General features: G+C 46.5%; 1 protein-coding gene across 1 annotated transcript; it reads left to right on the top strand.

The window, feature by feature from the left end:
- Positions 1-26,759: 26,759 nt before the first annotated feature.
- On the top strand, positions 26,760-59,433 carry LOC142260525 (solute carrier family 35 member E1-like). Its single transcript, XM_075331973.1, has 6 exons — positions 26,760-27,261; positions 47,043-47,113; positions 47,205-47,342; positions 52,097-52,222; positions 53,403-53,648; positions 57,194-59,433. The coding sequence occupies exons 1-6, from the start codon at positions 26,910-26,912 to the stop codon at positions 57,416-57,418; spliced, it is 1,158 nt and encodes a 385-aa protein (XP_075188088.1). The 5' UTR covers positions 26,760-26,909; the 3' UTR covers positions 57,419-59,433.
- The last annotated feature ends 12,656 nt before the right edge of the window (positions 59,434-72,089 follow it).

Raw genomic sequence — 72,089 nt, 5'->3', positions numbered from 1 at the left:
AGTCATTCTGTCGGGACAGAGCCCTAGAAAAGCCGTACTATGGTTTCTAAACTAGTCTTACATGTTGAATAAACCCTTTACTAGTCCTGTGTATTCTGACAACACTGCTCTATAGGCAGATCAGGGTGTTTTGTTTTTTTATTACGTATTTACATTGAGGCCTCTCCTGTGCTATCATCACATATAGAAGCCTCCTAAAGAGTAATTACATATAGCCTAAGATAATAGCACTGACACTGGAGGTACAGGATAATGACACTGGGGCGTACAGGATAATGACATTGACACTGAGGGTACAGGATAATAACACTGACACTGGGGGTACAGGATAATGACACGGACACTGGGGGTACAGGATTACTCTGACACTCGCCTCTTTACCTCAGTACTCAGCTTTCCTATGTACTGATAGCCAGCTTGTACTCAGTACCCATCTTCCCCGTGATCAAATCTTTATTTTTATATAGCGCTAACATATTCTGTGCTTCAAAGACTGGGAGCTGAGGACAAGACGAATATCAGAACATAGGAAAGCTAGGTGATGAGAAAGAGAACCTCTTTCAGCTCAGCACCCAGCTTTCCCAATCCCATCCCATGCTGTGACTGTTGCTATCCCTCTTTCCCTAATCCCTACTGATATATAGTTACTGTGTGGACTTCACTCATGTCACAAAGCAGGGACTTGTGCACTCACCCTGCACCCCCAAATCACACACACCCTGCACCCCCCAAATCACACTCACCCAGCACCCTGCAAATCACACTCACCCAGCAACCCACAAATCACAAAACACACACTCAGCACCCCACAAATCACACTCACCCAGTAACCCACAAATCACACACTTCCAGCACCACCCAAATTACCCTCATGCACTGCATATCTCTCAGAATGGCTCTACCCCAAATTACCTCTCTCTCAAACACACTGAAACTCCATGTCCCACACACCCTATATCACTTAACTCCCCTCTGTCACAGTCTGGCACCCCATATGTCACTCGCCCTGCACCCTCCAGCACCCCTCATCTCTCATTACCGGTGAAAAGCAAGATTTTTCACAAAAGCAGGATCACAATATTTCCTTAGTCTCATTACCGGCCCCAGGCTCATCACCTCGGCAGGTCCTGCTGATCCACCACTGAATACATCTTCTCGGAAGCAGCTTTCTGCTATGCCCCTGCCGCGCTGCAGCTCATGAGCTCCAGGTCAGGACGGCCCCCTTCAGCCCCCCTGTAGCTCCGGCAGCCTGCAGGGCAACCGATGGGTGTATTAAAATGAGCATCGGGACGTGTATGTAGCAGTTAGATTATGTCATAATCTGATTGCTACGTGTGTGGCGCCCCTGACCTGGTCAGGCACCACTGAGTACTGCACCCATGCTGGGTGAGTGCAAACAGGTAATCCTAAAGGCTGAGTAGGGTGTATATGCACAGACATGTAGTAACCAGGTCTCACACACACCTTAGAGCAGACCCAGAAAGGGGTGTGGCCTCCACATCTCAGCTAGTGGTGCGGTAGAGAGGCTGGAAACGAGTGTGCAGTGGCAGTCAGAGAAGGAGAAGGAGTAGGAGAGGAGCAAGTCGAGTCTGAAGTGGAGATGTAGGAGAGCGGACATGCTAGTCAGACCCGGCATGTGTAGTGGCTGTTGGCAGGGGAGAACGGTCACCAGAAGTTAAACAAAGACGCTGAGGAAGTAAGCTGGTCGTGTACGGAGACTTCTGGAGGGCTAGGCACGCACGGGGAACAGGTCCCTAGAGCCAGACATCCATTTAGTGGTCTGCTAAACCTGCTGGTGGGGTGGCCAACAAGTTCCACACCAACCAAAACAGAGTCCGAGCATCAGCAGCAATGATAGGGCCCATAAGGAGGATCGAGCCTGCAGCTATCTGCCTTGGTCCACGCTGCCAGCAAACGGGCCAGAACAGGGAGAAAAGGCAGTTGCGACTTCCCTGGATGAATCCCATGGTACTTTAAGTCAGGGATTGTCCGCAACAAGAAGTGCTAGGAAGGCGAGCCTGCAGTGACCCTTATTTCAGCCTGAAGGATACCTGATTCTTTCTTGGTGTATCTCAGCATCGCCCAGGTGCTACTTGGAGCACTTGAAAGTGAGTAAAAACCAGTTGCAAGACACTTTGGGACTGAGAATGAGTTATTCTGCGACCTGTAGTCCTACGCACATACACCCGACCCCCTGGGGCCAGACTCACTCTCGGGAGGCCACACCACCCGACTGCAGATTCCATCAGCCCCAGACGCTCGTTAAACTGCAGTGGCAGTCACCCATAACCCTGACCGCAAACCGAGAGTGGCGTCACGACTCAGAAGTAAATAACCTGACATACCTGTTGCCAGCGGTGATCAAGTGGAGCCCCTGTGGGGTCGCAGAAGGTGGAGCGACGTTCCTAAAGTGATCGCTACAGGTGGGCGACACATTTCTGGCGTCACGAACAGGATAAGAACTAGACCTATTAAGACAGGTGACCGTGCGCCTTCGAGGTCTGATCAGAAAATTTGGACTGCCGCCATATTGACATTGCAAAAGGGCGCAAATTTGAAGACTGCAGCCCGCGCAGAAGAGAAGTACTGCCCACGAAGAGGTGTGGCTTCCCCAGAATCCCTGGAGCGCTCTGGCCCCGAGAGAGAGAAAGATGGGGGCGAAGCTAGCCCTAGACGGCGGGGACATCCCAGTCTGGTGGAAGAAACGAAACTGAGCAGAGTGTGTGAGGGGAACCTGTTGACCAGCAAGAAAGTCAAGATGGCGTCCGCGGGAGGCGACCGCGAGGAGCTGGGATGGACCAGGCCTTTGACTGCTGCTGAGCTGGAGGTTAAAGTTGAAAGAAAAGCCGACAGTATGGAGGAACGGAGCCGGCAAGAGATAGCTGCATGGAAGAAGGAGATGGTGTTGGCCATAAGGAACCTGCAGATGTTGGTGCAGCAAGGCCCGTGTGGAGGTGCCGCCCCCGCCCAACTGAAGTCGTCGCCGGTGATAGTGACCCTGCCGCGGGATGTCTCCAGCCGGAGCCTGAGTGAGTCCCAGTTTGCCCCTATTCCATCGGGTATGCCGACACCGCCGGCATTGCCGCCAGTGCTCGATGCGATGCCCGCGGCCCGGCCAGACCAGACCAGGCCGCAGCGCCTCGTGATAGGGCCAGACCAGGCCGCAACGCCTCGTGATACGGCCAGACCAGGCCGCAACACCTCTTATCCCTGTGCTCCGGCATGAAGCGGACAGAGAAATGATTCGGATAAGGAGAGAGCTGGAGGCTCAATTCCCCGCGCACCTGGTAGATATGTACCTGCTGCCTAAGCTGCCATACTGACCTGAAGCGGTCCCAGCACCCTCTCCGCTGGAGAGGGGTTCACCGTTCTCCCAGAGTGATAAGAGCTAGTCACCGGAGCTGCTGCCAGATCAACTGGATGAGGATACAGCACCCTCAAAGAGAAGCAGAGTCCAACGTTTCCCAAGCAACCAGAGGAGGTTAGAGCACCCCCGCCGAGGAGGAAGAGCTATCTGCCTATATGCCCAGCATGTATGTGACCTGGGAGCCTGCAGACGACCAGGTGATGGTGATACAGCGACCAGCCCGCAGAGGATAGCGGCGTGTGAGGTCAAGGCACCCCCTTGTGCAGCCTACCCCAGAGAGAGAGCAAATGGAGGCCAGGGATCTGCAGGAGAATCAGACCCTGCGGCGGGCCCGACACCAGACCAGAGGCCCCCTCCAGCGTGGGGTAGTTGAGGAGTTCAACTGTAGAACGGGTTACGGCTTTATAGTGGAGGCTGGGGTCAAGGAGGGCATTTTCGTGTTCCGATGGGATGTGCAGTCCCACCTGCAAAGGGGTCACCCTGGTCGCAATCTGTACATGGGAGATGTGGTGGAGTTCACCAGACACAAAGGAGAAAGAGGTTGGTTTTCCTTGGACGTAGTGCAATGTCCAAGGGAAACCGTGGTGGGCCCAGGTTCCATCCCTACTGCTCTACCCCAGTCCTCATTGCTATCACCACCAGGGAACGCTCCACAGCACACCCAACATGCCCAAAATGCTCCAAGGCCAATCTCTAGGTTCCAGAGCACTGAGAGTGTCAGCCCTGGTCTTGAGATAAGAAACTCCATTTAAAGTGACTTACAGAAAATGTTCAAAATGTTTAGTAAAGTTTAACCAGTTTTTATAGTGTGTGAAATTAAAGTAACGTTAAAAGAAATGCGCCCACAAGGACTGTTGCGAGAACTTTGCTGCTAAAATGTGTTGCACCAGGTGAGTGTGCACTTTAAAATATGGACCATAAGGTTATGAACTGGCTATAACCACAAACTCTTGCAATGTATAAAGTTACCCCAGAGGTACCAACTCATAGCATGCCTGTTTATGGGGCCTGGCTCTGCACCAACAGGAAGCACGCCTGTTGATGGGGCCTGCTATCCAAAAGCCCAGAGCATGCCTGTTTATGGGGCCTGGCTCACCAACGACAAGGGAGCATGCCTGTTTATGGGGCCTGACTCTCCACCACACGGAAGCTGGTACGCCTGTTTATGGGGCCTATCCTACGCCACCATCCCCAGGAGAGGAAGATTGGAGGAAAGGTCTGGGATAGAGCTGGCCCAGACCTGGTCACCAAAGGGACCGGTGACCTGCCTTCTGGAGGTTTTTGTGTGGGTTCAGGACTTGTGGGTGGTGAAGAATGGTACCTGGTATGTTTTTATATGAATGCCTTCCCTGTGTGGGAAAGTTTGTATGAAAAAGTTTTATTATCTTTGCAGCCCGAAAACATGCTGTTGATCACCAAGGGGGAATGTGGCGCCCCTGACCGGGTCAGGCACCACTGAGTACTGCACCAGTGCTGGATGAGTACAAACAGGTAATCCTAAAGGCTGAGTAGGGTGTGTATGCACAGACACGTAGTAACCAGGTCTCACACACACACACACACACACACACACACACACACACACACACCTTAGCGGGGACCTCTGGGCAGACCCAGGAGGGGGCGTAGCCTCCACATCTCAGCTAGTGATGCTGTAGAGAGGCTGGAAACGAGTGTGCAATGGCAGTCAGAGAATGAGTAGGAGAGGAGCAAGCCAAGGCTGAAGTGGAGACGCAGGAGAGTGGACACGCTAGTCAGACCCTGCATGTGTAGTGGCTGTTGGCGATGGAGAACGGTCACCAGAAGTTGGACAGAAAGACGCTGAGGAAGTCAGCTGGTCTTGTACAGAGACTTCTGGAGGGCTAGGCACGTACAGGGAACAGGTCCTTAGAGCCAGACATCCATTTAGTGGTCTGCTAAACCTGCTGGTGGGGTGGACAACAAGTCCAACACCAACCAAAACAGAGTCCGAGCATCAGCAGCAACGAGGGGGCCCAGTAGGAGGATTGAGCCTGCAGCTATCCGCCTTGATCCACGCTGCCAGCAAACGGGCCAGAAAGGGGAGAAAAGGCAGTTGCGACTTCCCTGGATGAATCCCATGGTACTTTAAGTCAGGGGTTGTCCGAAACAAGAAGTGCTAGGAAGGCGAGCCTGCAGTCACCCTTATTTCAGCCTGAAGGATACCTGGTTCTTTCTTGGTGTATCTCAGCATTGCCCGTTTGCCACTTGAAAGTGAGTAAAAACCAGTTGCAAGACATTTCGGGACTGAGACTGAGTTATTCTGTGACCTGTAGTTCTACGCACATGCACCCGAGCCCCTGGGGCCAGACTCACTCACGGGAGGCCACACCACCCGACTGCAGATTTCATCAGCCCCAGACGCTCGTTAAACTGCAGTGGCGGTCACCCATAACCCTGACCGCAAACCGAGAGTGGCGTCACGACACAGAAGTAAATAACCTGACATACCTGTTGCCAGCGGTGATCAAGTGGAGCCCCTGTGGCATCGCAGAAGGTGGAGCGACGTCCCTAAGGTGATCGCTACAGGTGGGCGACACCCATGCATTATCATCACCTGCGGCGGCGACCCGACGGTCAAAGGAGCTGCGGCCGCAGGTCATTTTAATAAACCTGGCGGGGGTCCTGCAGGGTGCCGGAGACAGCATAGATTGAATACAAGATCCCGTACAGATACAGGTACAGACTGACGCTGTCCAGACCCACAAAACCACTTTCCTTCAATTTTGCTTCGGACACTCCCTGAAACTTAATACACAGATATTTAAAAGTCTCTTGTTCTTTCACTACAGCTTTCACAAACTGATTCATCGGCCAAGCGTAATGTGGAGTGGTGGCAGAAGAACTTTTATTGGGATCAACTAAACTTTCCGCACTATGTTCTTGAGTCCAGGTTGCAAAGATTTTCTTCTTGGTAAACTTTTTTGGTCCTAGTGCAGAGTCCTATCCTGGCTGTCTCATTCACATAAAAAGCATGGGTACTTTATGTATCCTTCTTGCTGCCCAAGGAGCAAAGAGAACTTTCAGATCACCATTGACCATCCTTGATCCATGTAGTTATTTCTTGATAATAAGTTCGAAATTCTCTTAACTTTCCTTCAAGTGTACATAATTCCCTACAGACACTGAAGTATGCTTTCTGCCATTGTGTAGTAGCACAGCTTACAGATTTTTTTTTTTTTTTTTTTTAAATGAATCAAGTAAAGGAAAGCTGTCGTCCAAAAAAAAAAAAAATTCAATAACTGAAAAAATGTAAAGTTTTTTTTTAATGTTTTGTTCAAATATTTGTTTTGAATTGAGCAAAATATAAAAAAAAATTAAAAAGTTTTATATTTTCCACTCTTAAACAATAGGGGGAGCAGCTGCTGAAATCCTACTATAGAACTAGCTCACAATACAACTGCAGAAAAAGTGGGTGGAATTTGCTCTCCTGTGTGATGTCACATTTCCCCCTCCTAATCTGCGTGTTTCCAACAAGATAAGGGTAGATGAAGTTTAAGGACACAGTGCGAAGCCATTTTGATGGTGACCGCAAAGTGATTCTAATGTCTAAAGTCTCACTAAGGCCAGCTGCATAGTGCTCCGTACATAGCACTTTGCACGCCCTGTACCAGCAATGCTCTGGCGCGCGCACGCTCCTGGCCGCAATGCTCTGCCGCACACACACACTCTGCTGCATGCACGCCCACAATGCTCTGACACACACACACACACACACACACACACACACACACACACACACTGCTCTGCTGCATGCAAGCCTGAAATGCTCTGAGACACACACCCCCCCACCCCCCGCAATGCTCTGCCACAGACACATTACTCTACCACACACACACACACTGCTCTGCTGCAAGCATGTGTGGCGAGGGTACTGCACCCCCATTAGGGTGTAGAAATCATCCTGGGTCCAGGGAAGGTCAATGCCGGTTTCCACTCACACATACATGCAGTAACACGGGTTGCCCTCCCCAACGGGAACCGGGCCAGGGTCGGATCACAGTATATGGTCACTACTGCAGTGGGTTTACAGGACGCCACTGCACTTGGGGCTCCCCGATCCACTGGAACCAGAGACTCAGGGTCAGGGAGAAGCAACCACCAGGGGGAGTAAGAAGCACACAGTGGGAAGAGCAGGTTGACCTAGTGAGAGTAGGGAACCAGCCGGTGGCAGCTGCTGGGAGCAACAGTTCAGAACATACAACACAACTACAATAGGAGGAAGAACAGCTTCACACACAGAGCAGAGTGGACATGTCACGAGCAGCTCTGTGGGCCAAGGCGTTCAACAGAGTCGCTGGGGAGAAGCAGGCGGCTGCTTCCACAGGACCGGCGCTGTCGGGATACAGAATCCTAGGGCAGATATACTTTATGTTATCGACCAACTCTGCAAGGTTCGTGAGGAACGGCTAAAACAGTCACCGGACCCGTCCCACCGAGTCTGCAGCAAATAGCATATAGGATATGGGGTTAAGGACCAGACCCATAACGGAACCACACTATCAGCATACAGAACGGAACACTTTACTGACGCTGGGACCCTCAAGTCCTTCATGCCACGGGATCCCGATACTTAGGGCATCAAAGGAGGAAAGGGCTTACAGGCTGACACATACACCGGACTTGACCTTTCACGGATCCGGGATCGGCTGGAGCCCATCGTGTCAGAGACCAGTACTCTGGGGCAGCACTTGAATGACTTAAAGTAAAAAGAGTAAAAACACCTGGAACGGCAGCCCATCTCTGCCTCTCCTTTTCCAGCGCCATTGCCCAGCACTGTGGTGCCAACGGGGACCACCATCACCCCCGCTATCCTCCCTGGGGTAATCCTGCTTCGCCTGTGGGGAGCGGCACCATCACGACTGCATCCAACATCTGCCCCAGTGAGAGATCCTGCAGCGGCGGCCCCATCACTGGCCACGTACCACAGGTGGCGTCACGATCATCTAATAGACTTTCCTAACAGTCACTACCAACCTAATCCTCCATCCTGCCTCCCTACTACCCTCCAACCCTCCTTCCTGTACGTTTCTGGGCAACGGAACTGGGTCAGGCCACGCCGTGACATTGCAGAGGATCTCCACCCCCAGCCCGGCAACGAGTAGGTTAAAACACCTGTCCCGTGGGGCGCTACATATGCCTGCAATGCTCTGCCACATGCACGCCCACAATGCTCTGCCACACACTGTTCTGCTGAATGCACGCCCGAAATGCTCTGCCACACAAATACTGCTCTGCTACATGCACGCCCAAAATGCTCTGACACACACTGCTCTGCTGCATGTATGCCCGTAATGCTCTGCCACACACACACACACTGTTCTGCTGCATGCATGCCCGAAATGCTCTGCCACAGACACTGCTCTGCAGCATGCACACCCGCAAAGCTCTGCCACACACACTGCTCTGCTGCATGCACACTCAAAATGCTCTGCCACACATGCATACACACACACACACACCCGCAATGTTCTGCCACACACACACACACTGCTCTGCTGCATGCACACCCAAAATGTTCTGCCACACGGACGCCAGCAATGTTCTGCTACAAGTACGCCCACAATGCTCTGCCACACGCATGCCCACAATGCTCTGCCACATGCCCGCGCGCAATGCTCTGCCACATGCCCGCGCACAATGCTCTGCTGCATGCATGTGCTCTGCCACACACCCACTGCTCTGCTGCATGCACACACAAAATGCTCTGACACACACACTATTCTGCTGCATGCATGCCCGAAATGCTCTGCCACAGACACTGCTCTGCAGCATGCACACCCACAATGCTCTGCCACACCAACACTGCTGTGCTGCATGCACTCAAAATGCTCTGCCACACATGCATGCACACTGCTCTGCCACACGCACGCCCGCAATGCTCTGCCACTCACACACTGCTCTGCTGCATGCATGCCCGCAATGCTCTGACATACACCCACACCGCTCTGCTGCATGTATGCAGACTGCTCTGCCACACACAATGCTCTGCCACACACACAATGCTCTGTCACACCAATGCTCTGCCACACACACACACGCACGCCCAAAATGCTCTGCCACACGCACGCCCGCAATGTTCTGCCACATGTACGTCCGCAATGCTCTGCTGCATGTGCTCTGCCACACACCCACACTGCTCTGCATGCACGCACACAATGCTCTGCCACACGCCCGCTCACAATGCTCTGCCACACACACACACACACACACTGCTATGCTGCATGCACACCCGCAGCGGCAGGGAGAGAGGCTGGCGGGGGGAGGGTGTCATCGGAGATGGTAGTGGCGGCGCCGGTACTCACACAGGCCAAACGGGTGACAGGGGGAAAGTGCAGCACACAGCATACGCTGTCAGCTGCACAAAGATAGCACCGATCTCCTCCCTCTGCTGTGATCTAGACAGGCCAGGGGGCGTGTCTAGATCAAAGCAGGGAGCTCTCCTGTGTAATGTCTAGGGGTCGGAGTCCGACTATCAGACCCAATGCCCTGGGCGCTGCCATAAAGGAGAGGAGTAACTGTCGTTACTCCCAACAAATCCAAGATGGCAGCTCCCAGTATTTCAGTAAAACTAGAATTAAATAAAAACTAAAGTGATTTTAATTTTGTATTAAAAATACTTTATTTCATAATCAGTATTATTAATACAAAAATAAAACAACGCGACAGCTTCCCTTTAAATCTCCAATTGCTCACGTACTGAAAAGAAAAAAAAAATCGCTTCGTCCTTAATGGGTTATTCAAAACCACTGTACTAGGAATGATATAACCACCATAATGTGGTGCATGCATACCCCTATTGAAGCCCCTTAGGATTTTCACTCACTACAAAACACTTTCCATGACCCCTATAGAGTGTGATACCCCCACATAGTATGATGACTCCACAGTACACCCAACACAGTATAATATACTCACAATCTATACACACAGTATAAAAGCCCTACTATTTCCACACACAATATTTTATCACACAGTGCCCCTAAAGGTACCGTCACACTAAGCAGCGATCCCACCAGCAACCTGACCTGGCAGGGATCGCTGGAGCGTCGCTACACGGGTTGCTAATGAGCTGTCAAACAGGCAGATGTCACCAGCAACTAGTGACCAGCCCCCAGCGACGCGTGGAAGCGATTCTGCGCTTGGTAACTAAGGTAAATATCGGGTAACCAACACGATATTTACCTTGGTTACCAGCACACACCGCTTAGCGCTGGCTCCCTGCACTCCTAGCCAGCGTACACATCGGGTTAATTACCCGATGTGTAGTCTGGCTATGTGTGCAGGAAGCGTGAGCGCAGCGGACGCTGGTAACTAAGGTAAATATCGGGTAACCAAGGAAAGGGCTTCTTGGTTACCCGATATTTACATTGGTTACCAGTGTCCGCAGAAGCCGGCTCCCTACTCATTGCACATTCAGTTGTTGCTCTCTCGCTGACACACACAGCACAAAAAATGGTCCAGGACATTCAGCAACAACCAGTGAATTCACAGCAGGGGCCAGGTTGTTGCTGGATGTCACACACAGCAACATCGCTAGCAACATCGCTGTTGCGTCACAAAAGTCGTGCCTCAGCAGCAATGTTGCTTATTGAGACGTGGCCTTAAGGCTTCCTTCACACATCCGTTTAAAAAAAAAGCGCATCTTGCACAGTCAGTTTTGGACTTCTGTATAACCATCCACGTGTCTGTGTTTTTCATCCGTGTCATTCGTTTTACACCAGTGTGCCATCCGTATGTCCATGTGACATGCCCGTCTGACATCCGTGTGACCGGTACCAGAAAAAGACGCATGATACTGTAATTAATGTTTGTGTAAGGGGTGCTTCACACATAGCGAGATCGCTACCGAAATTGCTGCTAAGGCACGTTTTTGGTGACGCAACAGTGACCTCATTAGCGATCTCGCTGTGTGTGACACTGAGCAGCGATCTGGCCCCTGCTGCGAGATCGCTGCTCGTTACACACAGCCCTGGTTCGTTTTCTTCAAAGGCGCTCTCCCGCTGTGGCACACAGATCGCTGTGTGTGACAGCGAGAGAGCGACGAAATGAACCGAGCAGAGAGCAGGAGCCGGCATCTGGCAGCTGTGGTAAGCTGTAACCAGGGTAAACATCGGGTAACCAAGGTAGTTACCCGATATTTACCTTAGTTACCAGCCTCCGCAGCTCTCACGCTGCCTGTGCTGCCGGCTCCGGCTCTCTGCACATGTAGCTGCAGTACACATCGGGTTAATTAACCCGATGTGTACTGTAGCTAGGAGAGCAAGGAGCCAGCGCTAAGCAGTGTGCGCGGCTCCCTGCTCTCTGCACATGTAGCTGCAGTACACATCGGGTTAATTAACCCGATGTGTACTGTACCTAGGAGAGCAAGGAGCCAGCGCTAAGCAGTGTGCGTGGCTCCCTGCTCTCGCGGTTATGATCGCTGCTTCGGCTGCTGTGTTTGACAGCTAAGCAGCGATCATAACAGCGACTTACAAGGTCGCTGTTACGTCACAGAAAATGGTGACGTAACAGCGACCTCGTTGTCACTGTCGCTTAGTGTGAACCAGCCCTAAAACATGTGCAAAGCCATAAAAATGTAAATGCTAGATAGATAAGATACAGTAATTACAGTAGATAACATTGCTAAATAACTGTACAAGCTAATAAATAATTTACGAGGAAAAAAAAAATATGGGATCCCCCTAGTTTTCATATCTAGCACAGGTACAGCTGCAACAGTCAGCTGTCCCTTGGCTGGTTTGGAAAAATAGCAAGGATCCCACGCTTATTTTTTTTAATTATTTGAAAAAATAATAATTTTTAAATAATGGCATAGTATCAAACCCCCCCACCCCCACCCCCCCAACACCAAACAACTTGATGCTGGCTGTTAATTGCCAACTAGCTTCAAACTCTGGTATGAGTAGTGGGTAAACGTCTGTCAGACATCCCTATTACTAATCCAGTACAAATATTAAAAACTAATATTTTATGTGAACAAACATCCCCCGACTACAGCCCGCGTTCACCAGTTTATTAACAATGTACAGTATTTGGGAAAAAAAGTCTGCCATAATCCATAGCAATGTCCCACAACATTCCCCAAAAGCGAACCTGAAAGACAAAGAAAAAAAAAATGATTAAAGAAACACAATAGACACTCTCATACACCAATTTATTACCCTTCAAAAACCCTAATCCACGGTCTGACGTAATCCAAAAGGGGGTCACATGACGTTCCAAGACTTACTGTCCCAGGCAATGAAAAACACATGTTTCCTCATTGGCAGGGAGAGCAGTCACTGCATGCTCACACACTGCTGTGCGAGAATCACTGTAGTGAACTGAGATGACCTCATGAAGTCACTGCAGCGGGTCACACAGCAATGTGTGAGCAGCCGCAGCAGGGACCAGTGGTGTCAGCATGAATTCACCGCAGTTCAATGTCCACGGGACTCGCACAAAGTATATATACTTGGCGTGAGAACCGCAAGCAGTGAGCTCAGGTGAACTCATGAGTTCGCCAAAGTTCATTGCCACGGCCTTCCCACTCTAATAATATCAGCCCCCAGTTGTCTGCTGTCTGGTTTTGAAAAACTGGGGGGGACCCTCCGCAGTTTTTATAAATGATTTTTTTCAAATAATTAAGAAAAAAAATCAGACTGGGATCCCCTTTATTTTGGGTAACCAGCCAAGGGACAGCTGAGGGTTGCAGCCCACAGCTGCTGCTGTAATAGTGCTGATATGAAAATTAGGGAGGACTCCATATTTTTTTTTGGCTGAAAATTATTAACTTTGCTAAATATCTGTACAAGCTATCTATCTTTTTTCTGGCTTTCCACATAAAAAAAATTCATTCATTTCAGTATCATGAGTTTTTTTCCGGTACTGGTCACATGGATGCCACACATCTATCACAAGGACATATCATATGGAAGGCACACAGGTGTCACACGGATGGTCATATGGATGTACAAAACGGACTATGCAACACCTGCTTTTTTCAAACGGATGTGTGAAGGAGGCCTAAGATTGTATGATGTTTTCAAAGTCTTCTACCCACACAGTATAAGGCCTCCTTCAAACATCCACGCTAAACACGAATGTTTTACACAGTCCATGGGGTAGGTGAGTGTTCTGTGTGTGTTGTCCCTGTGCAATCCATCTGACATCCTGCATCCTGATAACATATGGACAGCATGAACTTGTATACTTGCCTGTCTCCGTCACTGCTGTCTCCCACACTATTACTTCTGGGTTCGCAGTCAGTGAAGTGAATATGCAATGAGCGGGACCCAGAAGCAACCGCAGCGCTGGAGACAGGTAATAAAAATTCTTCATTTTTATGTGACAACTGTTTTCTCCGGTACGTGTTACACTGATCACATCAGTGTGCGATCCGTGTGACACCCGTGCTGCTGGAGAAAAACTGACATGTCGCCGTGTGCCACACGGACACATGATTCATGTAAAAACATGGATGTGTGTGCAAACCCATTGTTTTTAATGGGTCTACAGGTGTCAGTGCGTACGTGTGAAAACGGTTGTTACACGTACCGAAAACACTGACGTGTGAAGGAGGCCTAAGATGGCGTTTATATGTCTTGTAATGATCTGTTTGTAACGGATACAACTGATGTAAAATAACGGCTCCATTAACAGATTGTACATACAGATTACTTTTTAAACTTATCCGTTATCAGTATAGTCAATGGAACTGATGAGCAAGGCAACACATATATAATGTCCCACCCCCCTGCATATTGTAAGCTTGCACTCTTTACTGTCCTTCATGTGGCACTAAAGGGTGTTTAGACTTGTTTTTAGCATCAAATGAAATCTCTAAGGCCTCCTTAACACGTCCGTGTTTCCAGTACGTGTGATGTCCGATTTCACATGTACTGGAGACGCGGTCACACGTAGGCCATTAAAAACAATGGGTTTGTGCACACCTCCATTGACCACATGCGTGTCTACGTGCTCTACACGGCGACATGCCCGTTTTTCTCCGGCAGCACTAGTGTCACACAAACCACACACTAATGTGCATGTGACACGTGCCTGAGAAAACATGTGTCTGTGAAATGAAATGATTTTCTATACTCGCCTGTCTCCAGCCCTGCTGTCTTCGGCTCTGCTGTCAATTGCTTCTGGGTTTGCTCATTATGCTCATGCATAGTCACTGCACTGAGGATCCGGAAGCAGCAGCGCCGGAGACAGCAGGGCTGGGGACAGGTGACTATAGAAGCTCCTGCTTATTTGCATGGATGTGTGAAAGAAACCTTAAAAAAAAAAGTGCTGTCCACGCAGACAGTTGAAGCCTGCAGACCACAGCTGGCAGTTTTACCTTGGTTGGAAATCCAAAACAGAGGGCACCCCACACTGTTGCTTTAAATTATTTAAAATTAAATGAATAATTTAATTTAAAAACAAAACCGTGTGGTCCCTCACAAATTATGTCACCAGCCAAGGTAAAACGAACAGCTGGGGTCTGGTATGCTCAGACTGGGGAGGCCCATGGTTATTGAGCCCTCCCCAACCTAAAAACAGCCGACCCAGAAGTGGCGCATACATTAGATGAGTTGTGGTGCTTTGTCATCGCGTTGCCCTGGTGCAGTGTCAAGCAGGGTAATAAATGTAGTTGATGCCAGTTGTGAATTGCCAGCTGGCATCAAACCCTGGTATTTGTAAGGTGTGGGCATCTAGCAGGCATCCTCATTACTGATCCAGTAGTTGAAAAAAGAAAATTTTATTTGGACAAACACCCCCCCCCTCCCCTCTACAGCTCTCGTTCTCTAATTTATTACAAAACTTATTTAAAAAAAAGTAATAAATAAAAAAATGTCTAATTTAATCCATAGCAACATTCCTCAAAAGGAACTTGAAAGATATCAAAATAAAAAAAAATGGTTAAAGAAAAAAAAACAAAAAAACTAAAAAAACCATACCATCATTCACCACTTTATTTTACCGGCAAATCGTTAATCCACGTCTGGCGTAATCCAATAAGGGGGTCCCATGATGATCCAAGACAGTGAAAAAACAGAACATTGGCAGAGCAATCACTCCAGCCTCACACACTGCTGTGTGAGAACCACTGCAGTGATCTAAGATGACCTCATGAGGTCTCCCCAGTTAACCGCAGAAGAAAAAGAAGCTAAAAAACACACGAGGAATGTACAGTGTGTTTGGGTCATACTACACCTGCAATTCAACCCCATCATAATCAATGCAAAACCCACTGGATACAATACCAGAAATGAGGAGAAAGGCATCAGCAAATAATTTACATGCATTAGAAGTGAACATATGGCTCAAGATAGCAAAGAGGTATGATATTAATCAAAAAAGATAGGATACATCAAGGGAGAACCAGATGTGTCACAATACGACTTCCAGCATGAAATACTTAAGGGTACATACAAACCCTGCAAAAGAGCCCTTATTAGCCAGTTAGTCAGAGTGGAATGGTATAAGGGGTGAAAGCAAGACCCCACGCATATAGCCACGTGAGAGTGGCTCCATCAGGGGAAAATGTAACCATAGCGGCTTACACAGTAGTGTGTAAGCGGCCACAGACGTGATGAGTGGAGATGTCATGAGGTCAACTCTGTTTGCACACGGCAATGAACTCAGCTGAACTCGGGACATCACCGCTAGTCACCGAGTTCAATGCTGGCAGACGTTCTCATGTAAAGTATCTTGGCGTGAGAACAGCAGCGGGCATTGAACTGAGCCAATCTTATGACGTCACCACTCTACTGTGTGAGCCGCTGCAGCTACTTGGGGTGACCTCATGAGGTCATCTCAGATCATTACAGTGGTTCTCAAAACAGTGTGTGAGGCTGCAATGACTGCTCTCTCAGCTAATGGGGAACGTTCTGTTATTCATTGACTGGGACAGCGAGTATGAGATAGTCGTGGGACCCCCTTATTGGATTACGCTGGACCCGGATTGGGGTTTTGCAGGGAAATAAATTGGTAAATGAGGGTGCCTTATCTTTTTTTTGTTTACTAATGTTCTCTTTTTATGTCTTCAGCTTTCAGGTTCACTTTTAGGGAACGTCGTGAGACATCACTAAGGATTACTTCGGACATTTTTTTAAAAAAAAATTGTAATAAATTGGTGAATGAGGGTGTAGTCAGGGGAGGGGGGGTGTTTGTCGAAATAAAATTTAGTTTTATTTTTTTTTTCCCCAAAACTACTGGATTAGTAATGGGGGGTGTCTGCTATACACCCACCCATTACTAATACCAGGGCTTGATGCCAGCTGGCAATTCACAGCTGCATCAACCCCATTTATTATCCCGTTTGCCACTGCACCAGGGCAAGGAGATGAGCCGAGGCAGAGCGCCAGGATTGGAGCATCTAATGGATGCGCCACTTCTGGGGCAGCTGTGGTCTGCTATTTTTAGGCTAGGGAGAGCGCAATAACCATGGGTTTCCCCATACCTTAGCTGTTCGCTTGACTTTCACTGGTGATCCACTTTTGGGGGTACCCCACATTTTAGTTTTTTAAATAATTTTTAAATAAATAAATTTAAAGCAACAGGGTTGGGTGACCTCTGTTTTGGATTACCAGCCAAGGTAAAAATGCTAGTTATGGTCTGCAGCGATCTGCTTCACCTTAGCTTGCTACCAAAAATAAGGAGGAGCCCACGTCGTAATTTTTGGTTTTTAAGTATTGAATTTGGGACTAAAATAAAGCCACATGAAAAGCACTAAAGGATGCAAGCTTACAATATGTGGGGAGAGAAGGGGGGGGGGGGGGACGACGACACATTATATATGTGTTGCACATCTATCTTATACTATCCAGCAACGGATGACTGACGGATTGAACGTAACGGATGACAAGTCTTGTCCAATCCGTTAATGGATCCGTCATCGTTATAGTTAATGGATTCGTTTTTGCATTTTCCATGAGGATTTAAAAATGGAAATGATTCCAGGACACGTGAGCATAGCTGAATAGCCACGCTACTTCTGCACACAGTATGATGCCCCACATAATACGGTATGATGGCCTCTATAACAATTAACTCCCAGTATGATGGCCCACCACATATGATAGTCACCACCGACCCCCACACAGTACAGTCACCAAAGTCCCCTGATACAGTATGATCTCCACACAGTATATATATGATGGACACCACAGTCCAATACACAATATAATGAACCCTACAACGCTTAATAGAGTATGATGGATCCCACAATCCCCGACACAATATGATGACCCCTACAGCTCCTCTATATGGGTACGGTTCCACTTGCGTTTTGCACGGGCGAGTGCAATCAGATAAAACATTGGACTGCACTCGCACAAGTGCAAAACTATGGGGCAGTGTCCATCTGTGATTGATTTTTTCAAGCCCTAGTGGCCTGTGGAATAAATCGCAGAATGCTGCGATTGGCAGAGTCTCAGCTCACGCACCCACATACAAGTCTATGGGAGCGTGTGAAACATCACACTGCACTCGGATGTCATCCGACTGCAGTGAGATGTACACAGAGACAGACCAGGGAGGAGATGGGGAGAAAGAGCTCCCTCCCTCTTCTCCGCAGCGATGCGATTGCAAGATCAGATCACAGTTGCATGACCCTCGCAGGAGAGGGTCATTAGCATATCGCTTCTGATTCTCTCACATTGGAAGCTATAAGCTAGTGGAACTATACTCTATATAGTATAATGGCCAATATAGGCCTCCACGTAAGGCTAGGTTCACACTTCCGTTAAATTGTATCAGTCACAATCCGCTGCTCTGGTAAACAACGGAATCCGTTTGGCGGATTCCGTTGTTCCCATAGACTTGTGTGAGCGGCGGATTGTGACTGATGATGCTGCGTTGCACCCTCCGCCCGATCAGACGTGGAACGACTGACTGCGGGGCGGAAGGAACGCAGCCTGTAACGTTTTTTGAGCAGCGCAATCCATAGAATTTTGCTGCGCATGCTCTTTGTCTCCCTGCACACATAACCAGGATACACATCGGGTTACTAAGCAATGCGCTTTGGTTAGTTACCCGATATTTACACTGGTTACGTGTGCAGGGAGCCAGCGCTAAGCGGTGTACGCTGGTAACCAAGGTAAATATCGGGTAACCAAGCAAAAAGTGCTTTGCTTTTAGTTACCCGATATTTACCCTGAATACATGTGCAGGGAGGCCGACACTTCCCCGCTTGGCTCCGCCCCCTCCCAAACTCCGCATGTGTACTTACACAAACACACACCTGTCCCCAGCCCTGCAGTCCCCGCGGCACTGACGTCCTTAGCGCCATAGCCACCCTCGTGCTCCGCCCTCCTCGCGCTCCGCCCTTCTCGCGCTCCGCAATCCTCGCGCTCAGCCTCCCGCACACAACGGAGTCCGACAATGAAGGCTAGTTTCACACTTGCGTTGAACAGCATCCGTTGCATTGCGTTGTGTGACAGATGCAACGGATGCGTTGCATATAATGGCACAACGGATGCAATGGATCGTAGAAAACAACGGAAAGCTTTTTTTATTTTTTTTTCCTTCTTTACAGTTTTACCGGCAGCAGACTATTGTGAACGATCAGCTGATCACCCGGCGGCCGGGCGCTCAGCTGATCGCTCTCAATAGCCGGCGATCGGGCGCTCAGCTGAGCGCTCTCACATGCCGGCGGTCGGGCGCTCAGCTGAACGTTCGGCCACCGAAAAACAAAATAAAGTTTCTGTGATATAAAAAAAAAAAAAAGCATGCGCAGTGAAAAATAAAGGCTTCTGCTGCTCTAAAAAACGTTACATGCTGCATTCCCTCCGCCCGACGCAGCATCAAAATAACGACGCTGCATCGTCCAGCGGATGCAACGCTCACACTTGCGTTACAGTGCGTCGTCCATACAAGTCTATGGAGAATAGCGCAGTGAGTTAATGGACTGCGCTATTCTCCATAGTGACGGAGTTCAGGTGAGAGCACCGGAGATTAGCACGTGATGTCTGCAGCTGTCATGAACTGAACCGCAAGTGTCGGGGAATCACTCGGCGCTCGCTGTAAAGTCCAGGCTGCACGCCGGAGCTCAGGTGAGAGCTCCGGAGTGCAGTGCAGGTACCTGAATCCAGGCCTGGCATTACTGGAGATTCCTCCGGTAGCCAGTCCGATGCTGCACAGAAGTGTGTGTTTTGTTGGGGTTTTTTTGCACTGATGCATCAGCTGATTGTATAAAAGCCGTTTATACAATCAGCTGCTGTATCATGTGATTCAGGCCCTTGAACCTGACAACATCTGATCGCTTTGCCTTCCAGCAAAACTGATCAGATGATATTGGATCCGGATTGGACGGCGCAGGACCCTTGACCCAGGATTACTGCGGAGGAGGGTTCTTAATTTTAATAAAGATGGAGTCACTAATTGTGTTGTGTTTTATTTCTAATAAAATATTTTTCTGTGGTTTTTTTTTTATCTTTACTAGAAATTCATGGTGGTCATGTCTAATATTGGCATGACACCATGAATTTCGGGCTTAGGGCCAGATTATAATACACAGCTAGCCCTAACCCCATTATTACCCAGCAAGCCACCCGTCACCAGGGCAGCTGGAAGAGTTGGATACAGCGCCAGAAGATGGCGCTTCTATGAAAGCGCCATTTTCTGGGGTGGCTGCGGACTGCAATTCGCAGCGGGGTGCCCAGAAAGCTTGGGCACCCTGCATTGCGGATTCCAATCCCCAACTGCCTAGTTATACCTGGCTGGACACAAAACGTGGGCAAAGCCTACGTCATTTTTTTTTTTAATTATTTTATGAAATTCATGAAATAATGAAAAAAAAAAAAAAAGAGGCTTCCCTATATTTTTGGTTCCCAGCCGGGTACAAATAGGCAGCTGGGGGTTGGGGGCAGCCCGTACCTGCCTGCTGTACCTGGCTAGCATATGAAAATATGGCGAAGCCCACATCATTTTTGGGGGGAAGGGGGGCAAAGAAATCCTGCATACAGTCCTGGAAGGAGGATGCTGAGCCTTGTAGTTCGGCAGCTGCTGTCTGCTCTCCTGCATCCACTATTGGATGGAGGATGCTGAGCCTTGTAGTTCGGCAGCTGCTGTCTGCTCTCCTGCATCCACTATTGGATGGAGGATGCTGAGCCTTGTAGTTTGGCAGCTTTTGTCTGCTCTCCTGCATCCACTATTGGATGGAGGATGCTGAGCCTTGTAGGTCTGCAGCTGCTGTCTGCTCTCCTGCATCTGTGGCGCCCTGGACAAGCTAGGGGCCACAGGTAACAACACACATACACCCCCACCCCCAGCAGTTCACAGCAGACATCCCCAGTGAAACTTGATTCCGTCCTCGGGCTCAGCCAGACACACCAGGTGGGCGGAGTCAGGAGATGGAGACGCCCACCCAGGAGTTTGGCTGGCCTGAGGCAAGAAACAAGTTCAGACAAGTCTAGGAGAGGAAGTGAGAGGAGGTCTGCAGAGAGGCAGACGCAAACTGGGGCCTAGGTTGGAGCCTAGGGCCCTCGTGTAGAGAGTGAGGCAGACGGTAGAGGCCGTCTGCAGGGAGCCGGGCAGACAGTTGGTGGAACCGCAGGTAGCCGGGGCTGGGCGGTGGCCCACCGGTACTGAATCGGGGAGCCAGCTGAAAACTGGAGCGCAGGAGGAGCATACGGAAGGTGCAGGAAAGGACTTACATTACCAACCTGGGGTCAGGGGAAAAAAACACTGCAGCCGCCTGTGGAACCCGTCCATCCAGCCGTTTGTTTCAGCAGAGACTCTGTGTGCATCATTGGGCTGAGTGAGTACCACCGTGCCGTGCGGCACAGCGCTGCCCCTGCGACCCTGCACCTCACCAGGCCCCGCAACCCGCCTGCCATCATCAATCCCTACCCCATCACCGGGTCCCGGGACAACAAACCCCCCTACCCACGGAGGGGAAACAACATCCTAGCTGCTCCACATCATCGCTCCCGGGATCCCCGTCCAGAGCAGCGGTGGTGTCACAACCTCACCACAACCGTGGGTGGCGTCACGGACAATCTCCCTTACCTAATCCCCTTTTTACTGTGGAGCCTGGGACCACAGACCGTGTCACGCCACCGTGATACCCACAGAAGTGACCCCGTGGCCCGGATATGAGTACCCCTGGTCCCCGGGCGACACATTTGGTGTCACGAACAGGATACTACCGCTCTGCCGTCTGGTAGAGGTGCGCCTTGTTACCGCCGGAGGTGTCCGGCCGAAAATTTTGCAAAGCCGCCATCTTGGGTGCGAAAAATTTCCCGCTCGAGCGTCTTCCCCGAGCAGGAAAGGCGCGAAAGTGGAGCCCCGCCCCCTGAAGAAGGAAGTGCCAAAAAGAGACTAAGGGGGACGGGATGGCGTCCAGCCGCATGTGAACCGCGGCTGTGGAAGCAGGGACGCCAGGACTCTGCCAGTGTTTGGTTCCTGGAACACCGCTGCACGAGATGTCCCGTCCGTCCATCACCGCTGAAACCTCGGTACCCGTGCCCGCGGCCAACGCCCCGACCGACCCGTTACCCCTGTCACTGGTAGCGGAGCTCGCAGCGTCTGTGAGGGAGGGCCCAGGCCTTACCATCGTCACTGCCCTGCCACCGGTCCCGGCTTCCATCCCAGCCGCACCGCCGATTTCGACGGCTCCGGCAGTCCGCCCGGCCGCGACGGAGATGACGACGGCTCCGGCAGTCCGCCCGGCCGCAACGGCAGTGAAGCACCCATCCCGTTAACTATCTGGGCAGCCTGGTTCTGGACTGGGGTCAAGGGGTGCTGCCCATTTCTTAGGGGCAGCATCAGGGCCAGGTTGTTTGGGTGGGTGACTGAAGGACACGTTCCATTGTTATTATTAAAAGTGTTTTAATGTTTGATGTGCCTCCCGTTGTGGGAAGTTTGCAAAGTAATGCTTGTGTTTAATGTTTTAATCTTTTACAGTTAAAAGAGAAAAATAAAACCAGTGATGGACGGGCAGCCCGCGGACGGTCTGCATTTTGCTAAGGTGGAGTGTGGCGCCCTGGACAAGCCAAGGGCCACAGGTAACAACACACATACACCCCCACCCCCAGCAGTTCACAGCAGACATCCCCAGTGAAACTTGATTTCTTCCTTGGGCTCAGCCAGACACACCAGGTGGGCGGAGTCAGGAGATGGAGACGCCCACCCAGGAGTTTGGCTGGCCTGAGGCAAGAAACAAGCTCAGACAAGTCTAGGAGAGGAAGTGAGAGGAGGTCTGCAGAGAGGCAGACGCAAACTGGGGCCTAGGTTGGAGCCTAGGGCCCCCGTGTAGAGAGTGAGGCAGACGATAGAGGCCGTCTGCAGGGAGCCGGGCAGACAGTTGGTGGAACCGCAGGTAGCCGGGGCTGGGCGGTGGCCCACCGGTACTGAATCGGGGAGCCAGCTGAAAACCGGAGCGCAGGAGGAGCGTACGGAAGGTGCAGGAAAGGACTTACATTACCAACCTGGGGTCAGGGGAAAAAACACCGCAGCCGCCTGTGGGACCCGTCCATCCAGCCGTTTGTTTCAGCAGAGACTCTGTGTGCATCATTGGGCTGAATACCACCGTGCCGTGCGGCACAGCACTGCCCCCGCGACCCTACACCTCACCAGGCCCCGCAACCCGCCTGCCATCATCAATCCCTACCCCATCACCGGGCCCCGGGACAACAAACCCCCTACCCACGGAGGGGAAACAACATCCTAGCTGCTCCACACCATCGCTCCCGGGATCCCCGTCCAGAGCAGCGGTGGTGTCACAACCTCACCACAACCGTGGGTGGCGTCACGGACAATCTCCCTTACCTAATCCCCTTTTTACTGTGGAGCCTGGGACCACAGACCGGGTCACGCCACCGTGATACCCACAGAAGTGACCCCGTGGCCCGGATCTGAGTACCCCTGGTCCCCGGGCGACACACATCCACTATTGGATGGAGGATGCTGAGCCTTGTAGGTCTGCAGCTGCTGTCTGCTCTCCTGCATCCACTATTGGATGGAGGATGCTGAGCCTTGTAGTTCTGCTCCCCCTGACTCTCCCTCCAGCATACAGTCCTGGATGGAGCATGCTGAGCCTTGTAGTTCTGCAGCTGTCGGCTCTCCTGCATACACTAGTGGAGAATGAAGAACATATTGAAGAAGGAAATGACATCAGACCTTTTTTCTTTTTTTTTCTTCAATCTTTAATGGCAATGTTCACTGATAAAAAAAACGCATAAAAACGCAGTGAGCAAAAACGCAGCAAAACGCGGTAAAAACGCACAAAAACGCAGCGTCAAAAAAACGCAGTGTGTGAACTTAGCCTTATAGGTTGGTCCTAATGACCCCCATAGAGCATAATGGCACACAATGCCATATACTGTATCTATATCTATTAGTGTATGATGGCCCCTATAGATCCCCAAACAGTATAATGGCCTCTATAGTCCCCCAGACAGTATGCTGGCCCTCGCAGCTGCCTTTATACAGTACTAGAAGGTGGCCCGATTCTAACACATTGGGTATTCTAGAATTTATTGTGTAGGTAATGTATGTTTTTTGTTATATATATATCGATGTTGTGTGTAGTTGCCAGTGTTTGTGTAGGGCACTGTAAATGTTCTGGGTGTTGTCTGGGTGGGGGGGTGTGTGAGAGCGGTGTTGTATGTGTGTTGCGTTGTTTGTGGAGCGCTGTGTGTCTACAGCGTTCTGTGTGTGGTGCTGTGTGTGTTGCGCGGTTTGTGTGGGTGTGGAGTGCGTGTGTGTGTTTTGGGGGAGGTATGTTTTGTGCAGTGTGTGTGTTGCGTGGTATGCGCGTATATTTGTGTATGCCGCGGTGTTTGTGTGTTGGGTGTTGTGTGTGTGCGGCGTTGTCTGTGTAGGGCGGTGTTTGTGGTTCCCAGTGTGTGTGTGGTGTGTTGTGCAGTTCGCGAGTGGCACTGTGTGTGTGTTTTGGGGGGAGGTGTGCACCCCCATCGTGCTCCATCCCCCATGCTGCGCACCCCCCATCGTGCTCCATCCCCCATGCTGCGCACCCCCCATCGTGCTTCATCCCCCATGCTGCACCCCCCCCATCGTGCTCCATCCCCCATGCTGCGCACCCCCCATCGTGCTCCATCCCCCATGCTGCGCACCCCCCATCGTGCTCCATCCCCCATGCTGCGCACTCCCCATCGTGCTCCATCCCCCATGCTGTGCACTCCCCATCGTGCTCCATCCCCCATGCTGTGCACTAGCCATCGTGCTCCATCCCCCATGCTGCGCACCCATCGTGCTCCATCTCCCATGCTGCGCACCCCCCATCGTGCTCCATTCCCCATTCTGCGCACCCCCCATCGTGCTCCATCCCCCATTCTGTGCACCCCCCATCGTGCTCCATCCCCCATGCTGCGCACTCCTCATCGTGCTCCACAGTCACACATCAGACAGTGTACACGCACACATCTGATCACATACATTCACACCCCACTTCTCCCTCTGCCCTCCGGTGGGCGGTCCCAGCAGCTGTGCTGCACGCCGTGCTCCTCTGCTGACACTCACAGATCCGATCACATACACTCACACATCAGAACACACGCACACACCCGATCGCATACACGCACACACACACTGACGATATCGCACATACGCGCTCACACACTCACAACATCCGGAGATACCACATGCTTCCGGCCATGTGATCCTCCGGCAGGTCCTGGAAGGTCACTGCACGCACAGTATCGCCGCCGAGAAGTAAGCGATATCACTGGATGTTGTTGTGTGTGGATGCGATCTGATGTGTGTGTGAGCGTGAGTGAGTGTGATCTGGTGTGTGTGTGTGTGTGTGTTCCGCCGCTGCAGGACCTTGATGCGCTCACCTGCTCCCGGTCGGCGTCTGGTGAGTATGTTCGGGGGTCTTCTTTCTTCTGTCTTCTCTCCTCTGGGTGTGCCCGCTGCCTATAATGAAGTGTCTTGCAGTGTCTTTAACTCTTTCACCGCTGCGTGACACTTCATTATTGACCGCAGCATATGCCGGCTCCCTGCACATGTGTACTGGGAGCCGGTGTACGCTGGAGCGGGGCTGAGCGGGCGAGGCGTCAGCGTATGCCGGCTCCCTGCACATGTGTACCGGGAGCCGGTGTTGTCTGGAGAGGGCGATGCGTTCGAAGGTCCGGGGCGAGCGGCTAATCCATGTGGGGGGGGCGGGGCCAGGCTGAGCCCAGCAGCCAATCCGACAGTTGTCACTTTTATGACACTTACGGTGACACTGTCACGTGACACAATTTTGGAGTAAGACAGACAGACAGACAGAATAAGGCAATTATATATATATAGATATATATAGATAGATGGTATTCCTTGCATCTCCCTATATTGTTTGATGATGCCACATTCCTGTATACATGGAATGCTGTCCCCCTTTGGGTATGTTCACACACAGATTCTTTTCAGGAGTCAAACTCTTAAAATTCTTGGAAAACTCAGCCAACACTGCTGTTTAGATGGAGTTTGTTTTTTCCTAGAGAGATTTTGGAAAAAAAAACAAAAAAAAAAACAAAACAAAAATCTATGTCTATTCTTCAAGTGGATCCTGGAGGAATCCTCTCCATGCTACACATTGTCCTAGAAAAACACTTCAGGGGAAAAAAACCTCTTTACTGAAATGGTTTTGAAGGTTTTTGTAAACACAAAAAACAACACCTTCTAGAAACATACTTTCCTGAAGTGGTTACTGCTTGAAAACCCAGGTTTTTTTGAACTCTTGACAATAAACCTCCAAGTGTGAACATAGCCTTTGTGCAGTGCTCCCTTTTTCCCCGAGTTGGCGGGGAGCCGGGCTCCAGAGTCCTGCAGCACAAACCATGAAGCAGAGCCGGCTGTGTGAGCTGTACTGCAGCGCTCCGGAGAACACAGCGTCCTGAAGCCGGCCTATAGGGAGGACGTGGAGTCCGGAGCGGCCCAGCTACACACAGGGAGCACACTTCACTGCCTGTACCGGTAGCATTTCAGGGCAGGCACATATGGCGCCTAATGCCTCACTTCTTTCCTGTAAAGCTCTTCCATTAACTACCAGCAGGTGTGTATACGTCATACAGCCCAACAAGAAAAGGACCTTCTTGGTGGGCGTGACCGGCTCGGTTAGTGGGCGTGACCTGTTCAGTTAGTGGGCGTGACCTGTTCAGTTAGTGGGCGTGACCGGCTTGGTTGGCGTGTGCGTGGTGGTGTCCTCCCGTCCACTATAATCAGGCTTCGCCCCCCTGCATCCACCCCTCCTGGGGGTCTTACCCCCAAACCCTCGCTTCTATTATAAACAACTCCATGGCCACGTGGATTTTTTTCTTGCTATCAGGTATGTTGGAGTAGGTCCCGCCCCCCTCTGGTCACATGGGCATGACGTCATCCAAAGTCCTAACTGGGATTCAGCCTCTACCCCAACAGGACGAAACCAAACAGATAGGAAATGACGTTGGTGCCGAAATGGACCGTCCCAGCGGAAGTGATGTCATTGTGAAAGTGCTCTATCACCACCCATTCTCTTGACGTCTCCACTTCCACGTCTCCTTGTGTGTGTGTCCCGGTGTGGAGTGCGGCTTCCCCGTGGGGGTGGAGGAGGAGGATCGGGGTCATGGCGGTGGTGTCCGCAGCAGGCGGTGGGCAGGTGGCGCCCGGTAACGTACGAGAGGGGGCCCGTGTGGCCGTGCTCTGCCTTCTCTGGTACTCGGTGAGCTCCGGCGGCAATGTGGTGAATAAGATCATCCTGAACGGCTTCCCGTACCCGGTGACTGTGTCCCTGTTCCACATCCTGGCTATCTGCTGCTTCCTCCCGCCGATGCTCCGGGCATGGGGCGTCCCGCACACCCAGCTGCCCGCCCGCTACTACCGCTGGTACATCATCCCGCTGGCGTTCGGGAAGTACTTCGCCTCGGTCTCCGCTCACTTCAGCATCTGGAAAGTGCCCGTGTCTTATGCCCACACTGGTGAGTAGTGCAGCCGCCCCGTCCTGGCTCGGAGGATGAGGTAGAACCTATCACATTTCAGCTCTCATTTTTTAACGTTACTGGTTGAATGTGAGCAGTGATCTGATTGGTTGTTAGGGGCTTATTTGCTGTTTGCAGGGTTTGGGTAGGATGTGGCGATTGTAAGATGTCAGCAGTAGTGATGGGTGGACTTGTAGGGGACCGGCGGGTCTAATTGGGCTAAAAAAAAAAACCCCACAAACCCTGGTTCTGGCTCAGGATTGGTCCCATATACCTGGCCGGACGTCGGTCCCCTTACGTCTATGGGGACCGGAATCTGGCAGTTAACCCATTCACGACCTATGATATACTGGTACATCATAATTTAGGTCACTTAACCAATGATGTGCCAGATCGTCATAGCGATTGAAGTGGTTTGGTTCGCTGTACCCCAGCGGTCACCACCAGGTCACCGCCTGATCTTACAGCTGGGACCCAGCACTCACTGCCAGTAGCAGTCCCTGTGCCGCTCCTGGCAGATTAACTCCTAAGTGCTGTGATCAATACGATTGCAGCATTCAGTTGGCAGGGACAGTAATAGCTTACCTCTCCCTGGTGATTGGGTCCCTGAAATGCGATCACAGGAACCTGATCACTGCCATGGCAACCCTGGGTCGTCACCATGACGACTCCGGGTCATCCAAATACAGATCGCCTCACAGACCATGCTGCTGCAGCCCTGACACTTATAAGCCTCTGCAGTGGGTTAAAGTAGTGATCAGGCTGTGGAGATGTAAAGGGACTAAGTAAAAATAAAGTTAAAAAACCCCCAAAACAATTGGGGCAAATAAAACAAAAAAACCCTCCAATAAATAAGTATATTTATGTAAAAAACAAAAAACACTATACAAATTTGGTATTGTTGCGTCTGTAATAACCCAAGCTATTAAACTGTCACACTAGTTAATCCCTTCAATGAACACAGTAAAAAAAAAAAAAGTTTCATCATGCAGCTGACAAAAAAGTGGAATAAAACGCAATCAAAAAGTCATAACTAAAAATGGTAGCACTGAAAATGTCGTCTTGTCCAGCAAAAAAACAAGCCACTATACAGCTCCGTCAGCGAAGAAATTAAAAAAGTTATAGCTCTCAAATAAAGCACTGCAAAAAACTATTTTTTCCAATAAAATAATTTTTATGGTGTAAAACATGAGAAAAACCTATCTAAAAGTGGTATCGCTGTAATCGTACCGACCCGAGGAATAAAGCTGTTTTATCACTGTTAAAGCATGGTGAACGGCGTAAAAAAAAAATATTCCTGAGTTGCTGTTTCGTCCTGATTCTGCCTCTCAATAAGTGGAATAGAAAGCGATCATAAAAAAAAAGTGGCCAAAAATGGTACCAATTAAAACGCTAACTTATCCCGCAAAAAACAAGCCCTCACATGACTGTCAGCAGAAAAATAAAAAAAGTAAAGACTTCTAAATCTGGTGATGCAAAAAAACTTTATTTTGCAAAAAGCATTTTTAGTCTAATAGTCGCCAAACCTAAAAAACACCAGATATAAACCTGGTATCACTGTAATCGCACTGACCGGAGAAATAAATCCACCTAATCACCTATACCGCGAGGTGAACGGCGTAAAAAATAAAGCCAATTCTTCAGCGACTATTGACTTGTTCATTCTGCCTCCCAAAGATGGCACGGCTCATATTTATCCTGCGCTTTACGCTCAGCGCTTGCATCGGGATTACGTGTAAGGCTGCGTGCCCACAATAAGGTATAGCAGCATATTAGACGCAGCATCTTTTTGTTGCGTCCAAACCGATGCATTGTGCGGTACAAACACAGTGGATGAATTTATAGAAATCCCATTCCCACTCTGCTTCTTTTCTCCGCAGCTTAAACTGACATGAACCATGGTTTCCCTAGACGCAACATGTCAATTTATGCTACGGAGACTCGAGTGCCCTCAGATGGGAAAACAGAGCGACAGTCCACAGCACTCCGAACCCTGATAGTGGGCGCATGCAGCTGCGGTAATCTGTGGAGAACACTTGCATCCCCACAGGAGAAGACACTGTACCCAGGACACAGCGTGTGCGGATCGTGGCGTGTACCCATAATCTCTGAAAAACGGGATTCAGACAAAATTCTCAATGGAACATTCACTGTAACGAGACCGGTGTCATTTTGACCTCACGTCTGGCTTGTGGTTCGACGGTGTCCATCTTTTTACTCCTCTTTTTAGACTTGCACAAAAGTGCGGTCATCAACAGGTTTGTGCACCTTTTGAAAAGACTGACACCGCTGAACAGAGGCTGAATGGTGTCTGGAGTAACTCTGTTGCCTCATTATAGTGAATGGATCTGTCGGGGGTTTCACCTGAATCACGTATTTCAGAGCTGGAAACCCTGATGTAAGTGCTCAGCATAGAACACGGGATAAATGTGAACTGATCCAAAATCTTCTGTACCCAAATCACCACCAAATAGCATTCAACTCCACCCACAATAACACAAGTCCCCACTCATCTGTTAATGGAATACTGGTAGTACAGAGGCTCTCTAAAAACGCTATGGCTCCCGCCCTCAAAAAAACAAACAACAAAACTGCAAAATCTGTGTTCCCACTCCCTTTTGAGCCCCACAATGTGCCTAAACTGCAGTTAGCATCTACATGCCTGGCATTGGTGCAGTAAGGAGAGCCCGCTTAAATGTACGGGGTGCAGGTTTCCAGAAGCACGTAGTGCTCGCTCATCACTACTCGTTGCTTGTTACGAGTACAGAGCATGGCAGTCTCGCTTATCACTACTCGTTTGAGTAGCAAGCACCCGAGCATGGCAGTGCTCACTCATCACTACTCGTTACATGTACTGAGCACCCGAGCATGGTAGTGCTCACTCATCACTACTCGTTACATGTACTGAGCACCCGAGCATGGTAGTGCTCACTCATCACTACTCGTTACATGTACTGAGCACCCGAGCATGGTAGTGCTCACTCATCACTACTTGTTACATGTACTGTGCACTTGAGCCTGGTAGTGCTCACTCATCACTACTTGTTACATGTACTGTGCACTTGAGCCTGGTAGTGCTTGCTCATTACTACTCATTACAAATACAGAGCACCCGAGCATGGTAGTGCTCACTCATTATTACTCGCTATGAGTACTGAGCACCCGAGCATGGTAATGCTCTCTTATCACTACTCGTTACAAGACCTGAGCATGGTAGTGCTCGCTCATTGCTATACCTGTATGACTAGTTTGTTATTCCCGCCAATCCCTTCTGGCTGCTACCAATGTTCATTCTTCGCTCCTTCTTTCAAGAGTCTGAATGTATTACTTTTCTGGCAAATTAGATGTAAGAGGGCTTTTATATATATATATATATATATATATATATATATATTATAAATTTTTTTTTGCAAGACAGGCAGGTTTAGTTTTATTATATAACATACTTGAAAACATTAAAAACATATTGACAGTACAGTGAAATGAAAAATGCAGCCATTGCTTTTCATGGTTTTATTTTTACAATGTTTGTGGTTTTTTTGTACAGTAAAGTGACCTGGTAATATTATTCTCTAGGTCAGGGTAAACGTGGTAATGCCAAACTTATCTGTAACCTAATTTACTTCAATAGTGAAAGAAACCTTGATATCAAGTCTACATACCGCTGTTAAAATGGCAGGTTTTTGTCATGTAAAACAAGTGATGCCAAGAAGCAGGGTCGGCTCCTAGGTTTTCATGGGCCTCGGGTGAAAGAGTCTCAGTGCACCCCATGTACACGCAGACACGCACATACACAGATACGTACCCATACAGGGATACATACATATAGGAAGATAAATTCCCAATAATATATATAAACAGCCATAAATATATTCAGTCATATATGCTGACATACATAGGTGTGTGTGTACACATGGATGCGTTGCATGGGGAGAAACGCGGGGGCTGCTGCTCTGGATGCGTGGCATGGGGAGAAACGCGGGGGCTGCTGCTCTGGATGCGTGGCATGGGGAGAAACGCGGGGGCTGCTGCTCCAGATGCGTGGCATGGGGAGAAACGCGGGGGCTGCTGCTCCGGATGCGTGGCATGGGGAGAAACGCGGGGGCTGTTGCTCCGGATGCGTGGCATGGGGAGAAATGCGGGGGCTGCTGCTTCGGATGCGTGGCATGGGGAGAAATGTGGGGGCTGCTGCTTCGGATGCGTGGCATGGGGAGAAATGCGGGGGCGGCTGCTCCGGATGCGTGGCATGGGGAGAAATGCGGGGGCGGCTGCTCCGGATGCGTGGCATGGGGAGAAACGCGAGGGCTGCTGCTCCGGATGCGTGGCATGGGGAGAAACGCGGGGGCTGCTGCTCCGGATGCGTGACATGGGGAGAAATGCGGGGGCTGCTGCTTCGGATGTGTCGCATGGGATAGAGCGCATTGTGCGCTAGTACTGGCCAGTGTGAGAATGTAATCCTTTAATACATTTGCACACAGCATTCAATAAGCGGGGATTTAAAGGGCCGTCAGCCAGCAAAATGTGGCTGCTGGTTTGATCACTCCAGTCCCTGGGAATCTACCTGGGGACTGCAGTAGAAGTCACAGCCCCTGCCGTGTTGTGACGCTGGACCTGCCAAGAAGAATCATTTCCAAACTTTCCTACCTTTTTTTTTTTTAAAGGAAATCTGTCACCAGGTTTTTGCTCCCCCATTTGAGAACAGCATAATGTAGGGGCAGAGACCCTGATTCCAGCGATGTCACTTACTGAGCTTTTTGCTGTCATTTTGATAAAATCAATGTTTTCTCTGCTGCAGATCTAGCAGTTATACAGAGCTCATGAATATGCTGGACTACCGGCACCACACCAAGTAGTCCTCTAATGATAATCTACTGCTGATTAAACAGTGATTTCTATCAAAACTACACCAAGGCTATGTCCGCACGCTGCAGTTTTGTGTTCACCACAAAACTGCGCCCTGTGGTCACAAACGCATGTTGTGGCCAAAAAAAAGTATCAAACTACACGTGCATTTTTGATCCGTTTTGAAAAAAGCAGGGCAAAAAACACAAAGAATTGACATGTTGCAGTTTTGTTGTCGCCATAAAACTGCAGCCAAAAAAATATCAATGTGCGCACAGCAAATCTAAAATCTCATAACTTTGCTGGGGAGGGAAAAGCATGCAGTTTAGTCACAAAAAAAAACTGCATCAAAAACTAGCGTGTGCATGGGGCCTAAGCAGCCCAGTAATGACCCACCGCTGAAATCAGGATCTGTGTCTCTACGTTATGCTGCTCTCAGATTAGGTGACAAAAACCTGGTGATAGATTCCCTTTAATGTTACCCATAATATGTACAAATCCATTGAGAAGTCAACTAACGTTATTTTGAGGGGGATGGGGGGGAATAAAAATATCAAATCTTAAAAAAAAAAAAAAAAAAGTTTCCTAATTGCAAACAACCTCCTACAATTGGGGATGTGGTTGTGTTGACAATTTCTTTTAGTGCAAATGCCATGGTCTGTAAACAGCATACAAGACAACAAAGGGATCTCATTGTAGAAAATGATCTGTCAGGCATAGTATGCAAAAAAGATTCCAAGGCATTGGGTATACGCAGTGATGGCAAACCTGTGGCACTCCAGCTGTTGCAAAACTACAATTCCCATCATGCCTTCACAGCCAAAGCGTTTGCTTTGAATGGCCAATGGGAATTGTAGTTTTGTAACGGCTGGAGTGCCACAGGTTCGCCATATAGCATGAATCACTGTGAGGATGGTCTTCAAGAAGAGGCCTACAGGGAATTTGTCAGCAGGCTTTGCTATCTCCTCTGAGAGCACCATGATATAGCCTGATTCTAACGATGAATCACTTAATTTACTAAGTGCAGCGCTTCTGACACAGTTTTAGATGAAACAATGCAGCAGAGCTGAGAGCTGCTCTCACTAGGCTCTGCTTATAGAGTAGGGAGCACGGTCGCATTCACATGGAGCATGCACCACTCCAGCATTTTAAAAAAAAAAAAATATATATTCCAGAGCTGGAGTGTCACCTTAAATCTAAGTCCCCTGCCCCGTCATATGCTCTCTTTCTGGTGGCTTCACCTTTTACCGACACAACACCGGTTCCACGGCACCATCTTATAACTGTAACTTCTGATAGCCTTCAATCCAGTTCTATGAAAGTCAGAACGACTCTCTCATAGAGATGGATTGATTTGTGACCTCCAGCGTGCTTTATGAAACACTGGAGCTGCCAGCAGCTCACAAATCACAGGAGACCGACCAGAGCAGCGGTGATAGAAGATGAAGCCACGAAAGGTGAGGATCTGACAGGGGTCAGGGGACTTGCATTCAAAGCACCATTCCAGCTGCAATAGAAAACGCCACTGGAGTTGTGCTTTTAAATTTGGCACAACAGTGACATTATTTAAAAAAATAGGACGTCCCTCAGAAATTGAAAAGACAAGAAAATTGATCCTGTAGGCTGTCAAGAGGCCTACAACAACATTAAAGGAGCTGCAGGAATTTCTGGCAAGTACTGGTTGTACACTGTATGTCACAAACAGCTCACATATTCTTCATGTGTCTGGTTTGTGGGGTAGGTTGACAAGACATAAGCTTTTTCTTACTAAGTAAAACATTAAAGCCTGGCTATGTTTTGCCAAAACCTACATCAGGTTTGCCAAAAGCATATGGGGAAAATGTGTTCCAATCTGATGCGATCGCGGTTGTACTTTTTGGGCATCATTCCAAAGGGTATGTTTGGTGCAAAGCCAACACTGCACATCACAAAAAGAACACTATACCCACTGTGGAGGCAACATTATTGGACGTGTTTTTCGGTAGCTGGAAACTGGGGCTTTGGTCACAGTGGAGGGAATCGAGAACCGTTCCAAATGTCAGTTAATTTGTGCATGAAAACAATCAGGTGTCAGCTAATAAGCCGGAGATGGCGAGGAATTACACCTGTCAGCATGACTACAACCTCACCGATATCTACAGATTAAAAAAAAATGGCTTCATCCGAAGATCAGACCTGAATCCAAAAGGAAATCTGTCGGTGACCTAAAGAGGGCTGTACACAGGAAATGCCTTCGCAGGAAGAGTGGGCAAAGATTGCCAATTCTACGTGCGCCATGCTGATAATCTCCTCCCCAAAGAGACTGAATGCTGTCATAAATACAAAAGCTACTCCAGCACAGTATATTGTGTCCATAATTATTCAGCCACATTATTTACATTTTCCTCAATGGATTTGTAGATTATGGGTGACATTAAGGCTATGTTCACACTAGAAAAATGATTTTTCTTAAGAAATTTCTTGAGTGAAGGATTAGCGCACCTGTGTTAAAAAAAACGCACCAATAACGCAGGTGCGTTTTTGGTGCGTTTTTTCATGTTGGTCCCTGCGTTTTTAATGCCTTTACAGCAATAAAGCACATTGAAAATAAAAAAAATAGATAATACAGAGATAGATATAGATATTTAGGGGAATAGAGTATAGAGGGATAGATATAGATAATAGATAGAGGGGTATAGATAATAGATATTTAGGGGTATAGATGGATAATAGATAATAGTTAGATATTTAGGGGTACAGATAGATAGATAAGATAGATGGATAGATAGAGGTATAGATAGATAATAGATGGATGGATAGGTAGATAGACAGATGATAGATCGACAGAAGGATAGATAATATAGAAAGATAGATAATAGATATAGATAGATAATAGATATTTAGGGGTATAGATAGAGGAATAGATAGATAATAGATATTTAGGGGATAGATAGATAGATAAAAGATAGATAGAGGGATGGATAGGTAGATAGAGGGATGGATAGGTAGATAGAGGGATGGATAGGTAGATAGAGGGATGGATAGGTAGATAGAAGGATAGATAATAGAGGGATAGAAAGATAGAAGGATAGATAATAGAGGGATAGATAGATAATAGAGGGATGGATGGCTAGAGGGATGGATGGCTAGAGGGATGGATGGCTAGAGGGATGGATGGCTAGAGGGATGGATGGATTGATAATAGAGGGATAGATATTCCAGCTTTATTTTTGATGTTTCCCCCCACACACTGCACTTCTCATGGCCGGTAATGTGTTCACATCACCGGCCGTGAGAAATGTCCTGTAGTTCCCCGCAGCCTCTCTCAGGAGCTGCATTCAGCAGTCGCTCCCTGACCCGTGGAGAACTGTCATACGCGGCTGGAGCAGGGCTGGAAGCGCCGAGGGACATCGCTGTGGATTACGTCGGAGCTGTGTCTGGGAGGGGTTAATACACTGGAGAAAGAGGGACTTTTTGTCTTTTATTCAAAATAAAGGATTTTTCGGTGTGTTTCTTTACTTTCACTTTCAGATTAGTGACGGCGTGTCATAGACGCTGCCATCACTAATCTTGGACTTAGCGGCAGCTATTAGTTGCTGTTAACTCCATATTACCTGGATTGCCCCAGCATCACGGCATCTGGAGGAGCCGGTAACACGCCGGGACTGTCGCATAATGGATGCGACAGTCCCGGGGCAGCTGTGGCTGATATTCTCGGCTGCGGGAGGGGGAGGGGGCATTAACCCTGTCCCTCGCTCTCCCCAGCCTGAGAATACCGGGCCGCCGCTGTGTTAACCCGGCTGAAAGGTAAAAATACAGCGGAGCCCACGCTTTTTTTTTTTTTTTTTTTTCCTTTCTTCTCCTTCCCCTTCCTGTCCTAGTGACATCACTTCCCTGCAAAACGCAGTGCAGGGAAGTACACTATGTCTTTAAAACGCGGGAATAACGCAGGAATAGCGCACATCACTTGCTACCTGCGTTATACCTGCGCTATTTCATAGTCAATGGAGTGAAATAACGCAGTTCGCTGCAGAAAAGAAGTGACATGCTCATTCTTTTTCTTAAGAAAATCTACTGAAAGAATTTTCTTAAGAAAAAAACGCAGTGTGCGCACAGCTAATTTTTTTCCCCATAGGTTTTGCTGGGGAATGTCTGCAGAAAGGTTACAAGAATTTCTCAAGAAATTTCTGCAGCAAGAACGCAGGTAAAAAACGCAGTGTGTGAACATAGCCTAAAAGTTAGACAGTTGTGTTAGGGGTTAATGTTCTGTATTTGGCCAGACATGGGTCCCTTTGTTAAGTCATGTTTGTTAAGCCATTGTTTTCCTCTGAACTCATCAGAGCCGTCAGTTGTCTAAAGGCCACTTCACACATAAAGAGATCGCTAACGACATCGTTGCTACGTCACCGTTTCTGTGACGAAACGACGACTTCACCAGCGATCTCGTTATGTTTGACACGTACCAACGATCCTCCCCCCTGCTGTGCAATAGTTGGTCGTTGCTGGATGTCCTGGGCCATTTTTGGCTTGTTGGAGTCCTGCTGGGCAGGATGGATCTGTATGTTTGACACCTACCAATGATCTCGTTAACGACCTAGATGAGAACTTAAAGTGTGACACGTAGGGGTGTAGTTGCGTCACCTTTTCCGCGCCCCCTCTGCATTGTTACTAAAGTTCTTGGGAAAATGACTGTGGGACTTCTCACCAACAATCTCACCAACGACTTAACAACGATCCGTAAACTGTGATGTAGTAACGATCTCGTTATGTGTGACTGGACCTTTAGGATGTGTAGTGCTAATTTAATGACAATCCCCTCAGCCTCTCTGTCTACCTCACTCAGAGGAGAATTAACTGTGCAGATTGGAATGCCATGCAACCAGAGCACAGCCTTATTCCACCAATCCTGTAAGACCACCATACCCGGAGATGAGTGCTTGGGTGATATAAAAAGGGACTGCTTGAGTCAACAGGGTGTTCTTTTGCTAGATGGCTTCAATCTAGGGTTTTCGGTCTCAGTTGGAAGTGCTTTACCCAGCCTAGGTACATTGGCGCCAGTTAGGGGATCAGAAACTAAATTATATTGTGCAGGAGCACCACCGAGGATTCGGCTGGAAGAAACCCAGGTTGGGAACGATTTGGTTACCTGGCTATGGAATTTGCTGTGCTCGTGAAGCTTCCTACGCTTGTCACTATCCTATTCTCAGTGGGTGCCGTCCAAAAGCGGGTTGCTGCTGGTTTGGGTTATGTGGCCCTGGAAGCTGCGAAGGCACAAATATTCTAATCCTTGGTGAGCCAGCGAAAGAGTGACACTTTGTTGCCTGTTACATCATGTGGTTTGCTGGTTATGTGCCGTTAATTGTTTGGGGATCCAATAGAGTCTTAATATTGTGATTCCCTCATCCTGTCTTGTCTGAGTAGTGTTCCGCCCACAATTTAGGAGGTCAGGCGTTCAGTTGGGATGAGCCCTGGACCATGCGGTGTTTCTAAAGGCGGCCGGGCCAGCGGACAATAGCACCCACTGAATCCTGTGTCTCCACAAGGTATTCTTACTGAGCCCCGGTAGAATAGAGTTCCAGTAGGCTCCTAATTCTGACCCCTGTGTACCCCTTGCCCTATCATCCATGTTTACCTCATTACTGTGCACAAGTCCGAATAAGAAGGAAACTTAAGCTGGTGTCACACATAACGACGACGACAACGACGTCGCTGCTACGTCACCATTTTCTGTGACGTTGCAGCGACGTCCCGTCGCTGTCGCTGTGTGTGACATCCAGCAACGACCTGGCCCCTGCTGTGAGGTCGCCGGTCGTTGCTGAATGTCCAGCTTCATTTTTTGGTCGTCACTCTCCCGCTGTGACACACACATCGCTGTGTGTGACAGCGAGAGAGCGACGAAATGAAGCGATCAGGAGCCGGCACTGGCAGCTGCGGTAAGCTGTAACCAGCGTAAACATCGGGTAACCAAGGGAAGACCTTTCCCTGGTTACCCGATGTTTACGCTGGTTACCAGCCTCCGCTCTTGCTGACAGCGCCGGCTCCTGCACTGTGACATGTGGCTGCAGTATGCATCGGGTAATTAACCCGATGTATACTGTAGCAAGGAGAGCAAGGAGCCAGCGCTAAGCAGTGCGCGCGGCTCCCTGCTCTCTGCACTGTGACATGTAGCTGCAGCACACATCGGGTTAATTAACCCGATGTGTGCTGCAGGAGAGCAAGGAGCCAGCGCTAAGCGCGGCTCCCTGCTCTCTGAACTGTGACATGTAGCTGCAGCACACATCGGGTTAATTAACCCGATGTGTGCTGCAGGAGAGCAAGGAGCCAGCGCTAAGCGCGGCTCCCTGCTCTCTGAACATGTAGCACAGCGACCTTATGATCGCTGCTTCTGCTGTGTTTGACAGCTAAGCAGCGATCATAACAGCGACTTACAAGGTCGCTGTTACGTCACCGAAAATGGTGACGTAACAGCGACGTCGTTGTCGCTGTCGTTTAGTGTGACACCAGCTTTAGTCCTGTGTGTAACTGGTTTGATAATTTTCTTTTTTTTGTGGACGTTAGTGGTAATCTTCCCAGCAGGCGTTCAATGGAAAATGAATGTTGGTTTAGTGGACGTAGGTTCACAAGCTGACGACAGCCGTGAGGCTCTGTTTAATTAAGGAGGCAAAGTCTTATGAAACTCCGGCTGTACACACAGGCAGATTTCTCCGTGTCAAGAGGGTCCTAAGAAATGGTGGCAGGCTAAGCTCCCCACATGCGTGCACCATCTATTAGCAGTGCTGGTGCCGTTACAGGGCAATAACTGAAATCTGCAGTGGAAATTGGTGAAATGTCCGCTACAGTTGGAGCAAGCCTGCCTATATGCTGCTGTAAATGAGTATGTTTCCTTAAGCCCTACTCAGCTTACTGTGGAATTTATAAAACTGAAATGCCGCGCTAGGAATGCCATGTGTGAACCTGGCCCTAAAAGGGCTGTAGGAACCTGATTCCTGGGTGTGCCACACCTGGCTTAGGGAAAGATTTTCTGCTAAGCCCGTCTCCCTGTCCTGGAACACTTAGGCTATGTGCGCACGTCGCGTAAAAACATGCAGTTACGCTGCGCTTTGTAGCGCAGCGTAACTGCATGCGTCCTGCGTCCCCTGCACAGTCTATGGAGACTGTGCAGGGGCTGTGCGCACGTGGCGTTTAAGAGCGCAGCGCTTCGGCTACTGCCGAAGCGCTGCGCAAAAAGAAGTGACATGTCACTTCTTTCCTGCGCTTTGCCGGCAGCTTCTGCTCTGTCTATGGGAGGAGCTGCAGGCAGAGCGCATGGAATCGGCGCTCACTACGGACATTTCTGCAGCGATCTAAAGCGCACATGTGCTCTTCAGATCGCTGCAGAAATTTCTGCAGGGCTTGTACGCAACGTGCGCACATAGCCTTAGGCTGGTTTCACATCAGCGCTTTTTTGCCTAGCGTAAAAAAAACTCACAACGCATATCACCGGCTCCTGCAGATGGAATGTCCAACGCATGCAACCGCAATATTTATTTACCGGATCCTGGATGCAGCGGGACACAGAATTTATCGTCCGGCACTGGAGCCAGCTGATCAGGTGTCAGCTGAACTCCTGATGTGACAGCCCGCACAGATCAGCTGACTCCAGCGTTAGCCGATTACTTGTTCTGTGTCCCGCTGCATCCATCGCAGTATATGCGGGCTGTGAGGTCAGCTGAGTTCGGCCGCCACTGGAGTCAGCTGATCTGAATTTCTGACCTCTGACCTCTGTGCTCTTTCAAATGATAACAGAATTAATATATTTTAGGGGTACCCTTTTTGGGAAATTTGACCTAAAAATAGGTAAAATTCGTTTTTTTAAAGTTTGTCATCATATGTGGGTGTGAATATTTCCACAAATACATATGCTTTGACCGTGATATTGCAGCAATGCAAAGTCATGAAGATGTTTGTTGTACAGGGTAAAGCACCAGTTCCTATTGGTTTTTGGTCTTGAGTTATATATGGGCAAAGTTTGGCATAAATTTTATGCGAGGCGTTTTGCAAGCTACTTTGACACAAAATTGCGGCCGAAATATTTTGTCATAGCCGGTAATAATTTTATCGCGTTTAGCAGCAAAAGTTGAGCTAGTATGCCAAATTTCAGCATCATAGCCAGTATAGAACTCTAATGGCTATGTGCCAAAGTTTGCAAAATCCTCTTAGCTGAAGCCGCAGGCTTGGGGGGGCCTCCAGTGAAAGGTCAACAGTGCCCAATATATTTGAGATCTGGCCCTAAAAATTTACAGAACCTCTTTTCAAACATACATGTACATCCTTATAAATTTTAAGCAAAATCGGAGAACGTCGAGTGGGGACGATTTTTAAAACTGGTCCACTTGACATGGAATGACCCATAACCCTAACCCTAGGGTTAGGCTTAAAAAAAGACGTGGGCTTTGCCATATTTTTGTATGCTAGCCAGGTGCAGCAGGCAGGTATGGGCAGCCCCCAGCTGCATATTTCTACCCGGCTGAGAACCAAAATTATAGGTAAACCCTTTTTTTAATTATTTCATGAAATAATTAAAAAAAAAAAAAAAACAACAAACGATGTGGGCTTCGCTCAATTTTTGTGTCCAGCCAGCTACAACTAGGCAGCTGGGGATTGGAATCCGCAGCGCAGGGTGGACCAAGCTCTCTGGGCCCCCCCTGCTGCGAATTGAAGTCCGCAGCCACCCTAGAAAAAGGGGCGTTCATAGAAGTGCCATCTTCTGGCGCTGTAGACAACTCTTCCAGCAGCCCTGGTGCTGGGTGTCTCGCTGGGTAATAAGGGGTTAATACCAGCTTTGTTTTACCAGCTGATATTAAGCCAGAGATTCTTAATGTCAGGCCAAGTTTGACCCAGCCATTAAGAATCTCCGATAAAGGGTTAAAAAAAGACAACACAGAGAAAAAATACTTTATTAGAAATAAATACACAGACACACCTAGAGACTCCATCTTTATTACCCCCCTCACACCTCCACGATCCTGGTCTTGAGAGAGAAGATAGATCAGCTGATCGCTCATAAAAGCCGGCTAATCAGCTGGCAGCCGGCTTTTATGAGCGATCGGCTGATCAGCCGGCGGCTGGCTTTTATGAGCGATCAGCTGAGACTGTTCACACCAAGCAGCTTCAGAGCATGCTCTGTAGGGAAAACTGAATCCGTTTGTGATGGATGCAACCGCATTTGAAAAGCAGGATCCGGCACCCATTCACATACATTACAGCTCCAGCCGCAAGCTGCTGGATCTGTTCAGATGCAGTTTTTTCCTGGAACAGATTTTGAAAAATTAAAAAAAAAAAATAAAAATGAGCAATTGTAACAACAGCAAATAGAAACGGAGACTGCAAGTTTCAATAGGAGAAACAGAGTCTGCTGTACGTCCCAGGAAAGCTACCAGAGCAGAAGTCAAACACATCCACAGACCGCTATTCACGTGTCAATGGCCATAAGTGTTGGGCAGTATAGTTTTTTTTTTTTTTTTTCTATATGTAAGCCGTATACTAGAAACAATATGTTTTGTTACTATGTGAGTATATAAATGGCACTGTATGGTCATATATTAGGATAGGTCAGCAAAACCTCCAGATAAACACCTTCAACAACCACAGCAACTACAACCAATGTATCATTCTAGAACTGCTTTAATACATAGCATTACTGTATCAGAGGTAGCACAGGCATCTTGGTAAGAAAGCGGAGACATGGCCTTAGGGTACCTTCACACTTAGCGATGCAGCAGCGATCCGACCAGCGATCTGACCTGGTCAGGATCGCTGCTGCATCGCTACATGGTCGCTGGTGAGCTGTCAAACAGGCAGATCTCACCAGCGACCAGTGAACAGCCCCCAGCCAGCAGCGACGTGCAAGCGACGCTGCGCTTGCACGGAGCTGCCGTCTGGAAGCTGCGGAGACTGGTAACTAAGGTAAACATCGGGTATGGTTACCCGATGTTTACATTAGTTACCAGTGTGAGCAGGGAGCAGGGAGCCGCGCACACTGAGCGCTGGCTCCTTGCTCTCCTACCATAGCTACAGTACACATCGGGTTAATTAACCCGATGTGTAATGCAGCTACATGTGCAGAGAGCAGGGAGCCGCGCACACTGCTTAGCGCTGGCTCCTTGCTCTCCTAGCTGCTGTACACATCGGGTTAATTAACCCGATGTGTACAGCAGCTACATGTGCAGAGAGCCGGAGCCGGCAGCACAGGCAGCGTGAGAGCTGCAGAGGCTGGTAACTAAGGTAAATATCGGGTAACCACCTTGGTTACCCGATGTTTATCTTGGATACAGCTTACCTCAGCTGTCAGACGCCGGCTCCTGCTCCCTGCTCGCTTCATTTGTCGCTCTCTTGCTGTCACACACAGCGATCTGTGTGTCACAGCAGGAGAGCGGCTTTGAAGAAAACGAACCAGGGCTGTGTGTAACGAGCAGCGATCTCGCAGCAGGGGCCAGATCGCTGCTCAGTGTCACACACAGCGAGATCGCTAATGAGGTCACTGCTGCGTCACAAAAAGCGTGACTCAGCAGCGATCTCGGCAGCGAGCTCGCTGTGTGTGAAGCACCCCTTACAGAATCCCAAATCTAGGGTTATCTAGAAATTCAAACAGGATGTAAATTAGGCTGGTTTCACATCAGCGTTTTTTTGCCTAACAGCAAAAACAACCACAAACCGCATGTAACCGGATCCTGCCCCGATTTCAATGCATTTTCAATGGAATCGTGGTAAGATGCGGGTGCATGCGGCACAGACTGGATCCGTTCTTTAGCGTTTTTTTTTTTACCTAGGTCCCAAAACGCAACATGTTGCGTTCTTGACCTTGGTCAAAAGAAGCATTAGGCTCTCTCCACCACTTTCCCCTGACTGTTCTTTTCACAGGCCATGTCAACTTGCTGTTTTAGTTGACATTTTTAAGGCTAGCTGTGCACTGCAATTGTGCACTTAAAGGGGTTTTCCCAACAAAGTTAATTTTAAAGTTGATTTTAATCAATAGATCTAATAATAATAATTTCCACAATTAGATGTGTTTAAAAAAAAAAAAAAAGTCCCTCAGCTGAGATCTTATGTACCGTATGTTTGCCTATGTACTGTGTAATGGCCATGTCTTGACCGTACAGGGACATGGTCTGATCACACCACAGCTCCTGTGCTGGGATAATCTTATATATGTGCCTCTGCTATGTACTGTGTAATGGGCGTGTCTGACCGTACAGAAATATGATCTGATCATACCACACTGCCATTACACAGTACATAGCAGGGGCACATATATAAGATTATCTCAGCACAGGAGATGTGGTATGATCAGACCATGTTCCTGTATGGTCAGACACAGCCATTACACAGTACATAGCAGGGACACATATATAAGATTATCTCAGCACAGGAGATGTGGTATGATCAGACCATGTTCCTGTACGGTCAGACACGGCCATTACACAGTACATAGCAGGGACACATATATAAGATTATCTCAGCACAGGAACATTTTATTTATTCATTTTTAAACATTCAGATATGGAAATCTAATGTTATTCTAAGATATATTGATTAAAAGGAACTTTGTGGGAAAACTCATATATCATACAGCTTTGCTCAACATATGGTGTAACGCTCCCATCAGAGTAGTATTGATGCCCAGTCAGAGAGTTCTGTTGATCACTATATACTTACCAATGTTAAGCAGTGAAACCGTGCTAAAGTGTGTGTGTGTGTGTGTGTGTGTGTGTGTGTGTGTGTGTGTGTGATAAATGCAGCAGGGGGTATTATTTACCTGGGGACAGAAGACCAGCACGGGACTAAAATGTTCTTCCAGTGGCTTGTTTCTGCACCTTAGCTACACAGGCAACCCTACATGCACCCCAGCCTAGGGCTACGTTCACATGCTGCGGCCATGCCAAAATAAAGGGATTTGTTCAAAGCGCAGACCATAGCAGCAGCCAAGTGAACGCAGCCTGACCATAAAGAGATCTTAAAGGGAACCTGACACCAGATTTGGGGCCTATAAGCTGCGGCCACCACCAGTGGTCTCTTATATACAGCATTCTAACATGCTGTATATAAGAGCCCAGGCCGCTGTGTAGAACATAAAAATCACTTTTTTCCCCTTACCAAGACAATCAGTCCAGGTCATTGCAAACATATTCCACTGATACCCGATTTAAAAGTGGAACCTGCCACCAGATTTGGAGCCTATAAGCTGCTGCCACCACCACCAGTGGGCTCTTATATACAGCATGTTAGAGTGCTGTATATTAAAGAGCTCAGGCTGCTGTGTAGAAGGTAAAAATCACTTTAAAATACTCACCTTAATGGTCGCTGCGGTGGATGTGGCTAAAATGGGCGTCTCCGTTCTCTGATGCCGGCGCCTCCTCTTTCGGCCATCTTCATCCTCCTTCTGAAGTCTGTATGAATGACCCGTCCTACGTCATACACGCTCGCTGGTCCCGCGCAATACAATACTTTGATCTGCCCTGCTCAGGGCAGAGAAAGTGTGCCTGCGCAGGACCTCAATGCCGGCTAGTGTGGATGACATAGGAAGCATCATGCACCCAGGCTTCAGGAGAAGGACAACAAAGATGGCCGAAAGAGGAGGCGCCGGACCTGGAGACACCCATCCGACCAGTCTGCAGCGACTGTTTAAGTGAGTATTATAAAAAGGTTTTCAATTTGTTTTACATTCCGGTTATTGACCTTTTATTAATGCTATCGCTGACTGTAGAATGGAGTTACACGGTGACATTTGGTTGTAAGGAAAAATGCTAATGCATGACTGCAGCCTTAATATTGCCATCTCTCTATAGAGAGTAATCAAGTCTGCATGACTGGAAAACCCCTTTAACACATCTACGTATAAATGCCCACTTAGTGATTTTTCATAATACAGGATGCATTATGGAGTTTGTTAGTTAATTCTGGGGTACAATCCACAATGTTTCAGTAGCAGCAATGTGGATCGGATTTTTCCAAATCTCAGGCTGCAGTTAGACCAGCCCACCACAGTCACCAAGCGGCTACTTACACTCCGATTGGCATTCCTTTAATACCCTGTCTAGATGGGGCGACTGCACTTCATGTGTGGAGGGGAACAGGCCTCCGTTGTGCTACATGGCACTAGAAGAGCTGTTCTGGGTCTTAAAGGCTACGTGCATACCATGCATTTTTATCGCTTTTTTTATGTGTTTTTGAGTGCAGTTTTGTCACATCCTTATGCCAGCAAAGTCAATAAAATTTCTGATGTTTAATGCACATATTGCTTTTTTCTCTTGCATATTTGGTGCGGAAATCTGCAGCATGTCAATTCTTCCAGAGTTGATCTCCCCCAAATGCATATAAAAAACGCGGCAAAAACACTTTTTTTTTTTTCTTTTCTTTTTCTCTATGCCACGGGATGCAGATTTGGGGCAGAAGTTTCTGTAACTAAATTCTCAGCGTGCGCACATAGCCTAAAGCCTACTTTACACAGTACGATCTATCGTGCAATTTCACGATCGATCGCACCCGCCCCCGTCGTTTGTGCGTCACGTGCAATTAGTTGCTCGTGGCGCACAAAGTCGTCCCCCCCCCCCCCATCACTCGCACCGAACATCCTCTTCCTGAAGGGGGAGGGACGTTCGGCATCACAGCGACGTCACACAGCGGCCAGCCAATAGAAGTGGAGGGGCGGAGATGAGCGGGACGTAAACATCCCGCCCACCTCCTTCCTTCCGCATTGCCGGCGGGTGCCGCGGGACGGAGGTAAGCTGCTGTTCATTGTTCCCGGGGTGTCACACGGAGCGGCGTGTGCTACCCCGGGAACGATGAGCAACCGGCGCCATTTTAATTAAACGAGATTATGAAACAAAGCGACGAGTACATGATAACAATTTGTGAGCGATACTGCGTCGCTCGGAGGTGTCACGCAGCCCGACGTCACAAGCGATGCTGCAAACTATGCCGGATGTGCGTCACAAAAACCGTGACCCCCGACGATCTATCGCACGATAGATCGTCTCGTGTAAAGCACCCTTTAGAATCCTGCAGCTCTGGTACGCTGGCAGATATGCAGTGATCATATGATCACCAGGTCCTACAGAAGCACAACATTCATAAAGTGGTATCTAGCCAGCAAAATAGAAGACACAAGCAATAATCAAACACTTCCATATTCTCCTCGGCTGTGTCTGACCGGGCTTTGGACCTGCTCCTGCTAGATTTCGGGAGCTATAAAGTCACTCTGTTCTTGTTGACTTGTGAATACTCGCAGCACACCATGTCCTCGATGTTTGGATTCTCTGGTGCCGAGAGTGGGCGGACGCGTTACCACAAGTAGGCAAATTTGTATCCATGCGGTCATGTGTCGACTAGACGTGCGCGGCCTTGAATTTAACAAGGCCAGGCACGTCTAGTTGGAATGTGGCCGGAGGTGTGCAGATTGCATTCTTGCATTTTCATGACCGCCTGCTCTCGTCATCGGAGAATCCTGGCAGCGCTGCGAGGATTCACATAGGATTCACATGCAAACTTGAGCCCCAAGCCTACCATGTTGATTGTGGTGGGAAATCCAAACAATGTCTGCTGTTTATTTCGCTAGTTTTTTTTTCCAATGAGGTTTTGAAAGCTTTACTAGAAAAAAAAAAAATTGAGGTGCAAATTCCTCATTGACATGAGATACAAAAAAAACTCTTCAAAACCACACTATATCTGTATGACTTTTATTTTTATGCAGCCAATATGCTAATTTTTATGGTCTTTAATCCTGTGAGCAACATCCCTTTTAAAGACTATAAAAATTAGCAGTCAATTAAAAGACCCATATCTCTGCAACGGTATGGTAGATACAAATATAATAATACTTAATTGCATTACTGGGATTGTATTTATCTATAAAAATGTGTTCCGTGAAGTCTTGGGTCTTTTTGTTCTTTCTCACAGCCCTTGTTTTTGCTCTTACATTTCAGTAAAGGCTACTATGCCGATATGGGTGGTGCTTCTGTCAAGGATAATAATGAAGGAAAAGCAGACTACTAAGGTGAGACGGATCCTGGTTGTTTTACATTTACTTATATTGAGTAGTCCTCTAATGTGTCTGGGTCAATGAACATCCTGCTCCTTTTTTCTAGGTGTACATGTCCCTGATTCCAATCATAGGAGGCGTTCTTCTGGCCACTGTCACCGAGATCTCCTTTGATATGTGGGGTCTGATCAGTGCATTGGCTGCGACTCTCTGCTTTTCTCTGCAAAACATTTTCTCCAAGAAGGTTAGTGTCAATGATTTTGCTTTGCATAGCCAAATACATTTGAACTTTGCCATCTTTTCCAGTTTACCAGGACAACATGTAGACAGCCAATAAATATTTATAATGGACTTTAGTAGCTCGAACATGAGGTTGATTTTTCCCTACCATGTGCTACATGTAAATCACTGTTAAAAGACAATAAAGATCAGTCCACTTGTGAGCTGCTTGACTGATACATTAGAGTCTGCTTTCTAGAGACACAGCCTTACAACCACCCAACTTCATTGGTATTGGGGGCAGCACTGAGATCTACAACTCAATCAAAACCACGACTAACACTACTTTATGGACCAGAGGGCCTAGGAGCTGCACAGATTTAGAGCCACCTCCTTTTTACTGGTTTTTGTTTTTTTTTGTCCAAAGGGTGTCTATGATCAGTTGCTATGGTAGGAAATCAAGTAAAAGGGGGCATACTGCCCAAGGCACGCACGCACGCACACACACGCGCACGCAGACACGCACATACATGCATACACACACATACATGCATGCATACACACACATACATGCATGCATACACACACATACATGCATGCATACACACATACATGCATGCATACACACATACATACATGCATATACACACATACACGCGCACGCAGACACACACATACATACATGAATACACACATACATGAATACACACATACATGAATACACACATACATGAATACACACATACATGAATACACACATACATGAATACACACATACATGCATACACACACATACATGCATACACACACATACATGCATGCATACACACGCATGCATACACACACATACATGCATGCATACACACACATACATGCATGCATACACACATACATACATGCATACACACACATACATACATGCATACACACACATACATACATGCATACACACACATACATACATGCATACACACACATACATACATGCATACACACACATACATACATGCATACACACACATACATACATGCATACACACACATACATACATGCATACACATACATACATGCGCACGCAGACACACACATACATACATGCATACATACATGAATACACACATACATACACGCATATACACACACATACATGCATACATACATGCATGCATACACACATACATGCATGCATACACACATACATACATGCATACACACATACATGCATGCATACACACATACATGCATGCATACACACATACATGCATGCATACACACATACATGCATGCATACACACATACATGCATGCATACACACATACATGCATGCATACACACATACATGCATGCATACACACATACATGCATGCATACACACATACATGCATGCATACACACATACATGCATGCATACACACATGCATGCATACACATACATGCATGCATACACACACATACATGCATGCATACACACACATGCATGCATACACACACATACATGCATGCATACACACATACATACACACACACATACATACATACATGCATACACACATACATACATACATACTTGCATACACACATACATACATGCATACACACATACATACATGCATACACACATACATACATACATGCATACACACATACATACATGCATACACATATATACATACATACACATATACATACATACGTACACACACATATACACACACCTAAACCAATTTTTTTTTATGCACAGCATGAAATACATGTTTACTGTAGTAATTTACTGTGTGTGTCCCCCCCCCCACTCACCCCCCCCAATGTAAAAATCCTGTTAAAGGGAATCTGTCAGCAGGTGTTTGCTGTGTAATCTGAGAACAGAATGAGGTTGGGGTTAAAATAGAGATTTCAGTGATGTCTTTTATCAGACTGGGTGCTGGTGTTTACTTGCAATGATTTGTTTTAGCACCAGCTTATCGGGGTTTTTTTTTGTTTTTGTTTTTTGTTTTTTACTACATCCTTAGGTGACTACTAGTCCAACTTATGATAAGCCGCTCACTTTCAATAGACTATGTACACAGAAAGCTGTAGGGTGGGCGATGGCAGATTTCTGAACTTTGCTACATCCTGCAACTCTGTGTCACAACTGTTGCACCCAGTAAACTAAATGATATTTTGTTGGAATCAGGCATTTTTACTACTTTATGATTCTCTCAGATGAGGTGACAAAAATATGTTGAAAGATTCCTTTTAATTGGGTGAGCAGGATTAAGCTAAAAGATAAACAATTGTCATAAAGGGTACATTTTCTAAATGGGCTATAGTCATAGGCAGTGAGGTACCGCAGGGATCTGTACTAGGACCGTGGGTTTTTTTTTTTTTTTTTTTTTTAAATCTCTTTATTAATGACCTTGTGGATGGGATTGAGAGTAAAGTGTTTTGACTTTTCTGACGACACCAAACTATGTAGGATATTAAATACTGACCTTGACAGTACAGTGTTACAAAACAATCTGGATAAGGTAGAGATAAGGGTATCCTCAGCTCACCTGTTCCTCGGGCTGCCAGTCCTTGCGGGTGCCAGGGATCCACCGGCAAGTTCCAGCCGGTTTAGGAATAAATGCAAAAAGAGGAAAGGATCCGGCACAAACTCCTCTGGATAAAATGTCAAAGCTTTATTAGCAAATATTAAAAAGGTTCCATCCGTGTAAACAAAAGGAGGGAGTTATCCCATGGAAACTTTACGCGTTTCGGACTTCCATATTAAAAGCAAAGAGTCCTTAAAAGGAGGGAGTTATCCCATGGAAACTTTACGCGTTTCGGACTTCCATATTAAAAGCAAAGAGTCCTTAATCATAAGTCTTATGATTAAGGACTCTTTGCTTTTAATATGGAAGTCCGAAACGCGTAAAGTTTCCATGGGATAACTCCCTCCTTTTGTTTACACGGATGGAACCTTTTTAATATTTGCTAATAAAGCTTTGACATTTTATCCAGAGGAGTTTGTGCCGGATCCTTTCCTCTTTTTGCATTTAATCTGGATAAGGTGCCTGAATGGGCAAACACTTGGTAGATGAAAATTAATATTGATAAATAGAGGTATTGCACCTAGGACAGAGTAATCCTATTGATGTATATACCTTAAATGGAAATAAAGTTGGGACTTCAGAGCATAAGAAGGACCTGGGTATTCAGGAAGCACTCACTGTGGGTGGAAGAAAGGTGATTCCAGCAGCTAAATAGGAAAGGGTTTTTTACAGTTAGAGCAGTCAAACTGTGGAAATCTCCTACGAGGTAGTAATGCCAGACACAGAATAGCTATATAAAAAAAAAATCTGTGATCCACCCGTGCCTGCTTGCCATTTGGATTGTGCTGTCAAAATGTGACAGTGCAATTTTAACTGGCTGCGGTGGGGATCGTGCTGTTTCCTGCCTCCATCGTCAGTCCCGTGACGCGATAACAGGGAGCAGATGGTAGCAATGGGTCATGTGATGACTCCTGTCTCTATCATGATGTATTTCCAGTGTGCGCCAACAGAGCGCTGTCTCACACAGGACCGCTACAGAGCTGTAGCTGACCAGCAGAAATAAGCAAGCAATTGGACTGTGCAGCGATAGTCCCTTAGGTGGACTAGTAAAATAAAAATGTAAAAAAGTTATTAAAAATAAGAAAAAAAATATAAAAGGAAAAATAGTTCAAATCTCCTCATTGAAAATAAAACCGTTAAAGAAATTGAAAAAATCTACACATTTGCTATCACCACTTTCAGAAATGCCCAATCTAACAAAATATAAAGTCAATTAACCTGATCGGTACATCAAAAAAAATTCTAAACGCCAAAATTAGGTTTTTGGGGTTTTTTTGTCGCCGCAAACGTTTTTTTAAAATGCAATAACAGGCGATCAAAACGTAGCATCTGCACAAAAACAGTATAATTAAAAACTCCAGCTCAAGATGAAAAAGCAGTCACTGAGCCCCTCATCCCATAAAATGAAAAGTCTATGGGTCTCAAAAAAATAGCGCAAAAAGCACCATTCTTTTTTTTGGACAAATTTCTGAATTTTTTTTAACCCCTTAAATAAAAGTATACATGTTTGGTATCTACGAGCTCGTACCGACCTGAGGTATCATACGGACATATCAGTTTTACCATATAGTGAATACGGTGAATAAAAAAAATCCCAAGAATCGTGCAATCACACTTTTTTTTTTTTTTTAATTGCAATTTCATCACACTTAGAATTTTTTTCCCCTTTTTTTTTTTTTTTTTTTTTTTTTTTTTTTTTTTAATTTTAGTACAATATATCGTAAAACTAATGGTTTCATTCAAAAGTACATCTGGTCCCTCAAAAAATAAGCCCTTATATCGCAAGTTTGACTGAAAACTAAAAAATTGCGACTCTCGGGAGAAGGGGGAGCAAAAAACGGAACACATGCAGTCCATAGGCTAATGGGTGGGAAGATCAGCTTTGTGTCTTTCTGTACCTATAGTCTTGTAATAATAAAGTACTCTTGCTTGGTGTCTAAACCAGCTAATCTTAGAATAGGCATATAAACATACAGTGTATGCAGCAGCACTGCATTGTAATGTCCATGCAGATGCAATTAGTGTATGGATCTATGTGCCCTGCAGATTCATATGGCTATACATATACTGAAATGTGTTATTTAGGGACTTGTTTTCAGCTTGGCAATACTATATTTACTCCTGTACTCTTCCATGTTTACTGTGCATTGTAGTTTATAGAAATGCCATTACTGCTTACATAACAAGTCCCCTTTAATTCTGCAGGTGCTCCGAGACTCTCGTATTCACCATCTGCGCTTACTCAACCTCTTGGGCTGTCATGCTGTCTTCTTCATGATCCCCACATGGGTGTTATTAGACCTGTCGTCCTTTTTAGTGGAGAGTGATCTGGTGAGTTGATTTGGATTCTGCTGACTTAATGTTTAGCAGATGCGTTAGATTGACTTTATCCAGTAGTTTTTTTTTTTTTTATCGTAACCTATATGCGCATTGTCGTGATAAAAAGCAATAGTGTAAACAAATGAGTATCTTTGAATTGTAATATGAACCACTTTCTTTTCTTCATGTAACATAGTAGCATATATCCTTGGAGGCTAGTAATGAAATGGATAAAAGACTTCACTCATGTTTACACTACTTAAATAATTTTGGTACCATGTAATAATTCGGGTACATTGTAAATCTCACCCCTGTCTGTGTGGTAGTGACTAGTGATGAGCGGCACCCAATACGTGTGCTCTTTCCTGCATTGACCCCTCTATCTCTTTACAGCGAACCTTAAAGGGACCTGTCTGGAGCAGTATGCACCCAGAACCATGAGCAGTTCTGCGTGCATATTGCTAATCTCTGCCTGATCGTCCCTGTATACACTAGCATAGATAAAGGGATCTTTAGAAAAAGTATTTCTAAAGATCTTTTATCATATGCTAATGAGCGCAGGGACTAGTCCCAACAGCGTTGCTTCCCTTGCTAGTCAGCACAATTAGCTTGTTAGTACGCCCACTGGGGTGTGATAACATGCTAATGAATGTGTCAGAGGATCATCTCACTCACCTCTTCTGCCATTGCCGCCTGACGCTGGATTTCGGCTCACTGCGCATGACCCCGGACTTCCGGTCATGCGCACTACTTCAGTTTGAAGCTGGGACGCGTTCACCCGGCTTCATAGTGTGCATGACCGAAATCCAGCGTCAGGCGGTGGAGAGGTGAGTGAGATCATCCTGTGATGCTGTGCACTCATTAACATGTTGGCACACCCACGGGGTCGTGCTAACAAGCTAATGGAGCCGACTAGCAAAGGAAGAAACGCCCTTGGGACTAGTCCCCTCACTCATTAGCATAACATAAAAGATGTTTAGAAATACTTTTTCTAAAGCTCTTTATCTATACTAGTGTATACAGGGATGGTTATGCAGGGATTAGTAATATGCACCTAGAACTGCTCGTAGTCCTGGATGCATATTGCACCTGACAGGTTCCCTTTAAGATTCAAAATGCAAAAATAGTGGTTAAGAGAATAATTATATTTTTTCTGTATTTTTTACACTTATTTTCTGTTTCTCCTCTTCAGACTTCTGTTTCCCAATGGTCATGGACTCTCCTCCTCCTCGTGATCAGTGGGACATGTAACTTTGCCCAGAACCTCATTGCATTCAGCATTCTGAACCTGATCAGTCCTCTTAGTTATTCTGTAGCGAATGCCACCAAAAGGATCATGGTTATCACTGTATCTCTGGTCATGCTTCGTAACCCTGTGACCTTCACAAACGTTCTAGGAATGTTAACAGCAATTCTTGGAGTATTTCTTTATAACAAGGTGAGCAGAATGTGGGACTGATATGAGGGTCTACGGATAGTCTTTAGCTTTGTGATCTTTTTTTTTTTTTCTATGGTAATGAATGTTACATCACATGAAAGCCTTGTGTGTCTAATATATGTTTTCAAAAGTTTGTGTTTGTTGCTTATGGCAACAGTATTCTACGCACGCAGGAAAACAAAATGGCAGAATCTAATACGATATTCTAAGCAAGTAAGAGCAGAGGAGTGATAAAATTCTTGTTTCTGCAAGTAAAGTCCATCAAGAATATACATGGTGATATGTCACAGACATTGGGGGATCAATGCCCTTCATATTCCACAGTTAAGAACTGGGTTGCCAATTGTAAAACGGGCCACTTCAGCACCAATGATGAGGAACGTCCTGGATGACAGAGAGTGGTTTTTGTTCTGGGGATCATCGATTCTGTGCACAGCCTCATACTGGAGAATCGACAATTTTCAGCTAAAGCAATAGCAGACATCATGGGGATTTCCTGTGAACGTGTTTGTGTCATTATCCATGAACATTTGGACATGAGGAAGCCATCTGCAAAGTGGGTCCTCAAATGTCTGACATCAGATCAGAGAAGCATGCGAGTGAAAACTTCCCAGTCCATTTGTCAGCGTTTTGAGACTGATAAGAACTTTCTGGATCGACTGGTCACTATGGATGAGACCAGGATTTATTTGTATGACCCTGAAAACAAGGAGCAGTCAAGAGTGGAGGCACAGTGGTTCTCCTCGTCCAAAGACGTTCAGGGTGCAAAAATCAGCCACTAAGGTGTTGGCGTCTGTTCTGGGATAAGGAAGGTGTGCTGCTAGTGGACTACCTTCAAAGGGTTCCACCATCATAGCAAGGTATTACATTAAACTTTTGGACCAATTGAAGGCCAAAAGGCGCGGCAAGCTGTCCAAAGGAATATTGTTCCTGCAAGACAATGCCTCCGCTTGCACTGCACAAGCGACAACGGCAAAACTGGCAGAGCTGGGCTTGTAGCTGGTTGACCACCCACTTTATTCACCAGATCTAGCTCTTTCCGACTATCATCTGTTTCCAAACCTGAAGAAACACCTCAAGCATACCAAATTTCACACCATTTCTGATGCCATGGCTGCTACGGATGCCTGGTTTGAGGCACAACTGAAATCCTTCTATTTCCTAGGCTTACAGAACTTGGAATACTGATGTAAGAAGTGTTGACATCTGTGGACAGTATGTGGAATAAATGTAAAGTTTCATCCTCCTATCTCGTTTTTTTTCTGGGTAAAGCCAAAGACTTATCAGCAGCCCCTTGTACTGTTGATATGTAGGGAGTAAATATTTTCTTGAATTTCTAATTGCACCATTTCAGAAATAAACTTAACTTTAAAAGGGTATTCTGGGAACACCAAAATGAATGGCCTATCCTGGTATTGTAGCTTACTTTGCTAAAGGGAATAAGTCTGAGCTGTAATAGAACACAATAACTACTGAAAATAGCAATGAAGGGGAGCTACTTCCGTTTTAGTAAGATGATCCTTAGGGCAGTTTGGACTCTGACTCCATACCAATCTACTATTGATGGCCTTTTCCTAATACTAGGATTAAGCTTAACGGTTGAGATCATTTTCTGTTTGTCTGACTGACTTGTTCAGATTCTAGACATCAATTATACACCTATCAAAACTTGAATCAGTTAAGAGTATAGGGCAGAGTTGCTATACAGGGCTCAACACTCAGAGCACTACTAGATCTGCTGCAGAGAAAACACTGCATCAAAATGACAGCATGTAGCCTAGCGAGTGCCACCTCGCTGGAATCAGACTCTGCCCCTACATCATGTAGCTCTCAGATTACAAGTCAAAAACCTGCTGACAGATTGCCTTTAACCCCTTCACCACCTTTGACGTATTTGTATGTCCTATGCCGCGATCATCCCCACACGTCTGCTGATCTGATCAGCAGACGTGTCCAGCTAACAGCAGCTAGTGGATCTCCTGTTAACAGCTTCTAAAGCGGGCTTTACGCACTAGGATTTCGCTACAGCGATCTCGTTGGGGTCACGGATTTTGTGACGCACATCCGGCCGCTGTAGCGATGTTGTAGCGTGTGACTTCTAGGAGCGATTTTGGATCGTTGCAAAAACGTCCAAAATCGCTCCTCGCAGACATGGGGGTCCGCTGCCAGTTATCGCTGCTGTCGCTGGGGCGAAGTTGATCCTCGTCCCTGCGGCAGCACACATCGCTACGTGTGACGCCGCAGGAACGAGGATAATCTCCTTACCTGCCTCCGGCCATAATGCGGAAGGAAGGAGGTGGGCGGGATGTTATGTTCCGCTCATCTCCGCCCCTCCGCTTTCATTGGGCGGCCGATTTGTGACGTCGCTGTGACGCCGAACGGACCGCCCCCTTAGAAAGGAGGCGGTTCGCCGGTCACCGCGATGTCAAAGGGCAGGTAAGTACGTGTGATGGGGGTGCGCGATTTTGTGTGCGACGGGCAGCGATATGCCCGTCGCGCACAAACGATGGTGGCGGGTCTCATGCTAGCGATATCGGGCCGGATATCGCAGCATGTAAAGCCACCCTTAGATCGCACCGTCAAACTCTTGACAACGCGATCTAAAGCGCTCCGGCATGGATCGCGTCTTTCCCCACAGCGATCACGGGGCGCCAATGGGTTGGCATGGCAGCACGGGGTCAGATGATGACCCCTGTCGCTGCCATGATGTGTTTCCTGTGAATGCCGGCAGAGCGCTGGCACCCACAGTAACACAGCATTTCTCCTGAAGCATCGCTCTGATCAGGAGAAATGATCGGTCTGTGCAGTCCTAAAGTCCCCTAGTTGGGGGTCTACTGAAATAAGTCTAAAAAGTTTTATAAAATTCATATTGCCTCCCTCTACATTGAAAATAAAATAATAAAGCAAAATTTTCCCCACATATTTGGTAATGCTGCGTTCAAAAATGCCCAATCTGTCAAAACATCTGTTATTCTGATCGGTAAACTGTGTAGTGAGAAAAAAAAAAATTTAAATGCCAAGATTACTTTTTGGTCGCAGCAACATTGCATTAAAATTCGAGTTGAGCGAGTACCTAACAATTCATATCCTCTATACTCAGAGCGAGTCCAATGTAACGAGTAACCCGAATGCCGCACTATTTCTGGGAGTAGTGAATAGTGCAGAATTCGGGTTACATTGTCCGTTTTCCCCCCTTGACTAGCATTGCACACACTATTTGGAATGACTACACGAGTATTAGACAATACTCGATATGAGTATAGTGAGTACAATGAGTTAGCCGCTCGCTCAACTCTAATTAAAATGTCATAACAGGCGACCAAAACTACACAAAAATTGTATAATCAATAACATCAGCAAAAATTAATTTATGGCTCTTGGAAGAAGAGGAGAAAAGAAGGAAAGCTGAAAATTGCCTGTGAGTGAAGGGGCTTAGTAATTTAGGCAAATGTTACCTATTTTTAGTAATGTTTTTGTTTAAAAAAAAAAAGTAGTGGTTTATCCTTGGGTGCACCATGGTATTGATCAATGTATGCTTATTGCAGGCCAAGTATGATGCTAACCAGGAGGCAAAGAAACTACTTCCTCTTATAAGTTCTGAAATTCAGGGCTTGGACCACCACCGTGAGCTTCCTGAAAAGGTCCAGAATGGAATGCCCTCCTTTACTCCAGGAAGAGACTATCAGTATGCTCGGACCAGTGTACTGACTGATCACTTTCAGTACAGTCGACAGAGTCACCCCAACACACACAACCGATATGACGTCTGAAGCCTGTTTCCTACTGAGCATTCCCCCTACTCCTTCCTGCCTCACACTACTCATATTCCGATTGCAACACAGCAGATTGCCTCTCCTGCAGTTTGCCTGCCCACTGATCATTGGCTGGTTCAGAATATGACTAAACTTGGAGGAACTCTTTTATGGGACATGGTCATCTCCGAATGACACCCACGCCATGTTTCCATAATAACTGTAGAGGGTCCAGGATATGCTGACTAAATCACACCCCAATCAATTATTCTATTCATCCCATGTCTTCAGAAGTATCTCAAGGCTGCTGCATGCAATCCTTTGACCCATTAAGGAGTGGGAAAACCTGTTTCACTGTCAGCATTTTTTTTTTAACAGCAAATCAAATGTATAAAAGACTTAATGCCAAATAGTGGCTCACTTTCTGGATTTTAGAATTGTACACATTGGAGTGTAAAGTAGTTGTGAGTATACCTACCCATTTCTATTACAGCTTAGATCCGAATTGATAGTTTTAATGTCCTATCAGCCATATTAAGGGCATTCTCATGTGGTAAGCATGAATGGAGCATTGATGAAGTGTAATGAAGTTGCTCTAACCAACAGATATAAATATATGAAACATATCTTATTGCTAGGTGTTTCACAACAGACGTCTTGGTCCCTGATTCATCAAAGTGTATGAGCCAAAAATCTGGCGTAAAACACTTGGAAAAGTTGCACAAATTGTTGTGCAACACGCTTAATATTTTGCTACTTTTCACACAGTTTTGGGTAGCTTCGCCAAGATGGGCATGTCGTGGCGATGCCTGCTCATCTAATTCATTACTAGATGTGGTAAGCCGTACGCCAGAGAGCTTTAGCCAGTCCCTGACGAGAGGAAGATTGGTGGCGAGGCTCATGACACTTTTAAGACTTGTCTGATTCATTACAAGGCGTGCACCTCTTAATGAATCGAGCATCTCTGACTTCAGCGCGCCTCCTCATAAAGCCTGGTGAGGACAATGCCGGCCTTGATGAATTGGGGCCATTGTGTTTTGCACAGTTTACTACACACGTACAACATTTTGCACATGAGAAAAAAGTAGAACAGCACAATTGTCGCTTTAGAGTAACTGATTAGAGAATGTAAATGTAGAGTGGGAACAACAGTGTTGTGACCTATAGACCTATAGTAATGAATGCGATTTTCCAGCAGTATGTAAACTATAAAGGCAGGTATCATCTTGCTAAGGGCTTAACATGAGCATGTGCACCCAAGGTCCGCATAGGTTAAAAACATTGCAGTATACACTATTTTAGTCCATCTTATGGATGAAAATAACGTATGCTCTATAAGGCAGCTCCTGGACTTATATTATGGACATGACTGGTCTGGTTCTTCATACTGCCGTCTCTGGTGGTCTTTGCACATTATCGAAGCCTCGTCCCAATATCTCTGTGAAATGATTGCTTTAACTACTATGTAGTAAAGCAATAGTATGGCATAGTAGTGGCATGACAAGGCCGCGTTTCACACTTCTGTGAACAATGCCTGGACTGATGGTCTCCGTCAGACATGAAGCTGTTAGTTATACACTGGGCCTCCCTTGACTACAATCTCATCAGATTATTCCTCTTATTATGGCTTGTGCTTGGAAAGCAAAAGGGTGAAGTCTGGTTAGTTACTGTGGTCAAATGCTGTACTTTTGTAAATACATGAGGAATATTTCCAAATTATTTTTTTTTTTTTATGTTCCTTTTTTAAGAAATATTTTTTAACCTGTTATTTATTATGACTTCCTTTTACTCTGAGTAAAAGAAGACCGATGCTGTGGCTAGTCCAAGATAGCATTACCGTCCCCATACGACCTAGTAAATTATTCCTGGAAATATCCTCAATGCAAACTAAAAGTACTCCACAAATGTAAGATATAATACCTATATATACTGTTCATCATGCAGTATTAATGTTCATAGCGTGCAATTAAATCTTTGTTTAACCTGGACCTGTAAATGACAAAATCCATCATTAAACTGCTATTGTAAATCAATCTTGGCTTAAGTCTGTATTGCTGAGTATAATCTTAAATCTTTTATAATCCTGCATTTGGATCAAAGCTGGACATGGAGGTGAAACTTGGTAATGTCTCAGCATAATGAAAGTAGCCAATATTCAGTTGGAAAAGATCCATGGTAGGTTACTTAAGCTGAGTAGTGGATGTTTAGGTATCTCTTGCCCCAACAATGGTATTTAGGATTTGTTGATTAAAGGTCCACTTTAAACAGAACTCCACTTTGGCTAGGCAACAATATACTAAAGGCCCCGTCACACTAAGCAACATCGCTAGCAACATCGCTGCTAACGAACAACTTTTGTGACGTTGCTAGCGATGTCGCTGTGTGTGACATCCAGCAACAACCTGGCCCCTGCTGTGAGGTCGTTGGTTGTTGCTGAATGTCCTGGGCCATTTTTTAGTTGTTGCTGTCCTGCTGTGAAGCACAGATCGCTGTGTGTGACAGCGAGACAGCAACAACTAAATGTGCAGGCAGCAGGAGCCGGCTTCTGCAGAGGCTGGTAACCAATGTAAACATCGGGTAACCAAGAAGCCCTGTCCTTGGTTACCCGATATTTACCTTTGATACCAGACTCAGCCGCTCTCACTGTCAGTGCCGGCTCCTGCTCTGTACACATGTAGCTGCAGGACACATCGGGTTAATTAACCCGATGTGTGCTGTAGCTAGGAGAGCAAGGAGCCAGCGCTAAGCAGTGTGCGCTGCTCCCTGCTCTCTGCACATTAGCTGCAGCACACATCAGGTAATTAACCCCATGTGTGCTGTAAGTAGGAGAGCAGGGAGCCAGCGCTCAGTGTGCGCTGCTCCCTGCTCTCTGCACGTGTGGCTGGTCACTGGTTGCTGGTGAGCTCACCAGCAACTCGTGTAGCCACGCTCCAGCGATCCCTGCCAGGTCAGGTTGCTGGTGGGATCGCTGGAGCGTCGCAGTGTGACAGCTCACCAGCAACCTCCTAGCAACTTACCAGCGATCCCTATCGTTGTTGGGATCGCTGGTAAGTTGCTTAGTGTGACTGGACCTTAAGTCTTCGGGAAACCAGAATTATTTTCTACCTACCTTCTAGATCCTTTATACTTATATCATGTGTATTTTTGTGGTTTAGATAAGTTCCCCGTGCAGATATTAGCTTCCCTTTTTAAAAGTGCCTATCAAAAATGATATTGTTAAATCAGGTCTTTGTTAATTTATTTCTTTTAGGCCCTGTGCGCACGCCGCGGATTTGCTGCTGAAAATGTGTCTAACATTGCTACAGTTATTCCCCAGCAAATCCTATGGGTTTTAAAAAATGCTGAGTGCACACTGCGTTTCTTTTTATACCTGCGGATTTTCCGCTGCGAAATTAATGTGCATGTCACTTCTTTTCTGCAGGTACCTGCGGTTTTTGCCATAGATAATGGTAAAAATCCGTAGGGACCAACCTGCGGAAAATCATGCGGATTTTGGTGCGGTTTTTTACCGTGGTTGCGGAATTTTTTAAGAGGGTCCGGATTTTCCTTAAGAAAAAGGCACTTTCTAGTGCGCACATAGCCTTAAACTTTTGGCAATGCATGTCTGACACTGGATCTCCACCATTCACAATGGGCGATGTCACAGCCGACCCTGCTCTCCCTCCCTTTACAATGACCATGTATAGATAGGATCTGGGGTCTGATCGTGGGTGCCATGTACATGCTTTGTTTCCAGACACACAAAAAGAAGTTGGAGTCCTAAAAAAACAAAATCTTCAGTGGTCAATGTGAAAATCGCAGGATTTTTTTTTTTTTTTAAATAGATATTGTGATTTTGTAAATACAAACATTACCAAATTTAATTTTTCTTTAAATACAAAAATTAACAAACTTGATTCAAACATCAGGTCATTTTCTGATTGCCTCCCGCTAACCTGCTCTTTTCCATCCACGTTCTTTGCTAAATCTTCACTTGTAAAGTGGCTTTACTAATTTACATGTTTTAAAGGAACAATTAGTTAATGAGTTATGTAACCAACAACATAGGATACTGCTTTAAAGGGCATTGTGCTACAAACATAGACCTCTAAATGACATCTTAATGATATTCTCATGGGTGGTGTGTATTGATATTAAGATTCCAGTTGAGAAGGCTGGAAAAATATGGGTGTGATGTCTCCATAATAAGATGCCAATGGAAGAGGCTGCAAAAACTAGGTAGACAAATGCTGATAAGATCTTTCAACTGTTTGGAGCCAGCTTTTCTTTCGAGCAGCATAGTTTCTTCCCTATGGGACTCTAATCATAATGCTGGGAGTTGTAATAGATTGGTAATTGAAAACTGCCCTAATATACAGGAATTTTCTGGTGGGAGTTTTATTCTTGGTCATAATACAAAGCTCTTAGCTAGTCACAGGGTTAAAGTGAACCTGTCAGGTGCAATATGCTCCCAGAACTGCTCGTGGTATATTGCTAATCCCTGCCTAACCGTCCCTGTATACACTAGCATAGATAAAGCGATTTTTAGAATAAGTATTTCTAAGGATCTTTTATCTTCCGCTTATGAGTGCGGGGACTAGTCCCAAGGGCGTTGTATATCCGGACTAGTCCGCACTCTTAGCATGTTAGACGTGCTAACATGCTATTCAATTCAGCATCACCTGCCATGATGCGCGTACCTGTGTTCCCTGTGACCGCGCTTCTCAATGCCGGGCACTTCCGGTCATAAGCAGTATGAAGCCAGGTGTATGCGTCCTGGCATCAGAGAGGTCTACTGTACATGACGAAGTGCCCGGCATTCAGAAGCGCTGTCACCGCGAACACAGGTATCCGTGGCTCCGCTGGTGATGTTGAATTGAAGAGCATGTTGTACACCCCTGTGGGCGTGCTAACATGCTAAGAGGGTGGACTAGTCAGGGGATATAACGTCCTTGGGACTAGTCCCCGCGCTCATTAGCATAAGATAAAATATCTTTAGAAATACTTTTAGAAACACAACCGTTGCCGGCTATTGCCATTCTCGCCCTGCACTTGGGGTACGCCGGTGTAATGCGAGTGTAGTGTGATTTTTCTCTTGCCCCATAGACTTGAATGGGTGTGAGAGAAACAAGACTCGCATTACAATCGCAGCATGCTGCGATTTGTGTTCTCGGTCCGATTAGGGCTCAGAAAATAATCGCTCATGGGTGCTGGGACATAGAGTAATATTTGTCCGAGTGGAATGCAATAAAACATCGCATTCCACTCGCTCCGATTTTCATGCCGTGTGTCTTAGGCTTATAATATAAAAAGCGAGATCCCACTTTCACAGAAAAGCAGGTCTAAGGGTTGGTTCCTGGTCTGTATGTTCAAACCCAACTTTTGCTAGTAGTTTTGGTTCTTTAGGTTGATATAAGGGGACACTAAAAATAACCAGTCTGGGGCTGGCCATCTGCCCATTCTATAATAGGCACTCCCTTAAGGCCGGTGTCGCACTTGCGAATGCTTCGCGTGTATCTCGCGCGAGTTTCACGGTGCATCACCTGTCACGGACTCTCACTCTGCTCACAGGAGCTGGTCGGTTGCATGCATCTCTGTGCAGCTGAGACTCTCCTGTGAGGAGAGGGTGAGTCTGTGACGGGTGATGCACCGTGAAACTCGCGCGAGATACACGCGAAGCATTTGCAAGTGAGACACCAAGCTAAGGCTTTCATAGACATTTGGATAGCGGTTGACCAAATGATCATGCAGCCAATGGTTTATCCATCCCCCCCCCCCTCCTCAAAAAAAACAAACCCCAAACAAACCCACATTAGACTGTGGACTGATCCAGCAGATAGCTGGATCACGCTAAATTCACCACATAATAAATTTACCACAACTTGTCAGTGGGTGCACATTGCCTGAAGTGGCACTGCAGTCATGAATTGGGGTAGTGAAAATTTTGCTATTCTAGCATTGTGTAACTATTTTGTAAAAAGCTATGATGAGTTGCCATCTCCGATGTAAAATCTGCCAGATTTATTATAGTGGTTCTGGGCTGTTTGATAAATTGGGTTACTTTTAGATTAAGTTTGCACCACATATTAGTTTGTGCCTAAAATGTGTGCCACAGTTTTGATCTACTGTGTTGCATATAAGGTCACGCCACTAAAAAGTGCTTAAAATGCATGATAAATATGGTGCGAGTCAGGAATGACAGAATTCTTTTGGAAATTTTTACCAAAAAAGGGACTCCTATTAGTATGAGTAATCTTCCCCACTGCTTTTAATAGGACATCACTACTTAATGTTATGAAGGACTGGCCCAGAAGAATATTACATTACCAATAACTGTGTTCGGTTTAGTATGAGATCTGTTGAGCTGTAAATAAGAATTTTTCTATAAATAGGATAATAAAATATTTAGGCCTTTTTAAAAGAAATATAATGTGCATGGCTTCAGGCAGGTACTGTATAAATCAGGATATGCCATGTGCTTGAACTGTTAAGTTCAGTGTATATATATGCTTTTAAAATAATTTCTAACATGTAGGCATATAAAAAACTTGAGCGCTTTTTATCTGGTTAAGTCCACGTGCGCACATTGAGTATTTGGTGAGTTTTTCAGTATTTGTAAGCCAAAACCAGAAGTGGGTAATAAATACAGAAGTGGTGTCCATGTTTCTATTATACTTTTCCTCTGAATGTTCCACTCCTAGTTTTGGCTTACAGGAGTGGGTAATAAATACAGAAGTGGTGCCCGTGTTTCTATTGTACTTTTCCTCTGAATGTTCCACTCCTGGTTTTGGCTTACAGATACTGAGGTAAAAACTCACAAAACCAGGACTGGGTAATAAATACAGAAGTGATGCCCGTGTTTCTATTATACTTTTCCTCTGTCCCACTCCTGGTTTTGGCTTATAGATACTGAGGTCAAAATCTCACGAAATACTGTGTATGTACGTGGCCTAAAGGACATTGTTCTCTTTGCTCTTCCTTTTATCCAGGAGTTAAGTTACTCACGCTAGCTGCTTTTGGTAATCTGCTCCACCCTGACCAGCCCTGTTCACATGAGCCTGTACTGTGTGCACATTGTCTAGTGGATCTCTATGGAGCCGTGATAATTGCTTGTACAATAATGGACTGGTCTGCTAAATGCACCTCAGCAGGAATCAAAGGATATCCTGCCATAAGTGATTTACATTAATAAGGTACAATAAGCTATAGGAATAAATTATATTTACATTTAAAAGGAACCTGTCATCAGAAATTTAGCTATAAACCTAAAAGTTTCCCCCTCTGCAGCTCCTGGGCTGCATTCTAGTAGGTTCCTCTAGTTTTTCTGGCCCCTTTTATACCAAAATAAACACTTTATAAAGTTGTACCTTTTTCGTATGTAAATTTCGTAAATTATCCATGGGGGCGGACTGCCTGGTGTCGGTTACTGTCCTCCTGCCGATTTACGCCGCCCCCGAACGCTGAATTTCATATCTCAAGACGCCGCCCCTGGGCGCCTGAGGTCCTGCGCATGCGCTGTGCGACTGTAGCGGGACTGTGCACTGCGTGCACGTGTGACCGCTGGTGACGTTTTGCGCAGGCACGAGGTTATGGGCGGTGCTGTGAGTGTCATCAGCAAGTGCCGCCCATAACCTCGTGACCGCACTTTCCCCTCTGCCTCCAGCTTTCTGCGCCGGCCAAATGACCAGACGTCACCTCCTTCCCATCGTACCCTGCAGCAGGAAATAGATGGGAGGAGCGGAGAGGACCTGAGCGACGTACAGAGAGTGCGGCCACGAAAGTATGGGCGGGCACTTGCGATGCAGTCACAGCGCCGCCCATACTCTCGTGCCTGCGACCACGTCACCAGGTGTCCCGGCGTGCACGGGACCTCGGGCGCAGTGGGCGGCGTCCTGAGGGATGATTTGGAGCGTGGGGGGACGGCGTAAGGGACAGCAACGGACGCCAGACGGCCCGCCCCCATGGAGAATTTACAAGATTTTCATACCAAAAGGTATAACTTTATAAAGTATTTATTTTGGTTCAAAAGGGGGCACAAAAAGTATAGAAACCTTACTAGAATGCAGCCCAGGAGCTGCAGAGGGGGAAACATTTAGGTTGAAAGCCAAATTTCTGATGACAGGTTCCCTTTAAGCTTCTACTATGTCTTTTTTCAACCAATCAATATGCATTCTCTTGGTAGGAAAGAAGAAAAAGATTAATGCTTGTCAAAATAGCATTCATAAGTTTACAAAGCGACAGACGGATTCTCTTCAGCAGCACTCCGTCTATATAGCTCTACTGCACTCCATTAGTCACTTTTAGGTTGGGGTAACACTAACGTATTAAAAATCCGTTCCATTTTCATCCAGAAAAGTAGGATTTTTTTTGTCTCACTTTTCATTCATGTGCTGTGCATGTGTTGTCCGTATGCTGTCAGTGTGCAATCCGTTTTTTTTTTTCTCACCGGTCATCCTTGTGCTGTTCGTATGCAAGCCTTTTTTTTTTTTTTTTCTTTTTTTCTCAGCAAGTATTATTCATTTACAGTCATTTACAGGACATTTACAGTGTTCTATGCTACAGAATAGTAATGTATCAAAAAAAAGACATCACTATTATGGTGTGGTCCGTGTTGCGTCCGTATTTTCTCGCACCCATTGATTTGTATTGGTGTGTCTCGCACGATTTCGGCATACACTCGCAGGCTGCTGCAACTTTTTTCTCATACAGAATCTGGATGAAAAAATAATTTCCCATCTGCTCTAACTCCTTGACTAACGTTGGCCTGAGTGCAATGTAATATTTTCTCACATTGCTCTTGTCCAATTCATAGGCTCGTGTGAGCAAAACCTTAAGGCCAGAGTCACACTTGCGAGTGCCTCGCGTGTAACTCGCGCGAGTCTCTCATTGAATCATCCGGCACGGACTCTCACTCTCCTGACAGGAGCGGGTCGGTTGCATGTATGTCTATGCAGCTGAGATGCTCCTGTCCTGAGAGTGTGAGTCCATGCCGGGTGATTCAATGAGAGACTCGCGCGAGTTACACGCGAGGTACTCGCAAGTGTGACTCTGGCCTATGGAGAAAACCTATGAGAGCTGTCAGCAGAGGAGTGTACAAACCACGTATAGGCGTTTGATGCATCATGGTGGGGCTAAACATTTAGGCTGGGGCCACAGAGGATTACTGCGATCCCCTTGCATGACACTCTGCTCACGCTGGCAGTTCAGCAGAGCCGAGTGTCATGCGATTGTCCCTGCAACTGAGGTCCGATTGTGTGAGCGGACCTCAGCTGCGGAGGACGGGCCGGCGCTGCGGAGGGGAGGGAGAGATTTATCTCCCTCTCTCCTCCGCTGCCGGTTATTGCCATTCTCGCACTGCACTCGCAGTACACCGGTGTTCCGCGTGTGTAGTGTGATTTTTCTCTCGCCCCATACACTTGAATGGGTGTGAGAGAAACAATGATCGCATTACAATCGCAGCATCCTTCAACTGTCTTCTCTGTCCAATTAGGGCTGAGAAAATAATAGCACATGGGTGCTGACACACAGGCTAATATTGGTCCGAGTGGAATGCGATTATTTAATTTATTTTTTTTCTCGCACTCCATTCGCACCGATTTTCATGCTGTTTGGCTTAGGCCTTGGTGCACTTTGCCACATGCTTGTTTTCAATCTAAAAGATCTTTCCTTCCCCTTTTTTTCGATTGGCATCTCTTTTCACAGAGCCAGAGTAGTACTGAGGTAGATGGGAAAACAAGCACATAAGAAGATGCACCTAAAAGGACTCTATCAGGACAGGATTTCTGTTCACACCAAGTACAGACACTCGGTACATCATGGCGGGTCTAATGATTTAAACACACCTTTCCACCTGCATAGTTCCCTCAATCTCCACCACCCCAAACCCCCTCTTTTTTGACAGCTCTGGCCTCAAAGGCAGAGAGAGATGGAAAACAGGCAGGTGGGAAGGTGCACTTAAATGATTATCCCCGCCATGATGCACCTAGGGCAGCATATCCATTATTTCTGCGTTTTTGGCTGTGTTTTTTCACCATTGAAAGCAATGAAATAAAGTATAAAAAAAATTAGCATTTTTCCTGCCAGGATATGCAGATTTGGCTGCAGAATGTCTGCAACATGTGCACATAGCCTTAATATACATTCCCACAAGACACAAATGCAACAGAAATTACAGTATGAGAATTGTGCATGTTATTTTGTAGACATGGGGGGAATATCCACATTGCAAATTGCCATGGATGTTCCAGTGTAATTTTCCCAGTTTGAAATGTAAGGCTACGTGCACACAGTGTTTGGGGAGTTTTTTACCTCAGTATTAGTGAGGCAAAGCCAGGACTGGGTAATAAATACAGGAGTGTGTTTCTATTATACTTTTCTTCTGATTGTTCCACTCCTGGTTTTGGCTTACAGATACTGAGGTAAAAATTCACATAACCAGGAGTGGGTAATAAATACAGGAGTGGTGCCCGTGTTTCTATTATACTTTTCCTCTGATTGTCCCACTCCTGGTTTTCCCTTACACATACTGAGGTAAAAATTCACATAACCAGGAGTGGGTAATAAATACAGAAGTGGTGCCCGTGTTTCTATTATACTTTTCCTCTGAATGTTCCACTCCTGGTTTTCCCTTACAGATACTGAGGTAAAAATTCACATAACCAGGAGTGGGTAATAAATACAGAAGTGGTGCCCGTGTTTCTATTATACTTTTCCTCTGATTGTCCCACTCCTGGTTTTCCCTTACAGATACTGAGGTAAAAATTCACATAACCAGGAGTGGGTAATAAATACAGAAGTGGTGCCCGTGTTTCTATTATACTTTTCCTCTGATTGTGCCACTCCTGGTTTTCCCTTACAGATACTGAGGTAAAAACTCACCAAATACTGTGTGCATGTGGCCTAAAGCGTGAACTGCACTTAACTTCTTTAAACCAGACAATCTCTTTACCACCTATACACAGGTTAGGTGATGACTTTCTAACCAGTGGTATCCTGCCCTTGGGCCCTGCACCAATCTGTGTAACTGGGATTATCTTTGACAAGGAACCTTTATGACTATTGCAAAATGGTGCGGCAGGTTAGTCGGACCCCGGACTGCACTGCTGCTTTATTCCAACAGGGATAAAAACTTTCTCTTTTGCGGAGACCCCCCACCTATCAACAAGTTACGTACTATCCTGTGGTAAGAGCTATCTCGCTTTAATGGACAGCCTCTTTAACATAATAACTGTAATGCCCGGGTAAAATATACACTCAGGCCATGTGCACATGAGTATTTGGTGAGGTTTTTTACCTCACTATCTGTAAGCCAAAACCAGGAGTGGGACAGTCAGAGGAAAAGTATAATAGAAACACGGGCACCACTTCTGTATTTATTACCCACTCCTGGTTTTGTGAGTTTTTACCTCAGTATCTGTAAGCCAAAACCAGGAGTGGGACAGTCAGAGGAAAAGTATAATAGAAACACAGGCACCACTTCTGTATTTATTACCCACTCCTGGTTTTGGCTTACAGATACAGAGGTAAAAAAACTCACCAAATACTCAACATGTGCACGTGGACTTATTGTCTAAACCCATGCAAATATAATGGACTTTTTAACACCAGCAGAGGTCAAATGCAAAGGGTTCATCCACATTGGACTTGTGTCCTGCAGAAGATAAGTCATTAAAATTTTAGCATAAATTGACATGCTGCGGTGAGAAAAATGAATGTAAAAACCTGTAACCCTTAAAATGTGCAGTTGACTACCACCATTGGCCTCAGGTCAGAGCAAGTCCTCTACTTTACTTATGTGATCCCAGCCAATTCTAGTTGTAGAACATTTCCCTGCATCCAGCTATTTGTTCTGGAGCAATTCACATATGCAGTTCTTTTTTTTTTTTTTGCAAAATTTAAGAGTTTATGAATGACAAATATAAAGGGAAAGTATATGTAGCGGTGATAAAACAAAAATTAAAAAGTGTGGGCAACATATTCTATGTAGCTTTTTTTTTGTCTTAGGCCACATCCACACATTGAGTAATTGGTTAGTTTTTTACCTCAGTATCTGTAAGCCAAAACGAGGGGTGGAAAAATCAGAGGAAAAGTATAATAAAGCACGGACACCACTCCTGTATTTATTACCCACTCCTGGTTTTGTGAGTTTTATACCTCTATCTGTAAGTGAAAACCTAGAGTGGGACAGTCAGAGGAAAAGTATAATAGAAACACGGGCACCACTTCTGTATTTATTACCCACTCCTGGTTTTGTGAGTTGTTACCTCAGTATCTGTCCCACTCCTGGTTTTCCCTTACAGATACTGAGGTAAAAACTCACAAAACCAGGAGTGGCTAATAAATACAGGAGTGGTGCCGTTTCTATTATACTTTTCCTCTGGCTGTCCCACTCCTGGTTTTCCCTTACAATCAGAGGAAAAGTATAATGGAAACACGGGCACCACTTCTGTATTTATTACCCACTCCTGGTTTTGCCTTCCAAATATTGAGGTAAAAAAAAAAAAAAGTACTCAATGTGTGCATGTGACCTAAAGGGGAATCTGTGGGGTCATGGAAGTCTCCCAAACCACCACCAATAAGTTTGAGTCTTATTCTTCCTTCTAAATAATGTCCTAAATGGGGTTTTTCGGTCTTCTGATAAGTCTGCAGTGACTCTCTGACTGCAGACTTCTGAATCCTGACAGCGTGCGGTGCGTGGGATTACTGGTGAAAGTCGGCGGTCACTTTACCTCAAGTGTGCATTTGCAGACTTTAGGCCTCTAGACATTCCCAGCTTCTCTCAATACAAGGAAATTGAGAGAAGCCAGGGACGTCTATTCAGAGCACTTGACTGCCTACTCTTAACGGCAATATTGCTGAATCCTGATTGTACACAAACACACTGTCAGGACCCAGAAGTCTGCAGTCATATAAAGTGACTGCAGACTTGCCAGAAGACCGGAAAACCCTTTGTGTCTGACGACAAATCTTCATGTGTGGGGAAAACTACTTTTTATAGCTAAATTGTGGCGTGTATGAAGTATCTAAACAGCTGTGCTGTTATCTTCATTTGGCAAGATGCTGCTTGTCCTATGCACTTATCTGAAGTGTGGCTTCTGTAAAGGTGGTGTCACACATAGCGACGCAGCAGCGATCACGACCAGCAATCTGACCTTATCAGGATCGCTGCTGCGTCGTTACATGGTCGCTGGTGAGCTGTCAAACAGGCAAATCTCACCAGTGACCAGCCAGCAGCGACGCGTGGAAGCATAACTAAGGTAAATATCGGGTAACCAAGGAAAGCACTTCTCTTGGTTACCAGATATTTACCTTAGTTACTAGCGTCCGCCGCTCTCATGCTGCCAGTGCCGGCAACCTGTTCCCTGCACTCCTAGCCAGAGTACACATCGGGTTAATTACCAATGTGTACTCCACTTACGTGTGCAGGGAACAGGGAGCCGGCACTGGCAGCGTGAGAGCTGTGGACGCTAGTAACTAAGGTAAATATCGGGTAACCAAGGAAAGGGCTTCTTGGTTACCCGATGTTTACCGTGGTTACAGCTTACCGCAGGCTGCCAGACGCCGGCTCCCTGCTCGCTTCAGTTCGTCGCTCTCTCGCTGTCACACACAGCGATGTGTACTTCACAGCGGGAGAGCAACGTCCAAAAAATGAAGCAGGACATTCAGCAACAACCAGCGACCTCACAGCAGGGGCCAAGTCGTTGCTGGATGTCACACACAGCGACGGGACGTCACTGCTACGTCACAGAAAATGGTGACTTGGCGACGACGACAACGACGTCGCTGCTATGTGTGACAGCACCTTTAAGTCTCATGTGTGTTTTTAGAACTGATAAGTAAATGAGATATATCTATCTAGAGTAACGGATAAAATACATACAAAGAAACACTATTTTCCTTATTGGACTTATTATGGTAAAAGATATGGCAGCATTTAATGGGGTGAGTGATGTAACATACGAGGCATTTCAGTGGCAGTAACACCCATGTTTAGTACATCCTGAAGACCTGCATGCAGTACTTGGGGCCTTCACTACTGTACCTCTTCTGCTCCTCCAGTCTTTTCCTGGACATAGTAAAACACTGGCTCTATATATGGAATGATCCTATTTATTGGCAGAATGTGTATATAGAAATGTTACAATTTATGTATATATAATTAGTAATGTCTCCTACAGAAAAGAATGAAGGCTTCTAGTAAAACGTTCTTGTGTGATGTGATGAGACTGAAAATCTCAAACTGTATATAAAAAAAAAAAAAAAAAAGTGTAGTTTGTCTTGGTGTATTTGTGTCCTTAATTTTGGGAGAAGTTGACTTTTGTTGGGGTGGGGGTATTTTTTTTTTTTTCTTACTGTGTTTGAGTTGCATTCTGAAAAAATAATAAAAATACAAACTGATGCACATTTAATTCTGTATACAGGACCTTTCTTCCCTCCTCTCTGTCATTGTTTTCATCAGTTTGCTTTTATAATTAACTTATTACAATTTTTAATAAAATTTTATTTTAAATAAAATTTTATTTTTAATTTTATTGTCTCAAAGGCTCACAACAGGAGCAAATCTAGGATTAAAACACAATACAAATTTTCCTTCATCTGGTAATCTAGCTAGTGAGGTCCAATTGAGAGAGATCTGCTGGCTCTTGGGTGTGAAACCTGCTGTGCATGTGGGATGGAGGATAGCGGTAGATATGTCAGCAGCCCTGCTCTC

Source organism: Anomaloglossus baeobatrachus, unplaced genomic scaffold (assembly GCF_048569485.1).
Source record: "Anomaloglossus baeobatrachus isolate aAnoBae1 unplaced genomic scaffold, aAnoBae1.hap1 Scaffold_120, whole genome shotgun sequence".
NCBI lineage: Eukaryota > Metazoa > Chordata > Amphibia > Anura > Aromobatidae > Anomaloglossus > Anomaloglossus baeobatrachus.
This window is presented reverse-complemented; position numbering and strand designations above follow the sequence as displayed.

Coding starts and splice junctions, on each gene's coding strand:
- LOC142260525 (XM_075331973.1), top strand. CDS start 26,910: ATGGCGGTGGTGTCCGCAGCAGGCGGTGGGCAGGTGGCGCCCGGTAAC. Junction 47,343..52,096: donor AAAACATTTTCTCCAAGAAG/GTTAGTGTCAAT, acceptor TTAATTCTGCAG/GTGCTCCGAGACTCTCGTAT. Junction 53,649..57,193: donor GAGTATTTCTTTATAACAAG/GTGAGCAGAATG, acceptor TGCTTATTGCAG/GCCAAGTATGATGCTAACCA.